We start from the raw sequence: 72,089 nt of genomic DNA on the forward strand, positions 1-72,089 counted from the left end.
GAGAGAGAGAGAGAGAGGAGAGAGAGGATTACTAGAGTTTATAGGATTGCTCAGTAGAATTTTTTTATATTGTAAATGCTGCTTATATGGTTGATGACTTTTTATACATTTATAATACAACAATAACAATTCATGTATTGTTTTTTCTTTGACTTTAGTTTTTTAGGTAACATTTAAATTCTTGGGTGTGTAAAATGTTCAAATGTAAAATAGTCCTTTTTGGGTATCTTGTGAAACTGTAGGCTGCAAACCATTTGACAGTAACAATAATTTTTGAATATTTCTATCTTTATTTCTAGCTAAACTGCTGTGCCAGCTGTCAGTGTTGTTGTTTAGATGAATGCGTTTCCTTCACTTTTGTTTTTTGCAGTGTTTGCTGACTCGCAGGCTGTGGAGGTTTTCCAGTCTGTGTGTGCAGGTGTGCTGGGTAAGTGTGTGTACTCCACACTGCCTTTTGGTTCTCATGGTGAGTACTTGCGTGTGTGGACGTCGTTTCGTGAGCACATGCATGTCTTTCAAGCCTCTCTGTAGTTCCCATGCTGCGTATGTCTCTGTGTGTGAGAGAGCAGGCTTCCCTGCCTGGACGGGTCGTGACCCCTGTGTCGCCCAGCGGGGTCCAGACACCCTCAGAGCGCTGCAGGAAGGAGAGAGTCTGTGTTATTCTTTCGCTGCCTTTTAGACATATTTCACTAGTGCATGCTGACCCTGTCCATACACACGCATGTTCTGCCATCCTTAGCTTTATATAGCTGAGCTCAGAGCGGCTCTGTTTCACTGACCATTGCTCTCTCTGTGCCCTAACACTCAAAAATAAAGGTTCCACAGGGTTCTGTGCTAAAACGATGCCATAGAACATGGACCCCTCTGAACCCGGAGGCTTACACAGTTTGTTGATTTCCCTACTCAAATATACCTGATTCATCTTATTTGTTAATTGCCAGGTTTAGTTTGTGTGTTTGGCTGTGGAAATCATCGAATGTACTGAACTCTAGCCATCCAGGATCAGAACTGCCCATTCCTGCCATTGATGATTCACTTTGGATCTCTGCAAAAACCAAGAACCTCTAAATAACCTGTGAAAGAAAAGTCATTATCTCAGAATAAAGCAAAAGCAAACATATGCTACAGACATATGAGATAGAGATTAGGTTAAAAAGTGCTGGAGTATTCCTTTAAAGATCCTTAATTTCTTTAAGGAACCAAAGGTCATTCTTCTATGGCATTGCTGAAACAGAACCCATTTTGGGCACAGTTAACCATTTTGTCTTTAGCTCCACAGCTCTACATTCTTTCTTTACTTTCTTACATTGATCTTTACTCAAAGCTCAGGCTAAAATACTTACGCTTATTTGAAACGCTTAGGCTCCAAACAACAGACGTTTTGCAAGGTATAGCAATAGCATTAAAATATAGCATGTGCATGCTTAGCTGACTCACACAACATGGATTGGTCACGATATGAGTGTTATGATTACATGTTAGTAGTAAATGTCGGCCAGTTCTGTTTTGTACCAATTTTGATCCTGCACCCCTACTCTGCACCTCTGCAGTACCTGTTCTCTATTTAAAGGGAAAACCTTCAATGATTTTCATACATAATAAGGTTCATAAATAATTTAATTGTTCAGATATTAACAAGGTCATTGAGTGGTTTGATGTTAAATGCTGCATCATTGAGAAACATTACGGTTTGAATTTTCTTTGCAGTGGTGGTGACAGGAACCCAGGTTTACAGTATCTACAATGCAAATATTGCCATTTTATTTACCATCCAAAATGACCAGCCAACCTACATGCCCTTACTAAACTACATAACCTACATTTTTTACATATAATAAAGGTAAAATAGTGGTAAACCTGAAAAAAGTGCTTTAAAACATGATACAGGCTGCAAATGTTTCTATTGTACTGTATTGTATTCTACTGTGTCAGGCATCAGGCAGTGTATCTGTGGCCATTTCCAGTATACCTTGCTGTGAGGTAGGTTTCAGAGGCATTAATTGCTTCAAATATCACCAACGCTTGACTCAGAAAGTTTCTCTTGAATGCTGCATTTCACATCAAACCACACTGAATGCTTTTGTTGATATCCTAAGAAATTAAATATGCCAAAATTTTGAAAATTCTGTCGAGTTTCTCTTCGCTCTTCATACCAAGGCCTGAGAGTACTACTGGCATAATTATGCAGTCACTCTGTGGTTGGCTTTTCTATAGCCTGTGATCCTTAAAGTCCAAACTGCTTTTCATTGCAGTCTTCAGACGCTAAAATGCCTAATCACTGACTCTTATACACCCACAGTTGTTCTAATGAAAGTCTTCAGCACCTAAAGCATATACATACGCTTAATTTTTTTGAATCCTTTCCATTTTAAGTTAGCTTTCTTCAACCTTTTCAACTTCGCTTTGCAACTCAGCACATAATATTTCTCAATCCTGAGACTTAAGACAGTTAGAAAAACCCTTGATGGATTCTCTGCCTAGGGAGGCTATTTATAAGCACTTACAGCCAGTTTGCACCTGGGGCAAATAAATCGGAGTTACACCATTTATTTAAGTCAGGTGTAATGAGAAGTAAGGATTTGGCAGAATCTATATTTCATCTTAAATACATGGAATTTAATAATGAGAAGTTTCTCTCTCCCCAGTGTGGGTGTGGATGCGTGAGTGGACCAACTGCTTATTTGCCAGCTGCAATGTTTCAGCATGTGTGTGGTGCATTAGCATAAAGCTCACCTTATCTCTTGCTGAGGTGCTGATTCCAGTAGTGTACACACTCTTCACTCACCTTCTGTCTCTCTCTCTTTCTCTCTCTAGATGGCGTGATTGGTGGCAGAGGGGGGGGGGGTAATTATGATTGAGAGCATTACTCCTCTATGTGCCCCTTAGGTCAGCCTGACACTGACCAGATAAACTCTTTGACAAATGCCTGCATAATGTTGGTTCACCAAAACCTGAATTTATGTGTGTGCATAAGCAAGAAAGCAACAGAGAGGAAAAACCCTTAAGCGTATCCTTCATGAGAAAGCTTGTATCTGCACTGACATTTTGGACCCACGCAGTTTTAGCTTAAATGTCAAAGCCACTTATCTTTCTCCTGCCTTGCTGGCTTTGGTCCCCATCCATGACTATTTTGTTACAGATATTTTTTTCACTCTACATTTTTCATGCTATTATTTAGGAGATGCGTTGAGTGCTGCAGACGAGAAGTCGTCATGTTGAGATGGGAGCAATGGAACATGGCGCCTTTTACAAGGCCTTTCCTGTTTGTGTTTATCCCTGTCCCCTCTGCATTATGAGAAGAGAAAGTTTATTTGTGCTGTAAAAGAAAAAAAATCTCTGTGTGTCAGCCTGTGAGTTTGGCAGAGCCTTCTCTGCAACCCTGCTCTGCACGGGGCATTTACGACCCATGCCAGATCGTTAATGCCCCATGCTCTCCGCCAGCCCTGCCCTGACCCGGGGCTAGCCTTTGCCCGTAGGAGTGCCCTGCCGATGGGGCGTGGATTTGCGTGCGTAGGGCCCCCTGAGCAACCCCCCTAACCCAGCCCTTGTGTGGTCCTGGAGTGCATGCCTGTGTGTGTGGTCCACGCAGGCCCCCCGATCATCTGTCCGAGGGCTGCTAACTGCCTGCTCAGCCACCAGGGCTGTTTACTTTAGCTCTGTCTGCACCAACCCGGCTCTGATCACTCGCTTCCTCCAGCTGGGCCAAATCAGGGCCTGGGACCCAGCCCATATGAGAGCACCAACCAAGGGGGGGAGAGGCTCTTATCAGAAATGCAAGGGGACACCAAAAGGGGCCCCCTGATGGCTCAGGGACTCATCCATTCCCTCTGCCTCCCTCAAACATGCTGGATATTCCCCACTAAATGAGGGACATAGGTTTGGGTGCATTGCACAGTCCCTGTGTGCACTGAACAGCAATTACCATGTCAAAGGCTTTGCCCCATTGGTCGTGATAATTGCTTGCTAACACCCAGTATAAGAAACAGGACACTGCCTTTCTCAGAGAGGAACAGACAGAGTGCCGTCTGCGCCTGATCTGCAGCCAGTGTGTCTGTGGAAGGCTACCATGGGGGGGGGGTCTGATGCAATGCAGAAAGCAGAAAGACTAATGAATGCCTGTCTGTCTTTCTGCATGGTTGTATGCCTGTCCATCAATGTAGAATGAAAGGTGGTGTTAAAGCAACAGGTTCACATAATGGAAAAAATTCTGTGGCAATAAAGTCACATCGATGTCTCCAGCTGCCTGGTCTGATTTATATTGCTTTTACAACAGGAAGTTTTTGTGACCTCCATTTACAACAGAATATATAAGTGTTGGTCTTTTGGGACTGAGAAGTATCTCCATGTGAATTTGTCATAAATGTGGCTGGAATACAGTTTAGCATTTTGCATATATTACTTCATTTTAGTATTTAATTATTTACTTTATCATTATAAATTTAAAAAATATCATTGTAAATACATTGTCAAATCATATAGCAATGAATGTTATTTTTAAGAAGTTATTATGCATGTAACTAATCGTTCCTGATTGCTCTCATTACGTAACTCATTACATAATCATGCTAAAGATATTTATATAAGTACTGGGTTGATCCATTAATTTATTCCAAAATGCTGTATTTTCAACTGTAACAGTTTTGAAAATGTTTTTTGAAAATATTTATATTAAATATCATAATCTTGTTCATGCTCATTATTGCAGTTGTAAAATTAATTTGACTCGAACTCAATATTTTCATTTTCTTTTCTATAGTTAACTACATATTCCAGTGTTTACTGTAAATTCCATATAATCATTTCATAATATATTCCTTTTTGTGCTAATAACACGGAATTTGCTATTGCAATCTTCTGTGTTATGTAGTAAGTGCTTTTCAATCTAGAAATACACTATAGCAATAAATGATTACCTTTTTGTATTAATTAATAACTTTCAAGTCTAAATGATGTATAGGGATACAATAGAATTACTTTCTCTGTTCGCTGTCAGTATATTCTTCAAGTTCAAGTGCACAACTTGCTCTTTAGTTTCATTTCATGCAGTTACTTCTAGAGAACTGTGAAAATATTACAGTATTAATACACATATTTGTAAAAATACATTTTACAAATTGTGCATTAAATATTAGTGTCCTTGTCACTACACATTGTGATGGTTTAAACATTTGGTGAACATTTTTGCTTCATTCTGGGTTGTGAAATTATAATAAGATAAATCTAATTTTAAAAAGAAACCATTAAAGTGCAGTCTGAATTGTTAACCTCTAGAGAAAAACTAGGAAATGCCAGCTAAGCCAGGCTGCACTTCATAGATTTATCTCAGGATGAATTAAAGATAGGAACATCCTGCCTTCTCTCATCTGAGTTAAACTGTCGAGAAAGGAGTTTCCTGCTGCACTTTAACATTGCATTTAAGAAACACAGTTTTTGTTTCTGGCTCCAAATTACAACCCTGTGTAGAATTTAAAAAATGAAGGATTTAAATACTAAGAAGTAATTTGCAGGCACTGAACACTAATTACTTTTTTGTGTGAATTGTGTTCTTTTGCTCTCCTCTTCTCTCCTCTCCGATTAGCTTTCTATTTATTAATTTCCTTATTTACAGTGAGGGTCAACGGTGTTTAGCACTCAAGTGCACCACCCTGCATGCAGCATAAAATCTCACATAAATCCAGAGGTAATGAGGCGGAGAGTAGGGTGGAGCTGCTGCTACCCTGGACTAATACCTCTTAATAAGACCTGCTGGTCAGACCTGTCCCCGCACAAAGGTAATTCCTCTTATTAGGTGTGTTGATTGGACCTAACCCTTCAGTAAGATAATTTCTCTTATTAAAGTGTGTTTTCACAAAGCAGAAGGCTAGTGGGGTAATTCCTCTTATTTGGGCAGTTGGAGCCAGGATGTGGAGGTAGATTTGGGGCCTTGGGCTTGCTGGTTGTGTTTAAGCCTTCTGTTTTGCCAGGGAAGCCCTCTGAGGTTGGAGTTTGCCTATTACAAATTGAGGGCTGTGCCGGCAGGCGCCAGGGCAGTGCGGAATGACTAGTCCCTGAGACCTTTGACCCTAACCTTGGTACATGCTGCAGCCTGATGCAGGAGAGTAGTGACCTTCCTGGGGCAGAATTCCAAGCGTTTCCTTCTCTTGAGGGCAGTTGGGAATTCATGTGATTTTGGGAGACTGTTGTGCTAATTAAATTTAATGCAGACCACTCCACAAATAAACACAGCGATAATGCTCACTCACTCAACCCGATGAGTGAATGTGATAACCTAATGAATATCATCATTTCATTTGTGGCTAAATCATGAAAACAACAGGGAACTGGAAGCTGTACTCTGCCACATTGGTAGAATGCATGAAGCTTTTCAATAAAGGTTTTACTTCCTTCTCTACCAATCACTGCTGTTATTATTAAGGTACACAACCTTTGAATTACTAATCAAAATGATATAACTGAATTTTAGCCTTGTGCACTCTTAAAAATAAAGCCAGAAAGCATTTAGTGGAGCAAAAAGAACTTTTCAAAGCATGCTTTCTGTAAATTCGATGTGCAAATGTGGAGAACCTTCCTAAAGTAAAAAAAAAAAAAAAAACAATTAAAATGCAAAGGTTCTATGCCATTTTTTGTACAGCACTGTGTACAAGAGCAGCATTAATTTATTTAACTTAGTCAAAAGTGCTTTTGCATGCTCATTAGTCATTTATCGGCATCAAGAACCATATTTCACAGAAAATTACAAAGAAGTCTCAGCAAATTTATTGATATCAGTTTTATCAGTGTTTAGTGTTTCCACCCTTGCTTTTATTATGGTTTCCATTCTTTTTGGAGGACTTGCTTTAATTTTTTATTCATATTTTTTTCACATCTCTAAAGTTGAGTCTTAGAGGTTTGATTAATATTTTGCTTCTCATAATCCAAATAATCCCAAACATATTGAGTGATCTTGCTGTCAGTTTATTGTCCTGAAAACACCACCATCTTCATTGATTTATTTGCAATTTTTTTTTCTCAGTAACAGCTTCTTGATATCTACACATCCTTTCAGACTCACAGCATTGAAGTGCTGTCTCATCTCTTAATATCTCCAGTTTTAAAACTCTTGTTGTTTTCACTTGTGTTCCTTTGATTTTCCCCTTCAATATTAAAGTGAATCATCAAATCTCTTCAGATATATCTCCAGAAAAATAAATAAATTTGGCCATTTTCATTAGAAATCGAGTAAATGAAAGGTAGTCTCTGACTTTTGCACAGAACTGTAAATCCAAGCCATTATTCCTAAATGTCTATAATGGTAAAATGGCTATAATATAATAATGCAAATCTGAAGAATCTTTCTCGGCTTTCTTCTTTGTAGACTTGATAACAGGAAGCAGAAGATGAGAGACATCTGTCTATAATGTAACATTTCCTTATGTTACATGCCAACTGATGGCTTTGATTCTACAAAAACAGATCTAACCCCCACCCACCACGCTGGCCACGATGGATGTCTCAGAAGGAAAACAAAACAATGTGGAAAAAAAGGACAGAAAAACTCTTCCTGCTCTGCGTGCGCAGAGCTGATATGTTTCTCTAGCTCTCTCTTGCGTGGGTGGCGGGATGCACCCTGTGCAGCTCTGTTTAAACACCCCCCGGATCCCCTGCCACTCCACACGAATGACCTGCTGGGCTAGGTGGCCCCACTGCTTCATGGTAATTGCTTCAGGAAGCGCGAGCAGCATGGTTCAAGGACTCCTTAATTCTATCAGCGAGCCGGGAGCAGTGCGGCAGGCCGGGCGGGCTGTGTGGTGAGACCCTAAGGAACCGTTAAAGCTCATTTACCACCAACAGCATCCATATTCCTGTCACTCAGCCACAGACCAGCCTCCTGACAGCACCAGGGTGAAATGACTCCCAGGCTTTCATGTAGAATGATTGATGCATTAATCACTGGATATGGTTTATGGACTGTGACGAGGAGGGGAGAAGAAAAACTGTACAGCTTCCATCACAGGGCTGGCGGTTTAACACGTGTTGTGGTCATATTAATGGGTGTAGGTGTCCTGTGTCTTGTGAATGGATGAGGGGAGCACAACTGTTTGCTCTGTAAATGATGATTGTAAATCACATTCTGACAACTTCCAGGGTGTTTTCTGTTGAACATCTATTCTCTGACTTTGTGATGAACATTAATGAAAGTAATGAAGAGGAAAAGAAAGGAGTTTAGCAAGTGAGCCAACCAACAGCTCTGATTAGGGTCTTTATCATATTTTTTCTCTGTGCATGAGCAAAAGGCATAGCACAGGCATAGTTTCTCTGCGTGCATTCAATGTATCTGGTCCTTACAATGATTACAGGGTTAAAAACCCTGCAACTGGAAATACATCCTGTCATTGGATGTGTACCTCCAGTAAGAGACCTCCCAAGCTGCCCTTTTCCATGCTTTGACCAGTACAGAGACTGTGTGGTCATGCGGTCAGGCCTTATAATTGTGGGCCAGATTCTACAGCAGACTTGGGGCAACTGTGTGGTTGGTCACTTTTTCCCCACCGAGGTCAGTCTATGGAAGCATTACTTCGTTCCTGACGCAGACAGATCCCTGCCCTTTGGCATTCTTATAGGACTTCCAGTATAAAGCCCTGGTGACACATATAGAATAGCAGGAAGCTGAGACATCCGAAATGTTTGCCTGGATCCTCAGCAAAGCATACAAGCGAACCAGGAAAGTCTCTCAACTGCAGTATGAGGAAGACGAAAGATTGTATGAAATAGATTATTACTGAGAGACAGAAAGAGATTGGGGATAGCTTGGGCAATATGATGATAACTTACTGATAAATTATGTCATAGTGACCTTTCCTGAAGGTATCATGGGTGGTGTTAACACTTTTAAAACACTGAACTGCACATAACAGAAAGACCTAACATAGAAGACCTGAAAACTACCTGTTGTGCCATTCCCTTATTTTTTATTTTATTTAATTTAATAATTTTTTTAAGCATTATTTTAATTATCACTGCGCATTTTTCAAAGCAGTGTTATTATTTTGCTGATTCATTTTATCTGTTGAAACTTCTCTTCAAACCTAAGAAAGAAAAATATTATTAAGGATATTGTGAAACTGATGTCTTCAAGTATCGTGATGTTTTTTTTCCACTTTGCACATCCTTGTAAGACTTTAAAGCTTCCCTGTCTGGGAAAATTGACTGGTCTGCTTCGGCTCTATCATGGCAGGTTGGATGAGGTGAACTGTGAATGGCCTGTGGCCTAGGGTTTGATGGACTGTCTAGTTTACCTGAAACTGAACTGCCTCAACTCGCTCTGCTTCACCAGAATTTATTGCCCACTACTGAGCATATGCTTCTAGAATGGGATACACTGCACATGTTGTGGTCATTTTTGACAAAGAGTTGAGCTATTGGAAATTGAACTGATGTATTCACACCATTTGATATTCCAACTGATCTACTGATTTAGGTCTTTCATTAGTGGTTTTCAAGACAGGTTTAAAACTACATTCAGGGACTTGTAAAGCATTTTTTTTTACATCAGACGTTTCCAAATAAGTGTTTCGCTTTTAACTCTTGAAAGTTTTACTTTCCATATCATGCTAATGTTTTCGTAAAAGTAGACTGTGGAAAATGTTCTGAAAATAAGAATGTCTAAAATGACGCAACAACCACACAGGTCGAAAAGGCTCTTGTCCATTTAGTCATTCCTTATCATTAAAGTGACACCTACTCATTGGTCCATGTCAGAAAAAGCCATGTAGCATGCTTGATTTGGACCAATGGTGGCTCAGAGTGCCCAATATCAACTTTGTTCAGCACCACTGCTGTTTGCCAATGTGATAATTGATGCTAATGGCCAGAATGCTAGGTCAGTACATCATGCATTTTAAATGTATATCTCTAACTTGAAGATTTGTTGTTTTGAAACAGTAGCACAACTTTTGTTGTTCTGTATGTTCAGCTTGCACTGATGACAGCTACTTGCGCCTAATTGTAGAAAACAGAATGTACTCTGATGATACACATTCTGTTTGTGATAAACAAATAAATAAATCGACTTTGTAGAATGTATTATTTTTATGGCCCTATAAATCAACAGGGGTCATCACATTCAGAGAAAGTGTCACTGCACTGTTAACCAAGCTGTCAATTTACACCAAATATGTATAAACAATCCTGATATCATTATCTTATGTAATGGCATGTCATATGCAAAACACCCGTTTTGAAACCTCAAAGTTTCAAACGTACTTCATTTGGCAGGAATGGTTAAAATATTTGTTTATAGCCTCTAGTGAAGGACATTTAGCTTACCAATAAGAGCTGACTCCATAGGCTCCCAAACAGCTGTTTATCCCAGTAACCAAAAATTGTCTGGCTCGCTTGTGGTTCACATCATTGAGTTTGTTCTGGCTCAGTATACAGCTGGGTCCTTGGCCTAGATGTGGCCCACACACTGTAAAGTGAGTATAACTAATAGATGTGGCCCAAATCTGGACCAATTACCTTATTGGTTTGTAACATTCATGTCAGAATTGGCCGAAAGATTTAGATACAAGACAAATCTGTATGAAGCTGTCTGGCATCTGGCCCTAGTCTGGCCTACATGCCTAACATCTGCCCAGTAGTTAACCAGCACTCACATAAGAAAGCCAGAATTGCCTAAAGAGCCTAAAACTGTCTGCTATTTAAAATAGCATTGTCAGTGTTTGTTGGTCACAAAATTAGCTAAGATAGTTATATTATCTATCATTAAATTGTTAATGAAACTGTAGTTTACTTTTTAATTAACTAATTGACAAAATTGTTTGTTAATTTTAAAAAAAATCATATATGTCAGATTTTGATAAGTAGTTTCCCTGAATGATATTTGAGAGGCAAAATAAGCAGACTTGATCAGTTATAAACAAACAAAGTTTTGGTATAACAAGGGAGCCAAGATATTCTAAAGAGATCCAAGATGGGGGTCCTTATTTTCAGCTACAGCCTTATAAAATCTAGACATTTGGTTTGTTGTCATTAAAAAGAAAAAATCGGCTTCTCAGTGCCAGTCACCTTTCACCTTAACCTAAAAGAGTGGGCTCGTTCTTGAATAACAAGAAAGTATCACAAGCGAGTGTACAGTGGGGGCCATGTTCATGTCTGAACCTACATTAAATTATCTTAACATTAAACACTAAAATATGTTTCCCCACCTGTGTCAGAAAGACATATACAATTAATAATGGTTTCTGGGTTTCTGTTTGTTCTTTATTTATTTTTCTTTTCAGAACAATTTTTGACACCATATATATATATATATATATATATATATATATATATATATATATATATATATATATATATATATATGGTGTCAAAAATGTTGGAGCGGTCAGGATCTACTTGTGTACAAATTCACTTGTATTGAGAGGTTTAATCTCAGGATTAAATCGGCCATAAATTCCTTATTACTCAACCGATTTTCACCCAATTTGTAGAACAGTCTAGGTTGCACAGACCCTGTTAAACGGTCTCACATGGGACATACAATATTTAGCAAAAATATTGAGTTACTTGTAGAGGTCTAATTGGGATTAATTGAGCTTTTGTCGAATGTAGCTTGTCATAATTTTGTCTGAACTCGATCGACAGCACACCGTCTGAGAAAAAATCTGAACCTGACCACGACCAAGAGAAGACCCAGAACAAGCTAGCTCACTGTGCATGATAGCGCCTATTCAGTTAGCTTGTAACGTTAATGACGAACTTTGACGGGCTTATTGTAGGTGCAGTTTCACCAAGTTTCGTTTTATGACCAGTTTCTTGAGCATAAGTCAATGACGCGAGGCTTCGTTAAAAGTTTCAACTGTTTACTAAACCAGAATACTAAGATTATTAGAATGAAATGGCAAATTAAAAGTTCTCTCTATATATACAGGAGAATGGTTTAGTTCCCTGCAGTCACGGTCAAAGACTGTTGCGCTCTACGTTACTCACGCAGCTTACTGCTTTAGCAGAGTGACGTCATGCAGACGTTAATATAATTAAGCAAGATTAAAATGAACAATTAACATAAAATAAGCAACAGTCAGTCCTATCAAATATTCAAACAAACATTAGACATTCCAAAATGTTATATTATAATTCGCTTATTTCCATTATGGCTCTAACACCTATAAAACTATTATTAGATATCTAACAGTTTATGTTCCACAGTCACATTTCCGTCAGTTGCTAAATGGCATGAACGACATTCCAAAAGATTTTAGCCTGGATAAACTGTACGTAATTTATTAGTCCTGGATCTCAGTGGACCTCGCTATCAGAACACAAGTGACCCCAGCATGCCAGACTAAAATGGCTTAAATAAAAGTAAGCAGAGAAGCTAAAGCGGGAGAAAAGGCAGGACAAAATGACTAAAAGATGGAAGATTAACTGAGAGGACTCCGAAATTTGAACTTGACGTGAGCTTGGCAGATATTCGACAAATGATTCCAGAACCCTGAAGGGTGAGTAGTCGTGTCGGATTTGTATTGAGCATGTCAGCCTGTCATTTCCCCCCTCTGTTCTTGTGAATCGATGCTGCCGATGAAATTGTCCTATGGAACTGGTCCACTGTAGCAAAAATACGCATTTTATCTCTATTTTCTAAATTGTATTGACTCCATATTGACCACACACAAACAGGCTTTTTATTTTATTGTTCTGGTTTTAAAACATAAGGTTATGAAAAGGTACATATACACTCACCGGTCACTTTATTAGGTACACTTTTTCAATTGCTTGTTAACACAAATAGTTAATCAGCCAATCACATGGCCGCAACTCTATGCATTTAGGCATGTAGAGGTGGTCAAGACAACTTGCTGAAGTGCAGACCGAGCATCAGAATGAGGAATAAAGGTGATTTAAGTGACTTTGAACATGGCATGGTTGTTGTGCCAGACGGGCTCGTCTGAGTATTTCAGAAACTGCTGATCTACTGGGATTTTCACACACAACCATCTCTGGGGTTTACAGAGAATGGTCTGAAAAAGAGAAAATATCCAGTGAGCGGCAGTTGAGTGGATGAAAGTGCCTTGTTGATGTGAGAGGTCAGAGGAGAGTGGGCAGACTGGTTCGAGATGATAGAAAGGCAAGAGTGACTCAAATAATCAACCAAAATCTCTGAGGAATGTTTCCAAAACCTTGTTGAAAATATTCCATGAAGAATTTAGGCAGTTCTTAAGGCAAAAGGGGGTCCAAACTTTTACTAGCAATGTGTACCTAATAAAGTGACCAGTGAGTGTATGTACTTTTCCACTGGGAAAACTTACGTAATGTACACAATTGGACATTAAAACCACTGTTTTACATAGTTTGTACTTTTATTTCTAACAGTGTACCATATAGTTGTGAACTGCTGCATGTACTGCCTCTCTCTCTCTCTCTCTCTCTCTCTCTCTCTCTCGCACTGAATGAATCATCCATGTCTTCCACTAAAAGGGACTCAGGCAGCTGTGTGATGCTATCATGTCTAAGGGGACTAGGATTCCATTTAGTGAGACACTGTGCTAAAACTGTATTAATTCTATAAAACAATGAATAATTAGAAACTGTTAAACTTAAACATCCAATTTAATAGTATCAGTATCAGTACATATTGTCATAGGATCATGAGTAATTAAATCTCTTGTGTCAAGTGTCAAGTTTAATGCTTCAAAAGGAAATAATCATTCAACCTGGAAATTGGATTGTTGGGGACTTGTATGTTATAAGACTTAAATGATAAAAATTTTATATTAATTACTTTAATAATATGTTAATTACTTTAATAATAATAATTTGTTAATTAATTAATTGCAAAAAGAAAATCAGACCACACATTGCAATGGCATGTACAGGTTAATGTTTCAGAATTGAAAGGCCAGTCACTGCTCACCATGCACATAGATGTGGTTTGAGTGTGTTTTCAGTTGCCCTGCAGCATTAACAGTGACAGATAGATACAGTAGAGGCCATATGAATGTCATGTAGGCTCATAGTCTGCATGTATGTTTGTGGAGAGATGAGTCTGGAGCCACCAGCTTTAGCCACAGGCCTGCTGCCCACATGTGTACCTTTCCACCCAGACGCGCCACGTTACACAGATCATTAGCAACCAAAACTTGTCAATAAGGCTGGAATGTTGCATCACTAAAGGGGGGGTCTACTGAGAGGTTGAGGGAAAAAAAGTTTTCAAATGTTACATTTTTTCCTAAGTCTAATTCTCAAAGGGATATTTTGTGATTGAAACATCATTGTAATTTGAATGTGACACTTGTGTTCTTTTAGAAGATCCCCAAACGATTTGCCAAGCTAGGTGAATTTGATTAAATATAAAGGGCCCAATCAAGCAGTGGTGTTGGCTGGAAATTTGTTGCCTGTCTGTTGCCAAAATAGCCATTTACATGATGTTATTTTGTGGCTGCCTCCAGCATCCCACCCTGTGTGCTGTGGAGAGAATTTCTGTGGAGGCTGATGCTGTGGTGGGAAGATGGTGAGGGTCAGGATGTTCAGGTCAATCATACGTGAAGTGTTTTGACCGTAAAGGCAAGATTTTGGAGCAGGTTTTGGCTACTATAGGTCGACCTGAATGAATTGTGTAAACTAAGCACTGGGCCAAGCCACACTGTGCCCACTTTTCCCTTTGTGAACACAGGGACATGTTTCACACAGACCTGCAATGGACTTCAGAGATTTTGGCCTCAAAGACTCAAAGATTTGTTCCTGTGCTTTGTGGTCTTCCGTAGCACAAAAGAACATGAGCCACGGAAATCTGAGAATAGGTAGATCAAGACTGTTTGTTGTCCACAAGTGTGACTGAGAGCTTGCAGTATGCTTGCTGCATTTTAACTCATGTCAAGTAAAGGAATTTTACATGACCATAATTACACCACAGAGATTTGGACCTCTACCAGAGTGTATGATGGCTCATTTTAGAATGTACTCATTGTGCTTCATCAAGTCGATATGTTAAGTATCATTTGCCTTCTGACAAGAATGATGTCATGTCTTTACCACGCTGGTGGATCAACATGCTGTGTACATCTTGAGCACAAATATCTTTTAGCACAGTTTTATGTAGTTAATTGGGTCAATGATGTGACGCTTACATTTTCTGTCCAACAGCATTTTTTTCAGTTTAAAAAAGGTTTAAATGCATAAAAAGGTACTATATATATGCAGTACTTCTCCCACATATCTACTCACTTTAACTTTTTAAAAAACATTAGTCAATTGTAATTTTCCTGTTACTTAAATATCATGTGGTGCGACCGTGCAGCCATGACTGCTGTTTTGAAAACTTCTTTGAAATTACTCTAAATCTATTCATTTTTTTTTTTATCCCTTTTGGCATGATTTCTAAAGTGTTTTCTCATCCTCTTCAAAACTGCAAAGCATTTCTAATTTTATTTCCATCATATTATACAAACAAACTTTGTCCAATGGAATATCATGTGGTGTTACCATCAAGAAATGACCAAATTGGGACGTTTATGTTAAAACCATTTCAAATCATATGGCATTTTGCCAAGGACCCATGGAAACAGCAAGATTTGTAAGTCTCTCTGAAATTTTGTAAAAAAAAAAAATAGCCTTTTTATCGGCTGGCATATCATTGCCAAATTTGTACAACATGTGGTACGACCTCAAAAAAATTATAAAAATTATTTTAAAAAATAATATTTTAGAAACAACAGTTTATGTTTAATCTTTGTACAATATAATGAGAAAAGTGCAGAAAATAAAGCACATATAATTTCAATGAATTTTTATTTAAATATCTATAACTGTTTTAATTTACCAGATACCATTGTAAATATTTCTCATCATAGGCAGTGTGTTCATTCTGACTCTGTAGCAAGAGTAGAGTACCTTGCTAGGCGAAGAGAAATTAATGTAATTTTTTTTTTCATTTTTAAAAATAATAATAGCTCATGTATTTTTTTTTCATTACCTGGACGAAATGCATTTTTTTTGTTAAAATTGCATCTGCTATCATCTATCATTAAAATGTCCAAACTGTAAATAAATTATACAATGCAGATTTATGGCATGATGCTGTATTACAACATTATTGTTTTAGCTACACTGTAAAAAAAAAAAAAAAGCTTCTTCAGTTCTTCCTAAAAAAATTACTTTGTTCTAACAATAGAATTAGCTGTACTCAACTTTACAGTTTACTTTGATTTAAAATAAAACATTAATTCACAATAGTTATTTAGTTAGTAAAAAAAGTTAATTTACTTGTTACCACATTAAGTACTTTTTTACTGTGAACATTTTTACTGTGTACCATGGCAAGGAAAGATTCCATAGGTGAAAACAGTATAATAGAAATAGAATTTGTCCTGTTTTGTCACCCACTTTTACAAAAGGGGGATTTTTTGTTCTGTTCAAAAGGATTTGAAAATCAAAATGAATGTATTCCATTGTTAAGTCAAATGAAATGTTTGTACTAAAAAAGCTGTGAATGTGCTGCTGATTTGTGATAAGAATTTTAGTAAAAAATGTTTATGAAACATTTGACAAATCTTTGAAATTTGATAAAACTGGTTCATGTCTATTTTTGTATGGAATTTACTGTTTATTGATCTTTTTAAATAGGTGTTTAAAGATATCCATGTAATTTGGAGTGCCTCCTCATCGCAATAGCTGTATTAAATTAAAAATAAAATATCTAACTTTTGTGGCTGATCTGTGGTTAATCGCTGATGCAGTATGTTTATGGCTTTTTAAAAAAAAGTGTTTTATAAGTTTTATGGAAAAATAAGTCTGTAACTTCAGTTAAGAAGGTGACTGAGACAATACAGGACAAAAATATGAGATCATTATTTATGAAACTCAAAAGGAATGCAAACCCTTTGTTTCTGAACACTTTATATTACTGAGAACTGTCAAGGAAATTCATTAATTTTGAGATAAATCATGGTTGCACCACATGACTTTTTTTAAGGACACAGCCATTTCATCTAGATGGAAAAATGCTAAAATAACTTAATCTAAAATTTAAATATGAATTTATGGGTTCACAACATTCTCAGTGTTTGAACAATTGCAATTGATTTACTTAATTTTTGTATTTTAAAATTGGCCAATTATACACTTTGTGCCTCTCTGGTGGGTTTCACCTGTTAGTATGCCTGTTCCCTCACACTGCTCAAATTACAAGCTTAAAATCACTTTGTTTAGAGGGTGTTGAGTATTTAAAGTTCAGTTCATTGCTGAGAGCCAGTTCATGCTGACGCAAGTATTAGATTTGGCTCTTTTTCAGGCTTGGCATCAGTTTCGGGGGCAATACCCATTTTTGTCTAAATTCATGCTCAACCCAGATAAAGCAAAACAAACAAAAACAAGCAAACAAACAAAAACATTCACAGTGCTGGAGCAAAAATGAGTAGTTCAGCCCCAACCCCCCAAAAAAGAAGGATTGGGGAAAAAATCTTAAGATTTATTATTCAGCTAAAACTAAAAATAAATTTGTGTCCACTATGGAATTACTATAACATTAAAATTACATTAATCAGTGTCTACTTTAGAACTTCTAAGTAAATTAAAGTAAATTAAAGTACAGTAGCTGTCACAAATGTGTGATACTTTCACCATGTATATTTGCTGATCTTTATGTGACCTTTGCATGACATGCAATAACTAGTATGGATGTTAAGTAGCATAGTTCCCTTATCTATGGGCCCTGCTTTGAGAATGAGTTAATTGCTTTGTATGGTACGTAGCCAAAGAATCACTATCATCCTTCAGGACTTAAACATTTCCTTCCTTGTGATAATGTGAGCCTATCGCTCACTTCCTTTTCAACTCAATCCCTTTGCCTCAAGCAGTTAAGAATTTTGACAATTAGAATTTGTGCGATGAAAGCAGCGGTCCCAAATCTCACATCACGCAACTGCTGCTCTTCATTACATTAGCTTATTTGATGCCCTGCAAAGACATGCACCACTGGCTTAATTTGAGCTTGGACTCAGAGTTCAAGTGTGAAGCCAGTGCAGTTTCCAATCCTGCTTCACACTGAGGCAGAAGCACAATCTGCCTCCAATGAAAATACACATCAACTGTGTGCTGTCGTGCGGTTTCTATGTCCTCACCCCCGCATGTGGTGTGGCTACTTCCGGAAAGATCCTCACTGAAACCATTGTAAGAGGGCCCTTCCATTTTCTTCAGAGAGTGCTTTTAAAGACGTGAGAAAATGTTTTTCCAGGCTGAGAGACAGTCTGTACAAAGAAAGCCCACGTTGTACAACTGCTTTTTCTGACTCGTTCTGTTTTTGTAAAAGCCCATGTCTCTAACAGGTACAAAATGACCAGAGATTTCAGGGAGGTCTTCTTGTAAATCTCAGTGAGCAGGTATGGCATTGAGCTTTGCCCTCTGCTCCTCTGGGCGTAGTTACGCAGCCCTGAATTCCCTACGGATATTTTTAGGCTGAAGAAATATTTTCTCAACTGATTGTGAGCGCCTCATAGAAGTTGCAGAAAAAAAGGAAAAAAGAGAAGCAAATGGGGTTGGAAAAATTGCAGTCGAGTAATAAAGCTCAAGATCCTCAAACCCCTCCACAGTGTTGTGGCATATTTGTCTTATTGCAGAGATATGTAAAAAGAAACGTGCATGGTTCTCCTTTCTGAGTGAGTGGCATGTTAATACTTTTGACACTAATTATGGAGTGGCCATGTTGCTTTGATTTGCTCTAGATTGGACTTTAATGTGCAAACACGTGAAGGACTAATCAATGTGGGACTGCACGCAGAGGAAAGAGTTTTGCAGACATGTGGTTGGCAGGAGAGGCTCAGGCGATGAGACTTAGTCAGGGTAGGGGCAAGGAGTGTTGCCCCCTGACTCACTACACTGCACTTAACACCTCATTCAGATTAAGAGAGAAAGAGAGAGAGGGAGTCACAGAGACATGCCAGGTGTATATGGGGTCACGTAGCACATTCTGCATTGAATACAGTTTGAAAAACAGTGTGAAAATGAGATCTAGATGCATTCATTTTTGGAGGTGGTTCAGTATGCCAAAAGGCAGCTGGATCTGGTGTGTGCTGTAATGAGCTGCTGGAGGAGATGTGCTGGCTGTGCTGTGGCTATAGCACAGCAGCACGGGCAAGGCTAGGAATGCTGCCATGCTCATGTACTGCTCTCACTGTCCCTTCACATTAGCATTAAGAGCCCTGGCACTTCCTCGGGGTACTGAATATGTTGGCCACTGGAGGTGTTGCTAAAACTGTCAGTGAGTGTCTGTTTAATCTCTCTCTCTCTCTCTCTCTCTCTCTCTCAGTTTTGGCAACACTACTTGTGGTTGTGGCTGGGATGATGTGGTTGCCAGATTGAGGGCTTATCCCACAGGAGTGTAACCAAACAATTCTGAGAACCTATATGGCTTCCTGGTGAGAAATATACAGAACTGGCTCATTTTTTGGCTGTGTGGGCCAGAGTTCATGTTGTGAACCTTCACTGTTCAACTGTAAAATTCATAGAGGTTTAAATGATTGAACTATGGATTATAGTTATTGGTCAAAGATTGTTATGAAAATGGACAAGATGATATCAAATTATCCTTTTTTTACAGAGCATTTGGTGCTCTAATATTATTTGTATGATTCATTATGACAACGTGTGACGTTAAAGTGGGCAACCAGTTGCGGTTGTATTTTGTCGCTGTCATGTCAAAAGCTTGGAATGGATTGGAATTAACTATTTTTTATGAATGTACATTTAATTAAAGAACACTACATTCTTCATTGCTACATTTGCTACAACAGCCATGTGTTAGTAACAATACATTGTGTTTCAGAATGCAATGTATAATCATTATTTTAAAAAAAAAATCTCTCCAGCATGCCACCATTTGAGCGAGAGAACAAACAGATGATCCATCTCATCCCTACATGACAGATGTAATAGTGTTTATCAGAGTGTAGACACCTCACCATAAAATATGGACACTTAGAGTGCCCAAGACACAAATCCATTTGCCTGAGCTGGCAGACAGTGCTGCCTCTCTGGCAAAAGGAGCAGTTTGGCACTCCACAGGCATGGCTCAAGTCTCCTCTGCAGGGTCCTCTTTAAGTGTGAGTGTAGAGTGAGTTATTAAAAAAGTGGAGTGGAAAGGTTAACATTATGAAAAGTGACAGTAATTATGATCCATTAACCTTTTCCAGCTTTTGGGCAGATAAGAAGCTGAATGGCTGTGCGCCACCAAAATGATTTAGAGTGTTTTTGCTCTCCGGAGGTTAGAATAAGGTTCAGGACACAAAAAAAAGAAGATGGAGAGAATGAGGAATTGTCTCTGTAAAACATGACAGTAAATTTTACTCTTCCTGGTAGTGTGGTAAGGAAGGAAAGGGATTCAATAGCAAAACAATGGGGTCATGCTAGGTGTTAGCTCATGTTTGACAACAGACTTGCAGCAGGAATGGGTTTCCCTGAAACAAAGTGAAACTGAAACAAAGAGCACAATGCTTACAATAGGTAAATGAGAATGTAAACATTCTGCCTGACCGCCTCTGACGATCATGCAATTTTGATTGAAGATCCACTGTCATATAAATAATAATTATAATATTATAATTATAATAACAATAAATGCTGTTGTTCAAGAGGTTAACACTGTCCAAGTTCATTTAAGTTGCTTTTAGAATGAAGCTAAAATGTTATGACAGGTTTGCATTACTGGAGGAAAAGGCTTTAACTTAAGTAGCTACTAAAAGAAGCTCCTCTCAAGTGGAGGCGTTTTCAGCACTGGACTTAAAGTGACTGTTGTAGTTTAGTTATCTACACTTTCAAGTCCATAAACCGTCGCACACTAATGTACCTTAAGTGATGATGAGGCCTGAATGATTATGTGATTGGGACTGAGTTCAGGGCTTTGTGAAACAGTGTGTGTAACACAGTAATGGGAAGAAAGCTCCACTTATAGCTCAAAACTGCTTTTGAGAGATCCTGAATTTGACCTGAATTTGTTCTGGTTACCAAGCTGTCGCTGACTACATGCTTGCTTGTAGAATGTTTAGAGATTTTCCATCCCTGGACAGTTTGTCACATTTGTGCAATGTACTGTCAGACACTCAAAATTGAGAGAAAAAGCAGAGGACTTGTTCATCTTAGCAGAATCTATGCATTACATAACATTGTTCAAGTATGAGGGGAATATAACAACATGTTATGTATTACACAGTACGCTTTTCTGAGGATAAAATGGATATTATCAGTACTTCTACAACACTGAGCAACTGCACATGTCATAAAAACACAGATTTAGACCAATTACAGAGGGCTTGTAAACAAATACAACTAGTGTAACTGCCATAGTGACAAGTAGCTAACTCGATGTCAACCTATTATTCTATTATCATATTTTATAAACTTGCCCTGCGATAGACTGTCGACCTGTCCATATCCTGTGTTCCGCCCAATGACCTCTGAGATAGGCTCCAGCATCCTCTGGCGGCCCAGGAGGATAAGCGGTTTTGAAATTGTGTGTGTGTGTGTGTGTGTGTGTGTGTGTGTGTGTGTGTGTGTGTGTGTGTGTGTAGTTTATGAACTCATTCTTTACTCATTTTTTGCATCCTTTACATTTTTTTTGCATATTTTTTTTTCCTGTGCCTAATTATCTTTTCTTTTTTTTTTAAATATGTTGAATTAAATCATTATACTCCACGGTTTTGCTGCTGGATTCTCTCCATTCTGAACCTAAGAAAAACATATTGTGATGTATGTAGAGGTGAGCAATATGATATTTTACCGTTATGATCATATTTTTTTTCTTTATGTTAATTGCCTAAACTTTCATCACATCTTACTTACCATTATATTGTTTTTTTTTTAAGAAGAACTACTTTAAAGTACTACCTTACTATACCTTTAAAGATATGTTAAAGATATGTTTTAATTTCCCCACAAGAAAAATAAAAAGACAAAAAAACCTTACGACCTAACTCTGAATATTATTCAATTTGCCTGTAAGCCTGTGGGCAGTTTGCTGAGCTGCTTGTTAAACAAAATTTTTAAGTGAGGTTACATTTGTCTTTTACTTCATACACTCATAATTTGTGACAAACATCTCTGTATTTGAACATTTTTTTTCCTTCTCCAAGGTAATTCTTTTTGAGGGGAAAAAAGTTCTCCATCTGCTTCACCTTATGCCATGATGTGGCTGCATTCATTGTGATTTCAGCTCAGTAGAGAGCATATATCATCATATATCACTTGTTTAACTAAATTGCAGTGACACTATTTTAAAATTCCATAATATTACCGTTCGTACTTAATATCTCTGTAAACCGTATTACCAAACAAGGACAAGGACCAAACACAGTCTGTATCAAAATATCATGATACATATCTTATATCTTTAAGTAAGAGATCAAATCTTTTTTTCCCATATTGCCCGCACTTAGATACATATCGAATGTCATCTTCAAGTATCATCATGTTACATTGCTGCTGTATCACTCACCCTTATGTTCAAGTGCTAAATTAGGATGTGTGGATGTGGGTGTGTGCAAACGGCCTCTGGAACTGACTGACAGTTCTTAGAGCTTGCACACACACCCACACACACACTCTCCTGGGCCGCTCTGTGGAGACGAGCAGCCTGTGGAAGGGTGTGTATGCCGGGTGTTTGGTGTGTGTATGTGTGGGGCGGTGTGATGCACGTGTGAGAGATGGGGGGGGTGGTTGTGTAAAGGCGAATAGTTCTGCCGTATGTTCTTCGGGGGAAATGTTTATGCTAGGCCGTGATTAACACCGTCCAGGTGCTCTCTTGGCAACAGCGGCCGCCGCTGCTTTAGACGCTCGCACATTTTCTCCGTGGCTGGGTGCAGTCATCTATATTTACAGAGCGCTGTGGGCCAACACGCTGAACTGTTGACCACCATTTATTCTGGGAACATCTTATAAATGGCGCTTCTCCTCTGAAAAAAGAGGGCCGGAGGTAGTGGGGGCTGAAATTCCACAATGACACAGAGTGTAAGTCAGGGTGCTGCTAGGTGTTGGACAGATGATGAGTGTGTGTGTGTGTGTGTGTGTGTGTGTGTGTGTGTGTGTGTGTGTGTGTGTGTGTGTGTGTGTGTATGTGCATGTACACATGCATGCACTCATCTATGTCTCTAGAGTGTGACAGTAGGTCCAGTCGGTTAGTTTGGGTCTGATTTAGGAGAACGACCTGAGGAGTGATACTGCAGACAGCGTTCAGCAGGCAGGGCTGCATTTTCATTAACCCTATCTCCCCCAGTCTAGACAGGAAGGGCCCACGAACAACCACTGCTACTGTTGACCCAGTGTGTCTCATGGCCAGGTCATACTGTTTGTTTTTTGGGCTTTGGCACATACAGTATACTATTATTCAAAAGCTCGAAATCACTACTGAAAAGATTGTGATCAATATTTTACCTAATATAAAACCAGTGTTAATGATGATAAATATATAAAATGATTCTAATGTGCAGATGTTTTAATAGTTAGTAGGAAAATAGAAAAGAAAACAAATTAGATTAATCTTATGAAATGAAATTCAGTTGACTGATAAAGCTGTAAATGCTAAGGATTTAGTTAGAATAAAATGCATATCCTGAATTCATCATGTTTCAAAAGTAGCGACATTGAGACAGATAATCTGAAGAAATATATTGTAAATATGTAATAACAGTATATTATTTATCATTCAACTTTTTTGTTCTCAAATATTTATATTGAAATATTGAGTAAAATATCTAAAATACCTTTTGGTGTCTAATTGAAAATACAATATTATTATGCACACTATTATTATATTAAATCTACATGGATTGTTTTATGCAAAGTGATAACATTTATTTATGTAAGAAGTGGTTCAGAGAACGATATAGTCAGTTTATCTTTGCCCGTGTGCTCTGCTTACTTGTGTCTCAGAATTGCCTGTGAATCAGCAGCTCCCTGAAGCTTTGTACTCTTGAGTGTGCTTATATAATGAGTCTGCAATCTGTTTTTTGATATAATTGTTTTCTGACATTTGTGCTTTATGTCACTTCATACTTCTGGTTTAGAATGAGGCCCACCATACATTGCAGAGGATACAGTTAATACATTGGAAATTTATAAAGAGGCTTTTCCAGATATCTTGTTTCTTGTCATAAATAAAGCAGTGTAACAGATAAAAAGATGTTTTGGTTCAAGTAACATATGTAATGGAATTTAAGAAGGTCTTCAGGAGCATCTTATATTACAGGCAGGAGTGTTAAATTAGGGTTGGCACTAAACGTGTGTAGGGCAGTATATGTCAAGGTAGGGAATCCCTGATCTGGACTATGATTAGAATGACACCAACATGCAAGTTGCTGGGTTTTACTCATTCTCCCTTAAGAAACACACTGAACTCATTAACCGTTTGAAATGTTTGAAGAACGTTACGGAATAAGACCTCAGTAATCTCACTGAGTCTCTGTGTATTCTGTCAAAATCAATTTTTAACATATTTCTGCTATATAATTGTGAGGTAATTTGATTCCTACACAAAGTCATATTCCTAAAATTAAATTTTAAGTGCTGCCACAGTGTAAAATATAATATAGGGAAGATAAAAATGCAATTTAAAAATATGGAAGGGTATGAAGAAAGAACCTTATAGCATCTGTAAAGCGTCTTCTACATAGATGTCCCTCTCCATTACTGTTGATCTGGCCTGTGGTCTGCTCTGAAATTACGGCCTGCTTTCTCTGGAGAGTGTTATACTGCAAAGAGACTACAGAAATCTGTTCCAGCCTAACAACTGAGACCTTGTCTGAATATCAAATAAATACCTAGCCTCCATAAAGCAAGTCTTGTTAAGTGTGTCTCTTTTACATATTTTATTTCAGAATTAAATATGTGAATTGAAGACTTTTCTCAGTGCTTTATCTGAACCGCAGATATCATTGAAATATACAGTACTGTGCAGAAGTAAGAGACTACCCCTCATTTATTTAATTTCCAGTAAAGACAGCCATTATGTACAAATTGTTTGTTTTTTTAATGTCAGGAACACTTAACATAAACTTACTTCATCGTGTAAATACAATTTTTTAGCACTTAGTATGTCCATTTTTTTAGTAGGCTTTAAGTTTTTCAAAGAAATCTGCAGGGATATTTCTCCACACCACCAAAGTTTAGTTTTCAAAATTGGTTACATTTTCTGCTTACCACAATCTCAAACACATTCAGTCATTTTGAGATCTGAGCTCTGGGGCAGTCTATCTATGGTTCTGAGAACACAAGCAGCTTTTCTTCTTCCTTTTGTGTATTTCTTTGTCTCAATTATGGCTTCTTGACAGCTACACATCCTTTCAGACCCGTTTGTCCAGCTAGTGGAAGGATGGAAGGAACACCTGTGGATTTTTTTTCAAATCTGAGTCAAGAGTGCAGTTTAATTTTCTCTCTAAGATGAAAGATTTAAATACTGTTCATCAGATGACCATGTCCTGCACAGTTTTTAGGGGTCACATATTCTGTATTTTGTCTCCTCAGAAATATTTCCTGAAAATTGCTAAAACTTGTAATTAATGGCCTTTTGACAAGAAATTATAATAAAGGATGACAGGAACAGTGCATAGGATGACAGGAACAGTGCATAGAGAGCTCCATGGCCAAGGAGCTGTATCCAAGCCTTACATCAGCAAGTGCAATGCAAAGCGTTGAATGCAGTGGTGTAAAGCGCTGCCACTGGACTCTAGAGCAGTGGAGACATGTTCTCTAGAGTGACAAATCACGCTTCTCCATCTGGCAATCCGATGGATGAGTCTGGGTTTGGCAGTTGCCAGGTGTAAAGTGTAAAGTTTGGTGGAGGGGGGGTTATGGTCTGGGGTTGTTTTTCAGGAGTTGGGCTTGGTCCCTTAGTTCCAGTGAAAGGAGCTCTTAATGCTCCAGCAGACCAAGAGATTTTGGACAATTTCATGCTCCCAACTTTGTGGGAACAGTTTGGGGTTGGCCCCTTCCTATTCCAACATGACTGCACATCAGTGCATAAAGCAAGGTGAGTTTGGTGTGGAAGAACTTGCCTGTGAGCCCTGACCTCAACCCAGTAGAACACCTTTTTGATGAATTAGAGTGGAGACTGCGAGACAGGCCTTCTCATCCAACATCAGTTTCTGACCTCACAAATATGCTTCTGGAAGAATGGTTAAAAATTCCTATAAATACACTCCTATCCCCTGTGGAAAGATTTTCCAGAAGAGTTAAAGCTGTTATAGCTGCAAAGGGTGGGCCAACATCATATTAAACCCTATGGATTAAGAATGGGACCAAATACTTTTGGAAATATTGCATGTGCGTGTGTGTGTGTGTGTGTGTGTGTGTGTGTGTGTGTGTGTGTGTGTGTGTGTGTGTGTGTATATATATATATATATATATATATATATATATATACGCACACACACACACACACACACACACACACATATGAAATAGTTATTTTCAATGTGTTAGTCAAAGTCATGCAAGTGATTTCTTAAGTTACTTTTAGATATACTATTACCTGCACATTTGTGTTAAAATATTGTTTATGATTATATTGTAATGCTAATACAGTGGTCATATGTCATGACTTCCCACTTTTGATTAAACCACACAAGTTCAGTGTTTACCTCAGCTAAGTGCCGGTAATTTTATAATTTCATTTTTCCCCCTCCTGTATTTCAGCCAAATAAATCTCTTCGGTGGAAAGAGAGAACCTGAGACAGAAGAGGGAGGAGAGTTAAAGAGTGCTGCACCCGCACTCGGTGGTCTGCTTTAGCCAGTTCAGGGGACTGCGGGAGCTACAAAAATAAACTCTGCCTTCTGGCGGTGAGGGTGGCCTGTGCCATTCTTGGTTGGGGACACAGAGGCTCTGGTGAGTGTTAGAGCTGTCACAGAACACATACACACACCCCTTTCGTCCTTCTCGGAGTGGGCTGGTCCGCGGGGCATCAGGGGAGAAGGTCTGCAGCAGCTCAGCTCCACAGGCATTCCTCACATTCTCCTGGACCCGAGGAGGCTGGTGAAGGAGAGGTGTGGGGCAGGCCACTGGGGGGCCTCACTCATGTCATCGCTGTCAGATTGAACAGGACACACAGAGCAAACCCAAAGCAGACCCCTAACAACCAAAACTGCCTTAGTCATAATGAGTTCACTTACTTCTCCCGCTCTTTCTGTCTCTCTCTCTCTCTCTCTCTCTCTCTTGATCCAAGAAAAAGTAATATTTTAGAAATACTCTATTACATGTAGTAGCATGTATATAGGTTATTATTTATATGCTGTAATATAAATAATAACTAGAATAACTATTCATATTTACGATTATATTAACAGCTTTTAACAGTGTTTCATTGTCTTGAATTTTTTTCTTTCTTTCTTTCTTTCTTTCTTTCTTTCTTTCTTTCTTTCTTTCTTTCTTTCTTTCTTTCTTTCTTTCTTTCTTTCTCAGATTGCCTCTCTGTCTCATCTTCTCAATCTTATGGTACGCACTGGATAGCATTAAGTAAGTGAAAGGGCAAAGATGTGTGTGTGTGTGTGTGTGTGTGTGTGTGTGTGTGTGTGTGTGTGTGTGTGTGTGTGTGTGTGTGTGTGTGTGTGAAAGACAGAGTGTGTAAGACAGAGCACACAGCTGTGTAGTGTCTTGCACTGACAGCTCTAGTGGGCTTGGCGTGCACTGACAAAATCCATTTTGTGATGAAGTTGTGATTAGGGTGATAGCCCCGGAGTTATGATCTTGGCTCCTCAGGGATCAGTGTATGCACAGCTGTACAGTCCACCATCTCTCACACACAGCAAGTGAGAATACACACATGCACTCAGTACACACCCGTGAAGTGGAATAACCACAAACCAAAGCCCAGTGCATTTATTTGATATTTGGTTGTGGGCAGTATTTCATTCATACACGTGTTTGTATGTGTTGCAAAAGACATTTGCGTTTGGCAGTTTATGCCTAGAATTCACTGCAGTGGATCAATTGCACTGGGATTATACTGCTAATTCTTGTGGGGCACTCACTGAAACACAATCTCGTTAAAAGATTATTAGCTAACAAAAACGACCCACCACATTACATTCCTATCAACATCATTGTGATCCAGATGGCTATTTAGATTTGTCAGAATCTTCCATGGCATAGTTATGCTCATTTGAGAACCCCTTAAATTCCCTCAAAATGACTGGAGTGAGATACATTTTTCCATCCTGCCCGAGACTTCCAAATTTTGATCTAATCTAACATTTTTCTTTCATACAAATGATGAAGTGCATACGTTCTGTGATGGTGCACTAGTGAGGCGCCCCTCAGCAGGGAAAAATCTCTGCATTTATTCATGTGCGGTTCCAAGCCTTTCTGTTGCTACATTAAAACATCTTTTGGAGGGAAACCTCAAGACTTTGTCTCTGGTTCTTGCCCTTGCCAGATTTTCTACTTGCTCTTTGTTTGGGCTTTTTGATTATTGCGGTGAGACAGATTCAAGCTTTGCAGTAGAACAGTAAAGACTCTGGAGCTTTTGGTCTGCCCCTCTTTCCATCTCCTGTTTTGGCAAATAGTGTAACCTCATTAGAGAGGCTTGAAGTAGGTCAGTCACTAAGAGTCTTCATTTGACAGGAATGGCAGCTTGGTGAAAATAGTCTGGATAAACATTAACTCAGTTAAATTGATCATCTTGGGATGGCTTTGCGTGCAAATGATCTGGCAAGTAGGAGGTCATGAAACTGGTGACTGTGCCGTGGGTGTGATTTGTGTGAGCATTTGTATATTTGTGCTTGCATGTGTGTTTGAAGGTATGTGAGTGACTGGATTCAAGTGCTTGCAGTTGTTTGCGTACATATGTCCATGGTGGTGAATGTGTGCGTAGGTATTATTACGCAGCAGGACTGTGTGCACACGTGTGGTGGTTTTTCATCACCTAACGAAAACATTCTCATGACTAGCAGTTATGAATATTTGATCCCTTTGTTGGTATTTTCTCATCTGGGTCAGTTCAACTAAGCTGGTATTTATACTCACCGTCTCATTAGCCTCTCCTTCTCAGCCCCCAGCTCGTTAAATAATCCCCGCTCAGATGATGATGCTCATTAGCTTATCGTGTTCTGGCGCTGACCATGTCCACTTCAGGGTCATCAGCCAGGCTGAGGATGGGCCCTCAGGGCTTGGGTGGAGGTCAGGGCAGGTTACTCATGGTGCAGTGCCACAGAGAGGGCAGTGGCCTGGCCCGTTTTTGCTCTTTTAGTAACATCCCCTCCCCCTATCCATCCACATCACCCCCTCCCCAAGAGCCACCCACTCCTCCTCTTAACCTGCACCCCTGCCCTGGTCCACCTCCTCCTCCTCCATGCCTTTTCAATGTTATCCTTTTTTTCGTTCCCTAATTGCTTGTAATTTGCTCGTTGAAAGAATCCCCAGCTTGTCTGGCCTCTGACGCGTCTGTAACTGGAGCTCCCCGGAGGAGGATGAGGACTCATTTAGCTAATGCGCAGAAACACACACACACACGCATACGCTCACTCACACACATACATTCACATTCGTTTTTATACAATGTCAGGACATGGGCTCATTCATTGTAGAATAATCTTCTAAGCTTAAACCTAAACCCAAAACTAACCTTAAGCTCAGATTGTGAAAATAAATTATTTGGGCCTTTCAGTTTTAAATAAAGGAGCATGGGGTGTGTTGCACCAGTAAACATTAAGCTAAAACTTGAATTAAATCAAGAGTTGTCTATCCAGTCTCACAAAACTTTAAACCTAGTTTTAAATAATTTGAATCCTCGTTTTGGTTTTACAGTGGATTATCTAGGCTTAATTAGTATTTAAAATATATGGTAACACTTTTCTGCAGGCCAGTGTTCCAATAATAAAGGCCTACATGACGCTTATATGAGGGTGTCGTCTGCCAAAAAACTTTGTCAGTTTTACGTAACACTTATGTCAGGTGACAAACGTTTTCTGCCACTTGGTTGTATCACTTCATTTTGGGTGAAATGATATGGCACATTCTAACAACTGACTTTGCATGCTGACTTAGTATCTTTGTATAGTGAATATTACAGTGACATAATTCTGATGATGTGACGTAGCTTAAGTGCTATTAAATGGTCACATTAAACTTACTTTTCCTAGCGTCCACAGAAAATTGTCATATTATCAGCATTAAGTCACTGTGACATACACTGAGCCACAAAACTGTGTTATTTCACATCAGAAAGTGTCCTGACAACCTAAAGTCAAAAAACAAAAAATAGCCTGACATAGATGTTGTCTACTTGATATCAAGTGGACAAATCCAGTCTAAATGACAACTGACACCTACTGGAAGAAAAGTTTATAAATGTGTATGTAGGTGTTTGTCAGTTGTCACAAAGGACAGCTTTCACTGCCCTATAGTGAAGGATTACAAAATATTTCAATTCAACCACATTTTGTATATATTTCAAACAGTCTTCTTAGGACTAATTTAAGCTCATCGATCCAGCCCCCCCCCCCCCCCCCCCCATCCTGCTAATGGGTCTAATAATGGTAAACTGTGTAAAGGTTTAAATTCCATCTTTGCCTGTGACAGTCAGCTTTGCTCTTTGCCTTGTGTTAGTTTTCACACAAAAGAGAGACAATGATTAGTCAAGGGAGTTGTTTACTAATGTTGCTTGTTAGTTACATGCACTGTGACAAATCCATCATAGTGGGCAATCATATAATCACAGGTCACGGTTTTAATCACAGTTTAAGGCTATGATTGCAGATGTGTTAATCTATGTTTAGCATTATATGGCACAACAGAGCTCGGCTTTAAATATAAACTTAGATATAAACTTTTAAAATGTATCCTTGATTAGCTCTGAACACAGTAACATAACATGTACCTTTGCACAAAAAAAGGACAAAATCAGGACTATTTTGTTACCCATTTTTCTGGTTTTCCTTCAATGTTATGATATTTTTGTCCTAAAAATGTACAAAAAACAAAGATGTACGCCCACTCATGCAGCCATGCTTGAGGTCTAATTAAGTTTCCTGCGTGACAGAGAGAGTCTGGCTTGGGGCCAATACCGCACAACATCTACAGGGAGTTCTCCTCCAGGGGTGGCTGCAGGGGGTGTCCGTCAATCTCACCAAGTGTGTGTGTCTGTAGGTGGGTGGCATTGACTGCTGCAATCGCAGGAGCAGTCTTTATCAACAGTAGGACTCTATTAGCACTAGCTGTGCCAAGCTAAGTTGCCAGAGAGAGGAGAGGAGAGCATGGTGTGGATAGAGGTGCTGATAGGCAGGGAGACTGGTAGAGGTGGGAGATATTTATTTCTTCACCTCTTTTGACGTCTTACCCCAACGAGAATTTATGAAGTTGTCACATCAGACCAAACAACATTTCACTCATAATGTTTCATCTTGTTTTCCTTTTTTTTAATCTCTCATCTTCAGAATGCAACATTAACATTTTGCAAAATAAAAAAAACACTGCTTATTATTAGTCCAACCTAAATAGTACATTTTAGTTGTTCTTTTAGATTAAATAATTCTAATAAATGAGAGAATTCCTTATGACAATTTGACAATAGAAGCTTTAAAAATGGTCATAGCTTGTATTCTGTGTCACTTTGTACATACAATAGCAGACTTTATATAGATATATTTTTAGCCTGCTTTTTAGTGTACATTTAATTAAAAGGACTATAGATCATTTTTAATTTTTTTTTATTTTAAAGATATTTCAACTGTTTTATTGCACTCTAATAATTCTGTTCTTTGTTTATCAAGTAACTGTACTGTAGTTGATTCAATGTTTTTGAAGGTCTTTATACTGATTAATCTTTGGCTTTGTAAAGAAAATGACTGTGTTCTGTAACACTGAGTTATAATACTTGATCAAGATGTAACATTTTGTTCTATCAAGACTTACTTAATTACACCAATTAATGTTTTCAGGATATTTACATAATTTATGAGCTGTTTCATGAGCTTGTGAGCCATTTTCTTTGTTTTATTTCATAGTTTTTTAATTGTTTTAGTAAAAATAAAACATGAAAGCATCACAAATACTAGTGCCTGGACAGGCATATAATATGTATACAGGTTGTGCTATTTAATTTTTAGATAATTTGTTTCATTTACTCCTAGTTTCTTCTTCCCTAAAAATCTGACAGTTGGCTCTTTTGCGCCTGTTGAAGGTCAGTGCAGCCGAGTGTGTGGATGGTCTGCAGTGGCATTAAGTCGAGGGCTGCATTCTTTCCCTCTGAGACACACTCCTGAATGGAAGGAGGGTGTGTGTGTGTGTGTGTGTGTGTGTGTGTGTGTGTGTGTGTGTGTGTGTGTGTGGCAGTGCAGGGAATGGCATCCAGCTGTCCTGCAGGCTGAAATGATGACAGTATGGGCTTGCTTTGTGCTGGTGGCCCTGGGACACCAAATCAGAGATGGACAGCACCGGCCTGTGTACCACACTGGATCCCTCTCTATTCTGGTTCTACAGAGTTTCTGTCATTTGTATCTTTTTTCTTTTTTCATTTGATCATCCTCCTCTTTGTGTGGTAGAACATGGTGAGGGCGGCAGGAAACAAGGCTTGCGCACTGATTGTTTGTTTTAGTATCCTTGAGGAAATGGGGGCGACCACTGCCTGCCTGAACAGAGATGGACTAGGGGGTTCCACTACACCGTCTGCTCCTCATTTGCCACTCTCTCTCTCTCTTTCTTATTCTCTTTCTCTCTGTCTCTCTCTTTCAACCTCTCTTTCTGTCTCACCCTGTGTTTTTTCCCAGTCTCTTTCTTTCTTTTTCCATTTGCTTCTCTCTCTTCTCTTTCCCTCTTTCTCCCTCTGTCTTTTCTCTCTCTGCCTTCATTTCTTTTTTCTTCCTGTCACCCTGTTTCACTCTCGTCTTGTACCATCTTTTGAATTTCTGTTATTCCCTTTGATATCTGTATTCTCTCTTACGCTCTTTGTCTTCTCTGTACTCTCTCTTTTTTCACTGTCTTCTATATTATCTCTGTCTTTCTTCCTTACTTCTATCTGCCCGCTTTCCCTTCTCCCTCCCTCTTTTTTCTCTTTTCTCTAGGTTCCCTCTCTCTCTCTCTCTCTCTCTCTCTCTGTCTGTCTCTCTCTATTTCCTTTTTCTTCTCTTGTCATCCTCTCTCCCTGCCATTCTCCAAATGAGTCAGATGTCTTTCAGTGAAATCAGAGAAGTTCCAGGCCATTGTCACTCTACACTCAGCAGTACATAGATCACACATTCGTGAATGGAAAAGAGCATCTCAAGCCCAGAATGAGGGATGTACATCTCTGTTGTTAAGAGATTAGGATGGGCTCTGTCATCCAAGTCTGGCTTCTACACAGACCTTGTAATTGACATGTAGATGGCCAGCGTTCTCTCCGATTTCACTGCTGATGGAACTGGTCGCTAGACCTGATTTACCAAAGCCCTAGAGCTGAGACTTGGCCAGAAATGGCTTGTTGTGTAAGTTGTTCACTGTTAGTTTCTGTTTTTCTGTTGTGCACTTGAAGTTTTTGCATGATACCTTGGTTAATTTAAATTTGGATTAAACCCTTAAGTCCAAAGGACCTGTATGGACCCACATGTCACTTGCTCATTCTCATAACCACACATCATGCACATTTTATAATAGTTACTGAATAATTACTCATAGTATTTTAACATTTGTTGGATTAATAAATTCAGTTTGAGGGATTTTTTGAGGGACATAATTGTGTCTATATGTTGATTTGAATGTTTGATAAAATTACACAATATAAAAAAGTTCAGTGTTATGTAACAAGATGCATCCTTGTGTTTTTGCCTTTGACCTCTTGAGTAAACTTTGATAAACAACCCACTGTTCCCACCAATACTGAAAATGCACCCCCAACTGTGTCCACTCTGCCAAGCCAATAAATGACAACTGATCCTTATCTCTGAATACAGCATAAGTCATAAATTCGCTCTTTCACTCAGTCTCTGTTTCTGTCTTACTTGCTTATCCCATGTCTCTGTGTCTCACTCCTTCTCCTGTCTCTCTGTGGACAGGTATTGACCTCAGTGTGGCGTCTGGGCTGGATTTGGCTCAGTCGGAGTGATGGTGATGGGTCGGGTTTACAATCTATAATCCTCCCATTTGTCTGCTTTTATACTAGCATTTGAACGGAGGCCACCCAAGAGGATAAGCAGGCCAAAAATCTCTCCCCCCACTCCCTCCATCTCTCCATCCCTCCCTCCCTGAAAGAGGATTGGTTTGGAGAAGAGAGCCTCTGCCCAGAAGAGTGTGGATTTTTTGGCAGGAGCTGGGCCATGTCCTGTCTTAACACTACACCCATGTTTACACTGTGGAGTTCCTGAACTCTGAAATTACAGATATAAGTCATATTGGAGCGATCCCGTGGTTGTGTGGCCAGTGCAGTGCTGTGTTGCTCTTCGTTCTGTCACTGCAGTGTTTCTGTCACACACACATGATTCCTGGGCTCTCTGCACTGTGCCTTTGCCGTGTGCAGAACACACTTGTTATGTGTGGAATGTCAGGATCGAGCTTGTGGCACTGAAGTTCGGTACGTTCCGCCTGTCTTCCGTTTAACTACTGTCTTATTTACAGTCTTGTCAAGCAGATTCTTTTTCTAGCAGAGCCACTGTTTTCATGCTGCTGTCCAGTGAGCTTACATGTAGCCCAGCCAACATTTTAACTGGTAATACTTTCACTGGACACATAAATGCATCGATGCTTATGCAAATATTGAAAAGTTGTTATAGCTACTGTCATCATTCAGAAGTGATAATAAATCATGTTTTTTTTATGACATCATGTAATAAAAATGCATCTGCAATTACTGTAATATTTAAACATAAGTTCTTCTCTGTTGACTTAGATGTGCTATGTTACAGCATTAAGTCACAAGAGGCTGTGCATTACCGTGACTGTACCAGGGTTCAAAGGTGTTGTTAGGCAATAGCTCACTGTAATACACAGCATCGAGTGTCTTATCGCTTTTATAAAACATTGGCAAAATATAGTATTTTAATATACATGAATATTCTGTAAAAAAATATTATTAGCATTAAAAAAAATACATATTTCTACTGCAAAAATGGTATATAATATTTATTAACTTTAGGCTATAGTTTTAATAATCCATGCTCAGCACAGTGGTTTACAATTACTTGGCATAACGCAGTATAAAATGTAATTATTGTGCATGATCATATACTGTGTATCAAATATGTCAGTAATTTATTTGTGTAGTATATGTTTATTTGCTGAGAAAAGTGTTAATATATGAATAAACAAAATAATGCATAGAATATTAATTAATGGTATTATATATATATATATATATATATATATATATATATATATATAACCATTAATTAATATTCTATGCATTATTATGCATATATATATATATATACACACACACACACACACACACATTTTCTGAGCCACCTCTCCCTCAGGGGGAGATTTATATTTGTATATATATATATATATATATATATATATATATATATATATATACAGTAAATAGTGGTTTTTATGGACGTTATTGTGTTTGGTTAACCATTTTCAAACCTCTCCTCGAGGAAGCCCAGTATTATATGTAGTTAAAATTTCCAGTAAGAGAAAAGATACTACATGTTTAGCTTGTAACTTCAACATCAGTGTAAAGTTCATCAAGGTGCCTTTAGAAATTAGCATTATTATTATTATAGTGGGAATTCAGTAACTGTCTTAATGCCATTTTGGGGCCATGTGTTACAGTGATGTTATATCCTTTATTCATGATAAAATCACTGTAGTCCACAGCTTTTAGTTGCTTATTGCTTATTTTTTAACGACTTTGAACATGGATAAGCAAATCATCTTTTAGAACCAGAATGATATGTTCTATAAAATGTATTCTACAGTTCTGACAGTGAAGAAACAGCATTTGTCTCTAATAGCATGCATAATCTGACAGTGATCAAAGACCAAACATGGTGCTCTGCATAATGATCTGTGGGGAAGAAATGATTGTTGTAAACAGAGAGAGACTAAAGTCATTGCTGCTTTATTACCGCATCTGCTTGTGTCTGGCCTATGGGACTGTGTGGCAGGTAGGCTTTCATTATCTTGTCAGAAGGCTGGTATCACTTAGTTAGCTTCTCTTTCATCAAGGTTGGCATGGCAGCTCCTCTGGGGCTGGAAAAAATGTTCAATTCTCAGCGATTGTTCAGGGCCCTGAGCAAACTTCCCTCGTCTAAACTGTTGGGGGGTGGGGGTGCACAAACAATGCAGCACTGTATAGTTTAATGTGATTTATTGAAAGCTGTCCTGCACGTGAGAGCACTTGATTTTGAATCGTGGTCTTGACATAGGGCAATGTGAGTGTAATGGTGAATGGACGGGTTGCATTCACTGCCTGCTGCTTTTCAACTGGAGAGCAAACTGGGAGGCCCGAAGTCTGCAGTGTGCCAGGAGAAACACTAGCTGTTTTCATTGTTCTGTGTGTGTGTTCTAGAAGGATTGAAGAGCTCTTAATTGGAACTCCACAGGTTTGGACATTTGGTGATGTCATCATGGAATTAAAGAGTATGTCCACAGACTGCTCACGCTAAGATCTGTAAGGCTGATTACATAACATCACTATTGAAACCTATTGAAAACTATTGAAAATCTTTTTATGAAAAAAGTTCAAATAAAAAAAGAACTTTCCAAAATACTTTATCTTTTTTAGAATATTTATAGGAGAAGGCAAATTTTTAAAAGTGTAATCCATTCATTGTGAAATGTTCATACAGTGTAAAGGGAAACTGCCATTTCAAATGGCATAGAAAAAAAGAAAGAAATGTTATTAAGTTTTGATATGACAGCAATGATGTGTTAAAATTTGTGTGTATATGTTGCTGATCAAGCATATGATTGGAGATTGTGATTATGTTGTGTGACCAGACCCACTCATCAGAGGTAATTCTTTAGAATGCCCATGTTCTCAAAAATAATTGTAGTAAAAATAATCATAAAGATTTTCAGTATGAAGAGTGATGATTGATCTGTCATATGCTCCAGAATCTACCCAGTTGTAAACCTTAATGTCTAGACTTTACTACAGAATTAACAACAGATGAAAGGAAGGCTAGGGCATCCCTTACCAAGGGCTCTACATGTGCATGCGGAGTGTGAGAGGCTGAGGTTTGGTCTGAATTCAGTGAGATTTCCCCCACACACTCCCCTCACTCACTCTCCCTTTGTGTTTGCACATTTAAACAGCTGTGGATGAAAGAGCCACAGGAGGAGATTACACATCTCTGATTACACATTCACTACTTATCCCCTGTGGGCCTAAATGCCCTGTTGCTGTATGCCATGGCCTTTCAGTTCAAGTAAATCAAAATGCACTAAAACCAACCATTGGAGCAGCACATAGGACTGTACAATTTTTTCTAGTCAAAAAGGCCATTAAATACAAGTTTTTCAACTTTGTTCAAAAGAACAAAAATATATTTAATAGAAAATTAAACAGAAATCCCAACAACTATAGTTTTCAGAGTTTAGTTTGGCTGCCCTTTGCTTTTATTGCAGTGTACATTCTTTCTGAAAGCTTAAAGTTCAAAGAAATCTACAGGTTTTTGTAAAACTTTGTAAACACTTCCAAAGTTCTGTCTTAGAAATTAGCAATCCAAACACATTCAGTGATGTTGAGGTCTGGGCTCTGTGGAGGGCAGTGCATTGTTCTAAGAACCTAAGCACCTTTTGTATTTGATATGTATGTCTTCTTAGCAGTATGCTTAGGGTCAGTATTGTGCTGTAGAATGAATTTTTTCCCAGTCAGCATTCATAATGCATTTAATCAAAAACAAATCACCAATTTCAGATGTTGTTATACATCCTTGCTTAACTGAAGGTTGTAGATACGGTTTGAAGAGTGTTTAATTTCTTTGTTCGTGTCTGTCGCCTTTAAAAAAAATTAGATTCATTAGACCATAAAACCTTACTCCACATTTTAGATGTCCAGTTTAGGCATTCTAGTGCAGATTTCCTTCTTTTTTGTCCGTTTGTTTCTCTCAGTAACAACTGTTACATCTCCTTTCAGACCAGTTACACCCTTAGTGTTGAATTGTCTTCTCATCATGAAAGGATGGACATAAAATTTTTCAGTTCTAAAGCAAGAGCTTGCCTTCTGTCAAAGCTTTAAGTACTTTTTATCTGATGGTGACAGTACTGGTAGTCTAACAGGTCTTGGCTATGGTTGTTTGAAGGACCATTTTGCTATCATTTATTAATGTTGAGTTCCAGTTCTGGAAAGTCCTGCTTTCTCACTTTTTTTCTTGTAACTTTCCTTTTCCTTATGCAAGTAGAAATATCTTGTTTAACCATTTTAGCTGCACATCTTTGCAAGGTAGCTAAGGTGTATTTAGGTAGTTGCCTGTGTGAATGTTAGCGTCTCTTTGAAGCGAAACATAATGTCAGTGTCTCCTTTGCAAACAGCTTTTATGGCAAGGTCACAGTTGTAACTCTGTATTAAGACTGGAAAGATGTAAGAGTTAAGGTGTCAGTAGGGTACACAAGAGGCTTTTGTATGGTTTTCTATTAAATATGTTTCTTGCTTTTTTCCTGACAATAAAACAGAAATAACTTAATGATGGTTCAAAACTTTCCCAGAACTACCTAGAAAATATTGTCCCAAAGTGAAAACTGACCATCAGAAATCTGCTAGTCTGGGGCCCTGTAATGGCCATTGTGACTGGAAATAAACAAAAGTGATCTGTGACTTATTTCTTTTGTTTTATGTTTGGCAATAATAATCTGATAATTGCATTTTGACCAAATAAGTGCATATTTTCTGAATCGATTATAGTAGATTTCACCTCCAGATCAAAGTGGATCACTGCATTTTTACACCCCATAATGAGTATGTGTATGTGTTTGTTGGTCGTGCTGTCACAGAAGCATGGATCATTTATCTCTCTTAATGTGAAGCATGTTGCTGGCAGGCCGTCCAGGCTGCTTCTGCTGGCAGGAATTGAAGCAGATTGAAGCGGGGGACACAAGGGAACAGCATAGGCAATTGTGAGGGTCTAGGGTTCAGCTCCCTGCTTCCTGACTGACCTTATGTACCCCCAAAGCAGCCCTGCACCCCTCAACACACACACACACGCTGTGCTTCTCTCCCCCTTACTTTCTGCTTATTGGGTCGTCGGGTTAACACAAGCCAATTACCAAAACAGTTAAGGAGGAGACAGGAAACACAATATTTACCACATGACTGCCAGAATGATGTGCCACACACCAAGAGAACCAAATTAAGGACCCTTTGTGTTTTCTCTTTTGCTATACCAACTGGCGACAACTGGTCAAAAACAATACCTCAAACTGACAGAAGTCATGGGGTGCCAATATGATTTTTAGGCTCAATCCCATTTCTTCTTTTTACCCCTACCCCTTGTTTTTGAGTGTCACCCTAACCCCTTGGAACTGCGTTACAAGGGGTAGTGGTTGAAATATTGCCCTACGAAATGGGACAACCCTCAAAAAAACAAAAAAAACATTGCTTCATTAACAGTCACGGTGCTCTGTAGGCGACCCGACCCGACTTCAGTGATAGCAGAGAAGAGAAAAGTTCAACAATCTCACTGCTGGGCTTTAGGTACATTTAGGGCATCATAGGCTTTCAAAGAGGGGGTATAAGACAATTATTTATTATCACCCACTCCTAATTCTTTGGTAATATGAAGCTGAAGTCAGCTATTCACCAGCCTCTTGTTCGATTTTCCCATTCCACCTTAAATGGTGCAGCAGTTACATTCTGGAGCTTCAAGCATCAACATTGCTGGACTATTTAAGGTGGAATGGGAAAGTTAGCTAGCTAGCTACCAAGACATTAGCATGCTGTTAGCAATTTTTCTGCTTGTTACGATGAAAACGACCATAATACATTGAAACGACATTAAGATAATACAATGGTTATCAAAATTTTTTTTATGGAGAAAACACTTACATGCAGCCATCTTACCGTTTTTTTCTTTTTTTCTCATAACACTCCATTTGGAGTGAGCCTCACTCCAAAAATCTCAGTTTGGAGGGCCATGTAGCCCTAACAATTCACCCTACCCCTCTACCTCAACAAAAATTGGGACACCCTAACCCTAGATGTGAAACGGAGGGCTAAGGGATAGGGGCAAGGGGTGAAATGGGATTGGGCCTTACTCTAATTTCTATTTACTACTTCTATAGCACATGGTTGATTACCACAGACAACAATTTGACACCTTTCTCTGTACTTAGTAAAAGACAAGAACATTTATTGTAAAAGCAAATGTGCACATGCTTAAGACATTTCCCATCAGCTTTTATTGTATTTCATGCAACAGGTTTTTTGTTGTTTCTAAGTACTGGGAAATGTGTCAAAATTATTGTCTGTGGTACTTGGCTATATGCTATAGGTCCAGCTGGTGGATTTTAGATTAAAAATGTTGGAGTGTTACTTTAAATGAAAGGTAGAGTTTTATGTAATTCTGAAAATTATGTAATATAAAGGCTCAGATTCAGTGTTGAAGGCAAAATGGTACACATAATGATAACTTAAATACAGAGTACCTCCTTTTACTTTAGCATGGCTATTAAACTAAAAGCATATGCAGGGTGCCACACAGACATCGTGGGTGGTTTCTAGAAGGCAAATCAGAACTAATGTGTCTGTCTTCAGTCACTTTGGCATGAATCCTGTGATGTGACAGCATTTCCACTTTAAATATTTATGTCAGAATGCAATGAAGCAGCAGTATGTGGATGTCAGTCACACACAGCACACCGCTCATCCTGTTTATCATTTCCTCCCAGTTAAATAGTTTATTGTACACAAAGACTGATGTCACTGTAGCATCAGCGTGTTTATTGTATAAAGTGGTTAATTTTTGCATTTGTATGGTAATGTACCAGAATAGTGAAATATGTGTGTGTTTAGGTCTGCAAATGTGTTACTCTCTGTGGTCTTCATTTGGACGAAGGGTCAAGTGCCCTTTTAGGCAGCAAGATACAGTACTATGTATAAGTCGAGTGACCAAAAATTGGTCACTAAGTACAAATTATTCATTTTTCAGTGTCAGAAAAGGCAGGAAATATATGTTTAACAGCAAATGTCACAAAAACCTCCTATACTAAATATAGTGTCAGATCTGTCCATATGTAATTTGTCCACTCTTTACTTTTGTGCACTCTTCTGCCACTTTAACTCTTCCATATTTCCAGTCTTAAAACCAACTAGTTGCTCTGACCTCTCATCAAAAGCTGTTCTCATAGATATTGTCATTGTCATTGTCAATGTATTGACATTGTGTTACGCTTTAAATAGACACTAACATTCACAGGAGTGATTACCCAAAGACCTTTCTGCCCTACACATTTATTTCCCATGTGCATTAAAATTGCTAAGAGTCAGTCTCCAGATCCACTCCATTCTTACTTCAGATCTTAAAGAATCTGCAGGTGTTTAAAAAAAAAACAATGCTATAGGTCAGGAAGAATGTGCAACTGTCAAGAAAACAAAAAATGCAAGAAAAAGATGCAAGAAAATTACAAGAAATAACATTTCTTTGAAACACTTTCATATTATATGTTGTTATTAAGGCTTCTATAATCTTCTGTTAAATGTATGCTTTCTGCATTTTTCTGACACTGAAACATATATAACAAAGTCCATATTGACTGCAAGTTAAATAAAAAGAAGGGTGATTGGTAACTTGCACAGTACTGTAGATACCTTGAAATGTTTTGACCCCCCTGAACATTATTATTGGCTTGAATTTAAAGCTTATTATTCTGAAACTACTATAAATAATTACTTGATAACTATTATGAAATGAATATATAAGTTGTATAGTTAAAAAGTGCAAGGAATTGAAATGTGGACCCACATATAGGCCCTTGAAGTCACAACACTGTGTTTTGATGGTCAGATTTAAAGTTGAATTCGAATTCAATTTGTCCTTTGTTACATAAGTTAATGCTTAGAAGCATATGTATATAGTTCTGTATAATATATATGGTACAGAATTATAGATAGCCAGGTAGTGTGTGTGTGTGTGTGTGTGTGTGTGTGTGTGTGTGTGTGTGTGTGTGTGTGTGTGTGTGTGTGTGTGTGAGAGAGAGAGAGAGAGAGAGAGAGAGCGCATGTGCATGCAACCTGTTGTGTATATGTAGGAGTGCAGTTGCTGAGTGTGTGTGTGTGTGTGTATTAGTACGTGGGCGGCGCAGGTCATTTGTTAGCTGTATTTTAGGGCTTTGGAGTGGATCAGGACTTGCCTATCTGATCTCTGTTCTAACTCCAGCACTACTCAGCAGGGAGGGTTATGCACTGTGTGTGTGTGTGTGTGTGTGTGTGTGTGTGTGTGTGTGTGTGTGTGTGTGTGTGTGTGTGTGTGTGTGTGTGTGTGTGTGTGTGTGCGTGTTGTTGTTGTTGTATTTAGGAGGAGGGAGCAGAGAGAGAGATAGAGGGAGATACAGCCCAGGGCTGCCTGGCTCCCTGCAGATAATGCAGTGAAGGATTAGGACCCACACACACGCTGGGGTGGGTGTAATACTGCCTCTTAAAGTCTTTTTGGGCAAAGCTTTTAGTGAGCTAACCCACAGAGAAAATGCAGGCTTGGACTGATTAAAGACAGAGATGAGGCAGGCTAACTTGAAGGGAGGGGTCACTGCATGGCTCAGTGTCATACTATGACTCCTCTCAGCTTCTTTGCTCTGAATTCTAGGCCTCTGTTACTCTCACTATGTATCACTCTCTCAACTCTATTTACTCCCTCTCTCACACTCATAGTTTTGCATGTTCCTGCAAAATATACAGCACTGTGCTAATGTCTTAATTGATTAACACCATTTATCTTGGCAGTAAGTGTGCTTTTACTTGTAGAATTACCATATATCATTAGACTATATTCGAATAAGCATACATACAGTACAAAGTAATAAGAATTTCTTTAAACTACAAATAATACTTATATACTTGGTATTTATTTATTCATTGTAATATTAAAGTTTTCTGAGAAAAAAAGAAAGTATTCTGACAACACATATCTATTTGTAAATCTATAAAATTTTCTTTGGTCTCTCTCTCTCTCTCTCTCTCTCTCTCTCTCTATATATATATATATATATATATATATATATATATATATATATATACACATACATCCAAGTTGGCAACTACATGCTAACATGTTTTATCACTAAATGACCTTGAAAATATACATGTTCTTGTTGGATGCGCATTTTTTCCAAGCAAGCGCAAAAGGTCATTCAGACATCATTCAGATAGCTTAGAATTTATTATTCAGTAGCGATAGACATGAGCATATCTGATGTGTATTCCTTTTCATGTGTTTTCCTGTTCAGAACGTGACCCAAACTGAGTAAAGATTTCTGTATTTTCAGCTTTGTTGTCAAGTTCTGTATATATCATATAAACACAACAAAAGCTTTCAAAAATCGCATTATTAATGGAAAAGAGCAGATACAACAGGAGAAATAGACACTTTGTGTAGGCCTTGAAGTCTGTTATTTATTATAATTATTATAGTGGGTAAGAACATATAGACTGGGAGAATGTTTAATTCCTTTTAAATTTTTTCATTCCTACTTTCTATTTTCTGTCCCATTTATTTTGTGTCTGTATTCACTGCTATATGTGAATTTGTGTGTGCATACATACATGCATGCATCCAAGTGTGCATGTGTGTGTGTCTGAACGTGTGTTTTCCAGTAGAGTGCTTAGGACAGAGACGGATGCTGTTTGTTCAGCTCGGTGGGTGTGGGTGGTCGTGGGGCAGAGAAAGCAGTGCTGGGCTACAGGGTGGCTTTATAGAGTCTGAGTCTGAAGTGAACTGTTGAAGGTGGTTGGAAAAGGCTGAGTGAAATCACAACAGCCAGGGTCCTGGCCTGAAAGCCCCAAACAGGAGCAGAGTGAAGAGGGGGAGAACATGCCCCAGCAAGGCTTTTTCAGACAAAGACATCGTCAGCCATGTTGCTAAGCCCTCATCTTCACAAGCAATACATTCACAGGCTAGCAGACACACATACAGGCCAGTTGGTTTCTGCATTATAAAGTTTTAATAGATTTAAATGGATGGGTGGCAGGGTGCAGCCGGAGCGTAGCCCTTTCATGCTTAACTCATCATCATGGTCTCCTCTGTTCTGTCCTGCTTTCCTAGAGACATAAGAAGTGTGAGTGTGTGTGTGTTTTTGCACATTTTCTGAGCAAAGATGACTCTGTGGCAAACAAAGAAAACTCTATAAGAAAATGAGAGAATTTTTATTTTTTTTTTTAAGGACAATAAGGTTATTTTCACACCTGGCATTAACATGTATTTTGTGGGATCTAATCATAAGTGTAAATGCTAAAGTGCCCTGATGCATCCCCGACAACAATAAAGGACTGCCTTAATCAGCTGCGTGATCACAGCAAAGATGTAGCTTCTTTCTTTATCTTCTCTCTTTTGTTTGTATGTCAGCAGTCGATACGGTCTAAACATTTCTAACAGGCTACATGGCTACATGTCTTGCTGTCCACTTGTGATCCAGTCCCTCGAGACGAATGTTAATACTGGGCATGAACAGGGCCTGAGGTTGAAGTTAAGGTTATGGTGAGTGAGGCTGTGAATACACAACTTTTAAAAATTGTAACCAATTATTAGGGCTGCAGGATAAATCATATTTTTATTGTTTTGCAATATGAGTTTCAATGATAAACATATCATTAGAGCAGATCTCATTACCTCATACACACAGCCAGATAGACATCACATTACCAGCACAAACTGTTACAAGCCTGCTTCTCTGCACTGTTACTTGTCATGTTAGACAAATAACTTAAACTTTCAGTCAAATGGCCAATTACAAAACACACACTCTTTATAATGTTGGCCCATAACTGCAGCTTTCAAGGAAATTTTACTCAAAACATCTTCAGTAAAGGGGAAAACATGCAGCACACAGGTTAGCTCAGGCTGTTTTTTGTGTTCTGCTAGCCAGCTGGGCTGCTCAAGCTTGCTATCTTATGACTAAATTATGAGTCCTTCAAAATAAGAGTTCCGGACCAAAGAAGAACACGGTGCCTAACTACACTCAACCAAAAACAAGAATAATGTTATTTTTAAATCTAAATACAATGCGGCTTGTCTGATGCCACAATATTTAATAACTAAACAAAAAAAAAAAAAATGAAAAAAATACTTGTTATTGTGTGCCTATCTATCTATCTATCCATTGAGGTTAGGTACATTTCTGTTTACACCTCCCAAATAAACATCTGCACTTATCTGCATTACATCCAGCCAGAGATACATTATTTTAATAGCAGTTTATCGCTTCTCATCATCGTGATATCAAACAGTTTTATTGAACATCGCATTTTACATCAATATCTTGCAGCCATACCAATTATGAAAACTGGTGTCCCAAACTTTTCCATTAATCTTTGTAGATTTTATGGTGACTGAATAATTGGGGGTCACCCACTAAATAACTAGGGGACCAAACTTAACACACCAAACTCACAAGAAAATACTTTCTCTCCCAATGATAGGAAATGGGAATAGCAAAAGAAAAATGCAGGCACGACAGTTGTTTTTTTTTTATATTGACAGAATTAATTTAAACCTGAGTCACTGAACAGCATATAATATCAGATTGCACCCTGATTTCAGTCAAAAACAAAATCAAATATTTGAAGTACAGCTGGCAGAAGGTAATTCACAAGGTGAGTAGTGTCTTTTTGATTTTCTGTGCCAAACATCAGGCCAAAATCTGCAGGCTTAAGGAAAACTTGGTAAACCTGCTAAAGGAAATTTGGGCTAATCAGGGTAGAGCTCATGTCTGGCCATAATTGCACTCATTGCTGGTCTTTTTGTTTTTTGTTGTTGTGTTGTCTTTTTGGTCTGCCTCTTGGTTGAAGACCGCTTTTGTCTGCCCTGTGCTGCTTTTCTGTTCGTGAGTCAAGGGCTAGCTGTGTGGTGTTTTGGTATAGTTTGGTTTTTCTGTCATGTATCTTGCTAGTCTCTTTGGTCGGAATGGTTCTCTGGCCTGTGCTCTACTGCTCTCTCTGGTGTGTGGGTGGCAGGATTTTCACTGGACCTGTTGATGACTTTGCCCTCACCTCTGGCTCCACAGCTATGGATCACTGCCACAGCTGCGGGTCGAACCAGGTTTAAGTGTGATAAGACTTGACCAGTCCAGCATCACCCTGATGGATGACCATGGGCTATAGACAAGGGACAGCCTAGCCTGATAATACGCCTTCAGAAAATACACACACACACACACACACAGCATGGATTCAACTCTGGAATTTGTGCCCGTGTCTTTTAGACCATCTCTTTGTTTCCCTCTTCCCATATTCTACCCTTTTTTGTCATAGAGAATGATTGACAAGGGAAGAGACAGGGCTTCATAGGCCAGGTGGGACTTCCTTTAGCCCTCTGGGCCTGTCTCATTCAATAAACCTGTGTTGGAGGCCTTCTCTTCTGTCCTTCTATCTCACCGCTGCTAGAGGGAGCATTGATAGGCATCTCCTGCTAACAGCAGCTCCTCAGCCAAATACAGAGAAAAAACTCAGCTGTGGCACCTAGGCTTTTTGTATTGAAGTACTTATTAGAGGTTTTAGCATCAGATTTCAGGCGTGAATATACTCAATGTTGTCTTGTTACATCTGTAGACCTTTTCATATGTTTTCTTGAACATTATTCTGTTTTGTGTGTGTGTGTGTGTGTGTGTGTGTGTAAAACAGACATTTCACTGGGTCGATAAGGAGACAGAAGCAGCTCTTTGCTTCAGGGGCCCAAACTCACCAATGGCTTCCAGATGCCTGTTAATTGCCCATCCTGCATCCATCCTCTTAAGGAGAAAGAGAAAGGGGAGATACTCCCCTTTCACATAGACTCACACGCAGAGGTTTGTTTTTATGCTGTATTAGGGCATGAGATCATATACATGTCCCATATGCTTTCAGTGCATGTATCCAAAACAAAAATTGATAGGGTAACACCAGAAAAACACCATAATAATAATAATAGTAATAAAATGAGTACTTTATTCCAAAGCCATTTTTGGTATATACATCTCTGAGATGTCTGCAGCAGACATAATTAGCTTTTTGCAATAATTTTGGTCCTTTTGGATCATTTCACCCTCTTAAATCAATAGATTTTCAATGGGATTCAAGTAAGTATATGCCATTCAGACAGCTTCTTTTTAGGTCTATAGGTTTGGGGGAATTGTCTTGTTGAAATGTCCATCTTCTCCTCAGACTCAGTGTCGTGGCTAGTGGCATTAAATTGTTCTGTAATATATCCCAGTACATTGCCCCATTCATGTTTCTTTTGATGATGTGTAATTCCCTAGTACTATTTGCAAAGAAGCAGCCCTATATCGTGGTGCTACTAGTGTTTATGGGATCGTACATGCAGTCTGTCTTTCTCCCAATGTTATGAACTGAATTAATGCCTAAGAGTTGTATTTTTATTTTACCTAACCAGAATATATTGTTCCAAAAGGGTCCTGTTGATTTTAAATGCTTGTGTGCAAATTTTAGATGTGCATTTCTGTACTTCTTTTTTAGCAGTGGAGCTTTGCATAGGGCATAGGAACAGAAATGATTGTGATGCAGTTTATTGCTTATTGTCCTCTGTGTAAATAATTTTTCAGGTCATCCAGTCTTTTTTCACATGACTGCTGCCTTCTCTCTTACCTTTCTTATCATTAGTCTGAGAGCATGTTGTTAAATCTTGGTGGCGCACTGTCTGGAGAGGATTAGTTGTGGTTCCATGAACTTTCCACTTGCATATTTTCTACCCAGTTGTACTGAATAAAAATGTGTAAGATATTTGCTAAGGTCTTTTCCATTTCAGTGTTGTTTAATTATATTGTCCCTTTAGGAGAACTTTAGGAAGCTCCTGCACCATAATTGCTACTTCCCACCCAAAGGCTATTGGTCTTTTATAATGACAGCAGGTGCAATTCGTTTTTGCTATTTTTGCAGTATAAAAGTCTGAAACTATATTTTTATGTAAACGTATATGCATGTACATGTATATGTACATGCATATTTGTTTAGAGTGTAAAGTCAAAAGAGGAATTTTTTGTTGTTGTTTTTTAGTTTTTTGTTTGTTTGTTTATTTTTTGTTTTTTATCCTGACAATGTAAGTTAATCCTGCCTTATTGTGGTGCATTTGTGTCCGAAAAAAATGTAAAAAACACACACATGGACAGGGAGAGACTGAGTCAAAAACCTGTGTAGACACACATAGACACATCTATTCCAGCTGAAATCAAACCCACACTCTGCCAAATGGAAAATGGACACCCCCAGGTCCATATGCCCTTTCTCTTGCCCCCCCCCCCAAAACCCCCCACCCCCCCTGACTTCCCACGCACCGCTGTGGCGGCACAAAGGCTGCAGTGTTCACAACCCTCCTGCATGGCCACGCGGAACGCAGCGTTATGAGATGGCCAGTAAAACCAGCCGCCCAGGTACGGGTCACATACAGGCTCACACCTGGTCCATGTCTTGGGAGTGCAGCTCTGTAACGGTGAGTGTGGGGGGTGTGAATCCACTGTCTGTGGGAAATGGCTATGGAGAAAACATGGTGAAAGTCTTTTTTTAGCCCTTGACTCTTTCCTCACCTCAGTGACGTGAGGACTGTAGGGGAGGGGGAAAGGGGCAGCCCCTTCTGAGCCAAATATGCACTGTGAGATTTCAGCACTTCTGTTTCTGTTAACATACATTAACCCCCGTCTTCTACGTATATACAACTACCGTCCTGGAATTATTAGAATCTGTCAGTAAAAAGGATAGGTCAGTAATGATTATTTTATTTACAGTGAGCAAATTAGTGCTTGGTCGTTTTGCTGTGACAGTGTTGAATGGGACCACTTGAAGGTTGTCAAATACACTGTGGAGAGAATAGGGCTTCTTGAGGACTATTGATCACGTTACATCATCAGACGGCGGCTTTTCAGTCTCTGTATCAAGTGATGGATATGAGGCTGTGCCTCGGCCGGCCTGTCACATCACACAGCCTCTGTTTGTTATTGTGGCTGACAAATGAGACCAAATGCTGGTGAACTTCACCACGCCAACGTAGTTCAGAGGGTAGTGAACAAAACTAATAGACAGTGATATGCCGTGCACTGTAATGACCCCTGTATTTTTCTTTTTTTGTAACCAGTAATAAATGACACACTGAAATTACGGCAAAATATATTGTGCTATTTGAAGTTTATGTCTTGGCACACTTTTAAAATATTAGACGATGCCAAACAAATCTCTGTGCAGTGCAAAAGTGGCTCATGCCTCTTTAACATGTTAAGCCTTGTTTTTTTGTTGCTGCAATTAAAGTGTAGATACTGTTAAATGCAAATAGGCTTCTTACAGTAATGATCCCAGCCACTTACTGTGTATCTGCATCTCAATTCAGTTACTATACACTATATTCCTACACTGTACACTCTGTACTTTACTGTCTAGTGCCTGGATTTTTGTGAGGTAGTAGAAGTGAGCACAGCACAGCCAAATGAATTTTGTTTTTTACTAAATAATTTTAAAAGTATTTGAGCTAGATTAATTTACCTTAGTACAAACCTCATAGGTGGGGCTAATTGTAACAGACTAAGGGGCTGGTTGTAACAGTCACCAAAAAGTCTGGAAAATCAATGCAAGACACAATTAATTCAATGCCTAAAATCTAAATACATAAAAATATATTTATCAAAATGAATATGATTATTGAAAAGAGTGTGTTAAATGTGGCAAATTTATTTTTAACCAAAAAGTAGAAGTGAAATATCAGCATAATTAAATCAAAATATGTTTTATTTATGTGAAATCTTTAGTACATTTCTGATGAATCTGTGCATAAAAACTCCCCAAAAAGTACTCTTTTCAAAACAATGTTGTTGTGAATTCTGTGACTTGTACACACAACTCAGTAATTGAAAAGCATTTCTGATGAAAAAAAAATGACTTGTATGGTATAGAAACTGAATCTGAAGAAATATAAGAACATGATTAAAACCATGCAACCAGGAACCTTTTTAATTACATCAGCTAACCATGATACAGTTTACCCTGTGTTGGTTTGTGCCCTTCTCACTAAAGTTTTGCACCAAACAAAAGTGACAAATTACTCCATCATTTAATAGTATGTGAAGATTATCCATAAAAACAATTACCAATTTTAAACTTATTTCATGTTTTAGTGGTTCTGGTACATCATACTGTACATTAATTTCTGTTAACATTTTGTAGTATGAACACACCACATGCACCAAAAATGTTTCAGCTTTTGTCTTTCATAGGAAACCTTGAGATCTGAGGAGATTGGGATTTACTAATGTTTTATGCCCTTACAAACCCTATTTTGATGAAATGTTCAGAATTACTAAATAGGTGCAACAAACCTTTAGCACCCCTCAATAAGAACATGCTTCGTTACTTATGCATTTACAGGAGTTTGTCTTCCAAAGAGTAAAATACTAGGAGAAGATTATGATAATGAATTTCCTAATCTGATTTACCAAGGCTGATAGTAAATATTGGCTGTGTCTTATTCAGTGCCTGTGAAAAGCTTGCCTTATTTAATTATGGTTGGTATTTTTTGTGCTCAGAGACAGAGAAATGTTTTTGAGTGCAACTTCTTTGTCATGTCAAAACAAAATAATTTTAGAAAAACATGTTTTAAACTATTTTGTATACTTTTGGATACATTTTTCATCAGTGTGTCTTTAGAGCAGGTTGTGTCTAAATAAGCAGGCTTTGCAAACTAGTGTTAAAAACACATAAAGAATTAAATAGCTAGAGTTTCAGCATTATGACAGTGACATTTCGCTGCTCTCTGGAATCTGTAAACACTGTGGCAGAAAGGTCACGTTCTTTGATGCACTATACATACTTCACTGTTCAAAAGTGACCACAATTTAACGGTATCACACATTTATTTTTGTTTTTAAAAATGTAGAGGTCTCAAGTTCAGCTAATGCTACCAGCCAAAAATTAAAATGTGTTTTAAAAAAGAAAGTAAAAATGATTATTTATTTTCTTAAATGTTTTACTTATATTGCCCAAATGTTGTCTTGTTTTTTCATTAAACAATAAAATATTTTCAATGAGTGATATTTTTTCTTTTCATATACTAAATAAAAACTAAGAGACAAGTAAGGCCAAAAAAGTTTTTTTTCTTTCTGGAGAAAACAGGTTTTAATGGAAATGTGTCATCTAAATAGGGTTTTATATTGTCCTATTTATTTATTTTTGAATAATGAAAAAAAAATCTTTTCAGATTTTACAGTGATGTTACACTGTATTAGGGCTTCATAAGATGTCAGTTTAGCTGTTAAAAACCACAGGCTGTCCCATATAGCATGTGCTCCATGTCTGCATGTTTTTAATGTGTACTATACAGTATATGCCTACATTTGTTTTTTTGTGTGTGTGCGTGGAGAGAAAGAAACATCTGGTTTGCATAAGAGCTGAGCAGGCAGAGAGCTGGAGATGGGGTATTAGAGGTAATTTACTTATTTAGAGCAAAAAAAGCTTCAATCACGGGAGCTGTGATTGTAAATGGATCTGCAGCTTATCTGGAGTTCTAATCGAGAAGGCTGCAGGGGGAAGCAGGGCTGCAGAGAGGCACTGTACGCCAACTTCAGCCCTGCAGCTGATATTGTGTGTCAGTGTTGTTGTTTTCATAGAAATTGCATTAGGGGGAACCTACTAACCCTCTTTTTTACATAAGGGCAATTACAGCTTGGCTGGCCAAATGAAGTGGCGATTTGACATGTCAGCTTCATTCTGCTGTGCATGGTTGACTGGAGTAGAGGGGAAGAAATTGTGCAGGCAGCCCTATAGCTGAGCTTGAGTCATTCTGCTAAACCAGGCAGGATTCCTGTCTGCACCAGATGACTACTTTTGTGTGGGTGTTTTTAACGTCCTGACGACACCAGCGTAATAAAACGATGTTTTCCCAACTATCCTGAATGTGCGTCATTTGGTGCCTAGAGAGAATGGAAATAAAATAGAGAGTTTGTGTGTGTGTGTGTGTACGTGTGTATATGTCTACATCTTGGTTGCTATACTAATATTATACTATATTTATACTGTATTTTTAATATACTATAGTTTTAACTCCTTAAACTGTAGGCATTTGAGTCAACATGAATCAGAAATCATAATGGTACTGTGAAGTATAAGTATCTAATATCTGAGAAAATGAAATGTCTGATAACTGCATTTTTTTCACCATACCTGCTAACCACCAGTCGCTAAATAACAAAAATGGCCATGTTAAGCTGCTGAAACTACTTTTTGCAGAAGAAAATTGTTAATTTTAAAATACATACAAATGTATTATTTGGAGATTCTTTGCTTTCCCCCCCCCACCCCCACCCCCACTCCCCCAAGTATGTCCTTTTGAAATGTATCTAGTATTGTTTGTAGAAATGTGCAGTGCAGTGATTCTACATTTTTTCTTATTTTTTGCTAATTGAATTAATGTTTAATTCTTTTTCTAGTCTTGCATGAAAAGAATATAGATGGGGTGAGTGCAGGGCCCCAAAAGAGGATGTTATTTAGGGCCCATAAAGGTTTTTTCCTCATATTGTAAAACAGTTGTATTAAACTAGTATAACATTTACTAACGCTAATATAACTAATGCTTAAATGAAAATGTGGGTTAACCACGTTCTTAATGTAGAGAACAATGCATGGGTTTCTTGCAGTCATAATAAGTTTGTATTGTGCGCTGAAATGCATATTAATTGAACGTATTTACAGTAATAAAGCTGGATGTTAGTGGAGACAGGACTGTATTCCAATCACAATCATTTTCTTGAAGTGTTTTGTGACTCCATATGTGAGCCTCCATATGTGAATCAGTCGTGTTGCCACTGCTGCCACTTTCTTTATCACTTGTAGTCCAGAATGACAGGAGATAACTTGTAAAAGATGGATTATGTCTGTTCCTGACCTCATCTGTTGACATCATGTCAGGGCCTTTGCGTGTGGGACAGAAGATCAGTCACTGAAACTTGACTGGCAACCACATAATCACATAACACAAACTGATGCTGTTTATAGATGGATCCCTATGTTGGCCAGCTGTTAGTCGTCTCTTGAAGACACAGTGCTCTACTGGGATGCCCCCCTGTGGAAGTAAACACCAATAGCCCATAGTGACCCTCAATCTCACAAGTTCAACTACTCCCTCTCAGTTTAGTAAGCTCTCAGATACTCACATGTCGTATAACCCCAGATTTACTGGTTCCCCAATGGAGTATGACTCAAACCTGAAACTGGATAACTAGCGATGATGGAGGAGATGTGGAAAGAAGGGCAACTGCATCCCACGCTGTGGCTGAACTCTCTGTCTGTCTGTCTCTCTTTCTTTTTCTCCCTCTGTTTCTCCTGCCCTTTGTCTTTTCATCTCATTACTGACACACTTTGTGCGTAATACATACATTTATCACCTCCCACGCCACCTTGCTGACTCGTGGCTTGTATGCACCATCCTGGGCTTTCTGGAACTGCCTCATCACTGTTTGTGTTTGTGCATGTGTGTGAGTTGTGAGCAACAGGTCACACGTCATGTATTCTGCATTCTCAGAGGATGATGCTGTGCAACACTTGGAGACTCTGCGATCTGATTGAATCCAGATAAAGGATATTAAGGCCACTGCAGGTTACCTCCACTCTGGACCCTGCAAACCACAGGCTAGTCAATGTTTTTTAACTGACTATAAAGGCTGACTCTGAAACATAGAGATGCAGATAAACCATGCAGTCACTGACATGCTTGTAGATCAAACTGTATACTAATACAGCATCCTTATAAGGCCTCAGCTAAAGCTTCCTGCCAGAGTGCCAAAACTCTTTAAAGTTACCTTATTGTTCCACTGTTTCTTCTCAGTAGCCTAAATTTCTTTCGTGAGTTCAGTTAAAACACTACAACATGCAGTACATGAGGTTTCCAGGACTAAAAGTGTGGAGTGTAACTTGTAATTTAATAAGCAAACCGATTGAGTTTGAGAGCACTCGTGAAAATGTTCGTATTTTGCATTGTTTTTAATTTGAACTAATTTAGTACATTTTTCATTATAAATTATATTATCAGTATAACCAATAGGTGAAATGTAGAGTCTTTGAAATTTTAACATTATATTCCGAATTTCTTATTTCAGTATGTGGTATGTCCTCCTTTTGCTTTAATGAGAGCATGTGCGCAGGCTGGCATGGATTCAACAAGTCAGTACAGAACATAAGTAGAACAAATCTACCTGAGAGTTGCCTGAATAGTGGACTAAAATGTGACCCAGAAATAGTATAGAAACTTGAACATTTCTTCTTCATAACTGTCAATACCACAATGCATAACTGTTTCTTACTATATCTAGTATAAGCAGTCACTTAGGGTCCCCAAGCCACCAGGGGGCCCCAAGTATGTACTTTTGAAATGTATTTAGTATTGTTTGTAGAAAACTGCAGTGCAGTGAGACTACATTTTTTCTTATTTTTTGCTGATTGAATTGAATTAATGTTAAATTCTTTTTCTTGTCTTGCATAAAAAGAATATATATAGGGGTGAGTCAGGACCCCAAAAGAGGATGTTATTTAGGGCCTACAAATGTTCAGAAACTCAGAACCAGAACTGCTGATTTACCAGAATCAGAGGACAGTTAGTTTGTGTTCCATAGCAAGAGTTCTGCATTTTCTTACTGGATTCTGAATTGGGAACAAAACCCTCGCTGATAGTGTTTGTCTGGTCAGGATGCTGGTGGCGGGTGGCAGTGACCCTGGGTGATGAATGACTAGCCCCACCTCAGTGGCCCAATATAAACACACTCACGCACACTCTTCGCTACGTTAGCCTGCTGGTGCAGGCTGATGGGTGTACTGATGCAGGGGAGGCAGTTTGGCGCTAATCCTTTGATTGATGGGGAGGATAGTGTGTGTAACAGTTTGCCTGGGTTATTAAGGGGTCAGTCTCACAGCACTCTCAGTACATCTCCCCACGCTGGTGCTCTTATAAAGGAGATAAGGGGAGCTTCATATTCAGTTAAAGATGATTTATGCTTTTTGATTGTCGAGTCTGCCACAATACATGCTAAACTTTTTGCATAATTCACATACTAGTCTTGTCATGTTTTCAGATTTTGAGCTGCAGATTTTTAGGAACATTTAGATGCAGTTAGATGAGTGACTGGATTTTTTGCATTGCATTTTATTATATGCATATAATATTTTGATTGTTTAAAAATGTTTAAAGAAAAATGTAATTTATTTGATCATCAAATATACTTGTAGCCATTTACATAGTAGAATATATGCTGTAGTGAATGCATGCAGTCTACAAAATTCAGTGTAATTCCTTTTAATGCCTCTTTGTGCATGAGGCCATTTATGCTCTTAATGCATGGAATAACACACGTTTTGCTTATAGCTTAAAAGGATGCTTTATTAAAAGAAAGTATTACTCAAGAAAACTCAAATATTTTTAAGAGACTAAATTAAAAACAGTAAAAAGTAAATTCTTATTCTTTTATTTGTAAAGTATTTGAAAAGTTCATTTGGAACAGATAACAAAGCAGATCAATATAGAAAGATTTACTGAGTCTTCTTGGGGAGTAAAAAGCTGAAGAACAGATTTTCATTTGCAAAAAGTCACATCACATCAACAATTTTTTAGAAGAATTTCCACACTCAAAAAATAGATTTTAAAATTTATTTTAAAATGTCATGTCAAACAGTCCAGGCAACCATGTTAAGTAGCTTGTTAGTAGTTATCATAGAAATGTGCTCAGGAACTGGGTGCATAGTAGATAGATAATACAGCAAACAACAATGAGGCAGTAAACCAAGGGCATAAGAAAGATGCACACTCACAGAAATTTTGGCCAGGGAGAAAGACAGCAGAAAGGGAGAGTAAAAAAAAATCTAAAGGGTATGCAAATAGCTGATGCCATGAGTCAATGTGAAATAGTGTTGAGTTTTATTCAATAAGGTTGCGCTGACCAAACAATAATTAAGAATATCTGACAAATCGCAGTGCTTCCCTGAAGCAACACAACTGACTAATGTTCTCTCAGTTGCATCAATTTTATATATTCTAAATTATTAAATAAATCAAATTATGTTCATAGTATTAAAGTTGTTGCCCTGCAGTGGACTGGCAACCTGTCCAGGGTGTATCCTGCCTTCAGCCTGATGACCACTGGGTCCACCCGCGCGACCCTGAGGGAGAAGCGGCTTAGAAAATGTGTGTGTGCGTGTGTATTAAAGTTGTCACTTGTGTTATCAGCTTCAGAAGGCAGTTTTTGGAATTGTGATGAGTGACTGAATGACTAAGATATACAGTGGGTTGCAAAAGTATTCAGCCCCCTTGAACTTTTCAACCTTTTGCCACATTTCAGGCTTCAAACATAAAGATATGAAATTTACATTTTTTGTGAAGAGTCAACAACAAGTGGGACACAATCGTGAAGTGGAACGAAATTTGTTGGATATTTTAAACTTTTTTTAGAAATAAAAAACTGAAAAGTGGGGCGTGCAATATTATTCAGCCCCCTTGCTTTAATACTTTGTAGCGCCACCTTTTGCTGTGATTACAGCTGCAAGTGGCTTGGGGTACGTCTCTGTCAGTCTTGCACATCGAGAGACTGAAATTTTTGCCCATTCTTCCTTGCAAAACAGCTCGAGCTCAGTGAAGTTGGATGGAGAGCGTTTGTGAACAGCAGTTTTCAGCTCTTTCCACAGATTCTCGATTGGATTCAGGTCTGGACTTTGACTTGGCCATTCTAACACCTGGATACGTTTATTTGTGAACCATTCCATTGTAGATGTTGCTTTATGTTTTGGATCATTGTCTTGTTGGAAGATAAATCTCCGTCCCAGTCTCAGGTCTTTTGCAGACTCCAACAGGTTTTCTTCCAGAATGGTCCTGTATTTGGCTCCATCCATCTTCCCATCAATATTAACCATCTTCCCTGTCCCTGCTGAAGAAAAGCAGGCCCAAACCATGATGCTGCCACCACCATGTTTGACAGTGGGGATGGTGTGTTCAGGGTGATGAGCTGTATTGCTTTTACGCCAAACATAAGTTCGATTTTGGTTTCATCTGACCAGAGCACCTTCTTCCACATGTTTGGTGTGTCTCCCAGGTGGCTTGTGGCAAACATTAAATGAGACTTTTTATGGATATCTTTGAGAAATGGCTTTTTCTTGCCACTCTTCCATAAAGCCCAGATTTGTGCAGTGTACCACTGATCGTTGTCCTATGGACAAAGTCTCCCACCTCAGCTGTAGATCTCTGCAGTTCATCCAGAGTGATCATGGGCCTCTTGGCTGCATCTATGATCAGTCTTCTCCTTGTTTGAGCTGAAAGTTTAGAGGGACGGCCGGGTCTTGGTAGATTTGCAGTGGTCTGATGCTCCTTCCATTTCAATATGATCGCTTGCACAGTGCTCCTTGAGATGTTTAAAGCTTGGGAAATCTTTTTCTATCCAAATCCGGCTTTAAACCTCTCCACAACAGTATCTCGGACCTGCCTGGTGTGTTCCTTGGTCTTCATGATGCTCTCTGCGCTTTAAACAGAACTCTGAGACTATCACAGAGCAGGTGCATTTATACGGAGACTTGATTACACACAGGTGGATTCTATTTATCATCATCAGTCATTTAGGTCAACATTGGATCATTCAGAGATCCTCACTGAACTTCTGGAGTGAGTTTGCTGCACTGAAAGTAAAGGGGCCGAATAATATTGCACGCCCCACTTTTCAGTTTTTTATTTCTAAAAAAAGTTTAAAATATCCAATAAATTTCGTTCCACTTCACAATTGTGTCCCACTTGTTGTTGATTCTTCACAAAAAATTACAATTTCATATCTTTATGTTTGAAGCCTGAAATGTGGCAAAAGGTTGAAAAGTTCAAGGGGGCTGAATACTTTTGCAACCCACTGTATAATATAACAGTTAGGTTAGATGTCTTTGACATTACAATGGGCTGGATGGACAGGGTTAATTAACACAAGTGAAAATGCATTTACATACAGCCCATAAAGCCTGCATTCTGTTTGAGTGTGTTTTGCAGTGTCCTCAGTGATGATCTTGCCCAGAACCTTTTTTTTGTACATGTGTTTGTATGAAATGGGAAATTTGATGCTATGCCTTTTTTCTGCTGAGGTTTTAGCAGAAAACCAATCCTGCAACTGAGGTTATGTGCTAAAGTCCTTCTCTTGCCCTCAGCACAGCAGACCCTGGCACCCCCACATGTCTGTCCTGTCCATCTCTTTCTGGTCATCTCTTCCTCCTTTAGGCGTGCATGCATGCATATGTGCGTATGTGTGCTGAACAGAAATTCCCTTCTCTTTAACCACCAGTGCTTGTGTGGCCTGATTTGTTAGCATTTCATGACCATGTTCCTCTTTTCCAGGGAAAGTGTAGTGTGTCATAGTCACTGAAATAGAGCTCTGTTTATTTCTGCTAATCCCTGCTAAATGTTTGTTTTTAAAGATGTTCGCGGGGAGACATCTCATAAAATTATTGCTTATATTGTTTGAGCTGGAAGTGCCAGGTATATTTCAATGGAACGTCTCTTACATGGGTTGCGTCACGTATCCACCTTTATTACTATTAAAGTACTACTGTTTTTTCAGCTCATCTGTTTAGGCTGTAGCTTTGCTGCATGTAGCACTTGAGGTTATGATGGCCATTTCTGCTTACTGCGCAGCTACATGCTGCCAAAGTTCAGTATTCATGCTGCCAAAAGTTTGTATGTGTATATAAGGGTATGAGAGAGAAGGAAAAGTGAGTTAAATCTCTCCTTTTTTATTTGTTTATTTTTTATTTTTTATTTGTTTATTTTTATTTTTTTGCATTCAATTTAGTTGATAAGATTTGCCTTTTCCCTTTCCCCTTCCACATATCTAGTATATTTGTCTTTCCATTTCCACATATCTAGTATAAAATATAAGTGTGTTGTAAATAATGTACAGTACTGTTAAAAAGCATGGAATCACTTGTCATATACTCGTCATAAACACTCAGATACATTAAATCACTATGTATTGTTAATTTGTGTTTATTTATATGTTGGTATCTTTTCAACAAATAAATACATACTGCCCATATAAATAGCTTTACATATTATTTTCCCAGATGCCTAAATCTTTTATACAATGTTGTATATACTGTAAATGTCTATTTACAGTAATTCATTGATAAGTGCAAGGTAAATACAAGCTATTTATATTAATAATTTAATGAATTTCTATGTTTTTCTTATTTAATACATAATCATTTATAAATTTGCTCATCATGCTGGCCACATCTGATATTTGTTCCCTTTTTAAATATCTTTTAAATTATTTAAAAATTATTATTTCATAGACTAGAAGCATCTTAACAGTCATTATGCATGTAACTGCAACAGAATTGGTTTTATATTAGTGAAAACAATGATTCTAAACTTTTGAATGGTATTCTTTTATTTCTATTATATATTAAATGAATATCTTACGGTAGAAACTGTATTTATATACTGTAGATACATAAACTATATGTATAGTGTAATAAATCATTTTGTCTCTATTCTTAGGCCTTTTTACATTAATTCACAGGACTCTTACATTAATTTATATTATTTTTGCCTTTGTGCTTAACATTTGCACCTTTACATTTAGCTTATTCTAAATTAATATGTTCCTAGACATAGTTGTGGTGCTGTTTAATATTCTGTTGGAAAGGATACCCTCTAATGGTTTGTAATGGTATAGCCCCTCTGGAGCTGGAATCTGGTGGAGAAATCACATCCTATCAATAGGAAATGACTCCAGTTATATTCAACCGTTTTGTATTTGCCTACACCAAGTGTCAAAAAGTGGGAAAGTAAGAAAGCCTATTTTCTCAATAGATGTTCCATGAACTTCAAGTAATTAAATTGTTGACCTCCAAAGATGCTTTGTGCTAGGTGTTTTACATGACAGCTGATATTTTAAGTATAGGCTAATTAAGTTGACAACAAGCTGTGGAATGTATCTCGTGTATGAGCATAGAGAATTACCAAAAATCTTAGAGCAAGCTCCTCTGCAGAGATACTGACCTTCAGGTCAGCCTCTGCCTGTCCAAGCGGCCAGCAATGGCCTCACTCATTAGCATGCTGCCGTTTTGTTTGTGCATAAAGTGGAGGAGGGTAGAGGAGGAGTGACAGCCTGGTGCTGAGTGCTGGCCATAAATCAGCTGTCGCCCTCTGCCCAGTGCACTGCCCGCTGGGGTTAAAGCAACACGCAGGGCAGAGGAGAGGAGAGATAGAGGGAGGAGAGCCAGCGTAAACGCCTCTCTGTCTCTCCCCTAGTCACACATGACAAATTCTGGACCAAGGACTGTTGGCACAAGCAAGAGTCTCTTTGTACAAGCACAGCGTCCATCAGTCTCCCCAGTCACTGTCCACACTGCTGTCTGTGGGAGCCCTCGCACTGACAGCACATTTCACAAAATGTATGAATTATGAATTATTTTATGTTCAAAACTGTTTTTATTAGTGAGGCTTATGGGGAGGACTGCATACTTTGACGTGGGGGTTTCATTTTATTGTCATGTTTAGGAGTGCAAGTTAATTTGTTTACTGACTGCTGGTTTTTCTCTCTCTCTCTCTCGATCGCTCACTTTTACTCTTTCTCAGACCTAAAGATAGGTCAGGAGGCCCCTGTCATGTTCTGTAGCTCATCAATCTTTCAGAGACAGCATCGTAATCAAAGAATGACCACTGTGTTTATGAAATAATGCTTTCTTTATAGTAATCTTACCACCAGTACATGCAGGTCTGTACTACTTTTGGCTCATAGAATCTTCATTTTAATTTATTTTAGCTTTTTATGAATTTTTATGCTTTGTAGAAGTGTACAAATGAACTGCAATGCATTGATCTGAAGGTAGTGGTTAAACATTTAGCATCAGTTTTGCAAAGTTAGCATCAATTTAAAGAATCACAATCTAATATAATTAGGTAAAATAAAATAAATGTAAAAAATTTTTTAAAATTTTAAAAAAGCATTCTACAACGGTTTCTTTGAGTGTTACACTAGATAAAACACTTTTGGCTCGCTAACGAACTATGTTTCAAAATGAACCCCTGTAAAGATTTAAAAAGCCTTCAGATAATATGAAGTTTCTATATTAAATTTATATTAAACATTCTGTATTAAATCTGTACTAAACTTTACATTATTCAGAGGTTCTTTAAACTGAAAAAGGTTCTTCATACACATTTCATTTGAAAAATACCTTATGCTGATACCCTCTCATGCTGTGTGGTAAGTCTACAGGCCAAAATCCAGCTCATATTACCTCTGACAACTTTTAGCTGATGGCTCCTGCTCTCTACTCACCAGTATGAGCCCTGAGTAGACACAACACAGAGAGTTCCCTCTGAGCAAACTATTCTACAGCCTGACCTTATGGTGGAAAGAAACTAAGAAACTATACACTGGAATAAACCCCTTTAATCTCTAGACTTATTATTCAGTTATTTATGTTATTCAGTAAACTTATATGTTTAATTTATGTATTGGTGAGAGTGAGATAATGAATTGTGGGCCAACACTCGAAGGTTAAGGGGTTAAATTATAAAGGGAATAAGTCTTATTTATTTAGCTTTTTGTCTATGTCTGTGTTTTGATATAACTTTTATTAATGTAAGTTTATCCAGCAGTTTTATCCATGACCAGCTGCTGTAATTGCTTGAGTACACAAAAGAATAGGATGAAAAGTGCTCTGAGAGCAGAGCACTGGCAGCCTGTGACTTGAAGGAAAAAGATGGGATTGTTGTGGCTCTTGAATAAGAGCAGGAAGTCACCCCCTCTTGCCCCCAGTTTTCTCCCCTGTCTGCCCCATCCATCACTTGGCTGCCTGTAGGCCCCAGCTTGGCCTGTCCGCTCACCTTTCCCACGTGAATCACCCCAGTGACCAGTGTGAAAGTGCGGCAATGGGTCTGTGGTCCGCTCTAATTTGGGCCCAAACAGAGTGGCTGTCTTGTGCCAGTGCTGAGGAGAGGAAACGATTCCTGCACGCAAATCGGCCTCATGGTCCACACTGTGGTCTTCCTGCTGGCCACTCATTCTTCAAACATCTCTATATCACTCTGTCAAATGCTTCCAGTCCCCCGCCACATGATGGATTATCTGGTTGCTTTTGAGACTAAGAGGTCTTCTGAATTATATCTCCTGACCTCTAGGCTTAAAAGCCTAAGTTACTAACCTGTTCATTCTGCTACTATTAAAACTAATTCTAATAATTACAGTCACAACTTATTACTGCTTTTAAGTAACTACTTTGAATTATTTGGTAACTACTGTGACACTAATATGGGAGTTATGTGAGTAGTTGAAGTGTATGTTTCAAGGGGTTAAGCACTATTAAGTTTGGCACTATTAGATATAATAACTTATCAACAGATAGCCTTCCTAATAAAACTGAATTATCACACTATGCGTAGGCTTGTTTACCAACACAAATAAATGGTATTTTAAGTTTAAGTTTTTCTTTAACAAGCCCCATTTACAATCACACTAAATCAAACCCACACGAACTGAGTATCCTCAAATCTGTCATAGGCTGTTTTAGCCTCAGCATGTTTCTTCACTACTCGCACAGATAAGCCCTGAGGGGTTTCTAAGTCAACACACACGCAGAGAGTGTTTTTCAGCGCTACTGCTGAAAGGCCATAGCATCTTCTGGCAGAGTGTAGGGCGTCAGGCCTAATTTATGGCATGCGGTGAGGATGGCTGTTTGGCTGGGCAGCGCGGGCCGCAGCCCAGAGGAGAAGCGTGTAAGGGAGAGTTACTGTAAAGAGACAGGGGGTCGTGAACCGCCGGCCAGCCAGTCAGCACATTCAGCCCTGGAGCTTTTATAATACACCACCTTAGTCAGACAGTATGGACAAATATAGAGGCTCTGGCAAAAGTTTTTAAAGTGCTTTTTTAGGACTAGATTTTTTCACTCCAAACATCCCTTATTCATCATGATGAAAGATGAGGGATGACAACCAGACATTTAAGTCATCATCAAAATTATCATTTAAGTGCATATCAAACCAAACTGCTGTTGCTAAGCTGAAATAGCTAGCATTTTTATTTTTTTCACCTGTTGATTTCTGTTTATGCACGTGAGATGCTGTGTGTTAGAAGAGGCAAAAACGAGGGTTTGAGGTGGTTCTCTCTCCTCCCATCCGGTGGGCTTGAGTGGTTTGAGACACACATCTATCTGTCAGAAAGTGGGCTTGCCTCCAGACAAGGTCTTAGGGTCGTCTCCAGAGGGCTTGGCCTGGACAGAGGTCACACTCCTTACATGCTATTGGTCAGCAGGTCAGTAAGACAGGATGCTGATAACATCCTGCAAAGCCCCCCCCCCCAAACCTGCCCCCATTCCATCAAATCCTTGTTGCTTAGATTACTGATTATTAGTTTTATTAATATTCATTATTTTTCATTATTTTTCACTCTTAGCACATTACACACTCTCTCACTCATTCTTTGTCCTTTAGGTATATTATCATTAGGAAGAGGTTTTGTGTGTGTGTGTGTGTGTGTGTGTGTATTTTACAGTAGCATATGTGTAAGCAGGTATTGTCACTGTCATTAAAAATAATATATAAATAAATACACGAATAAAGGTAACTTCAAAGAAAATGGTCAATTTTAAGAAGAAAGGAGTAACTTTTTTGTGTTGGTGTAGTGTAGGGTAGACTTGAGTGATTCTTTGCCTGAACAAGCATCATGCTATTCCAAAAGGAGTCCTTGAGCAAGACTCCTAATACTATGTTCATCTGCCTTTGTAACATAAATAAATTGTTCAAGTTGCCCTGAATGAAAGCGTCTGCCTAATGCATAAATTTAATGTAAATAACTTTTATTCCAAATAATTTCGGACCACTTCTATTGGTCCATTCCGCAATTATTTACACCATGTAAAGAGCTCTAGTTAACTAATAGTGTAAAATGCAGTTACAATGTTTTAATATGACTGCAACATTATGCAATTATGAGTTGCATAAATGTGTATATAAGGGTGTGAGATTGAAATATGTATGAAAGAAGGGGAGAGCCCAGCCCTGTGGCGGGTGGTTAGGGTAGACTGAAGCCAGACACTGCTCCAAAAAACTTGTGAGAAATGTCCCTCTCAACAGACAAATGATTGCTGGGACTGATTGACACTTGACACACTGGGTGTTCCAGTGATTAGGCTAAAAGGAGATTGGCAAGGTATACACATATATATACATATATATATGTGTGTGTGTGTGTGTACACTTTGCCAATGTCCTATATCTAGGATATTTTAGAGGTTAAAAAAGAGTAGCCTACATCCTTGATTTTATCTTGTATGTTAATGTTAATCTCTATGTGTACAATATAAAATGTTTGATGTAATCATAGGATTTAAAACATAGTGAGTGTTATGACTGTAGAAAGAGAGAGAGAGAATTAAACCTCTAAAATGCTAGTTTAGAAAACTGAATAACAGTTCTATATTATTGTCAGTCCATTCATCATGAAGTACAATGTAAGAAACAACAATGTTCACACAATGTAAGAAACAACTGCTGTTTTCAAATAGTGCTAAAAAGTTTTTTAAAAAGAAAAAAGTACAAATAGAAGGATTGAGTTTTTATTACAACAGTTACAAAATGTTAAATGATGCTGCAGAATCACAAGGTCTCGGCAATTCTTTTTTACTGAGTGATGTATAGAACCTACATTCTGTGTATTGATTTCCTTGATCCCAGTTAGGCTGCTTATGTTAAATACACTACAAATTATTTCACTCAGTATTGATAAAACTAGTAATTGAGTAATTTTCCATTTTTTTTTTATGATTAATCTTGTTTTTAGAAAAGGCCAAACAAAGAAGAAACATATGAATGGCCATTAATAGCAGGAGACACCTGTTTTTGTTTTTAGATTTTCTATCTAGATTTTTTTAATTTTTGGTTAGAAGAGTGCCTTTTGTCCATGTAAAAACAGCCCCCAGCAAGGGGTGTTTAGGACTTGCATAATTTGGCATTTATAAAGTATTAAGATATAGGGGCTCATCTATACCATTTTTAGTTTTTTGGAAGAAACACACATACATTTTCTAAGCTGCTTCTCCCTCAGGGTTGCAGGGAAGAAACAGTAATATACAAAAAGTATTTAAAGATGTATTATTGAATATACATCATTTTTGTGTTTTAAAGTATGCCTTTAGGGGTGCTTTAAGACCTCAAGAACTTGGACTGGACTCTTAAACTCTTAATGCTAAATATATATATATATATATACATACATACATACATTAAGCCCACCAGGTTGTGATTCTTACTGTAAGACAGAACTTAAAGAGAAGATTTCAGCTTAACTTTAGGCAATTTAAAATATGAAGTATCTTTATGCAAGTTGCCAACTAATCATTGTAAAAAATCACTAACAAGGTAAATTTTAATTGATGATGTGTTTTTTAAATCAAGTTATCAGGTTTAATCGAGTATTAATGACAGTCCTACCTCATATCAGCCCTGGCCCTATCATGGCTGCCCTACTGAAGGTCATGTGTGGTTCAGGGGAACCTAGACAGAGCCTCTGATAAATGAGTGATCTTCTACTTCTCTCAGAGCAAGGAGAGGCAGGAAACCGTAACTCAGACAGCACAGAGCCTGCCTCTCTCTCTCTCTCTTTCTCTCTCTCTCTCTCTCTCTCTCTCTCTTTCTCTCTCTCTCTCTCTCTCTCTCTCTTCGTCTGTGTCTTTCCCACTCACTCTATTTCTGGATACAGGAAGAAATAAAGATGGTTTGCTCTGGTAGGATTTTTCTTCAGCTTGGCCATGACAGTGAAGCCTTACAGTGCAGCTGTGTGTGTGTGTGTGTGTGTGTGTGTGTGTGTGTGTGTGTGTGTGTGTGTGTGTGTGTGTGTGTAGGCAGTGATAGTGTGTGACCCTGGATGTTAGTGGCTTGGGGGGGGCTGTTGGGTGTGTGTTTGGCTTCTGCATAGGTACATATAAACCCATTGACCGACACACTTTCTTGCACACATACACATGCGCACAAATATCCTGTTGGATGTGTTCACCTTGAGACATTAATTCCAATCTATAAATGTGTCTATTCATACACACACTCATACACACACACATCGAGTGGGTTCTGTGGGGTTTCTCTGCAGGCAGTGTCATCCTGAGGGATCTCAGTTGTCTGAGTGTTTATACCAAGCTGTCCCTGTCCATGTTCTCTCTCTTTCTGAGCTCCGTTGCACGAATGGATGGAGGTCGGATTAGACCCATAAATATGCCAGAGTGTGAGGGAGATGGCCACTGATGGATTTACACTGCTGCTGAATTTAACAGCTCTCTGTCTGTTTCCCTGTCTCTCTCTCTCTCTCTCTCTCTCTCACTCTCTCTCTCTCTCTCTTCTCTCTCTTTTTATCTTTTTCTCTTTCTCTCTTTATCACTACAGAAGCTTTATTGCCATAAACATATAACATTGCAGAGTTGTTTCAATCATTTGAATCTGTTCACCATGCATCGGTCTATATCAGTTAGTCAATATAAACCAGTAAAGCCAGAAGATCATTTTAGGGGGCCTGCTTACAGGTTACGAGGGGGTAGCTAACAAGCACTAAGGGCCAAGATCCTTATATCGGTTGTGAGGATGAAAACATCTTTTAATATTAAACACAGCACACAGTCGTGTACCCAACATTTAACTGGCTAACAATCTTTACTATAACAACTAACAGAATGCCACAGTGGGTATTTGTTAATTAACCACCTGTCTTACCTTTACAGCACCAGGAGTAGATATCTTTTTGAAGCTTTATTTACCACAGTGTAGTATTACTTATTGCTAATTGGGTTAGTAACCTTTTTTGCAACTAGTGCGGCTCTGTTAAGTTCTCACCATAAAGAGAAACAATAGAGCAACTTTGTCAGAGTCTTTTATTTATTTTAGATGGGAAAAGACATGAAAATTCAAGAACCTTACTTTTTGTTATTGTCATTGACCTCAAAGAACATTTTAAATGATCAGAAATCGGCTGCCACCTGATACACCCACTACACAAACAGGTAACCGCACATTTTCAATCCTACATATATAAACAGGACTATTTGGACTATATTATTAACTACATATTTGTACCTATTTACATCATACTAAAAACCAGAGCCACCGCTGGCATCATAGCATCATAACTTGTGCCAACCCACTTACCCTCTGTGGCTGTGGCATTTCTGTGTGTATTTGCCAGACAGAGCAGCATTTTGTCATTTACAGTTCCTTTGTTTCAGAGAGTTCACAAGATCCAGTTCAGTTTTTTAACTGTATAAATTATTTGTCTCTGATATTCTTAATAAAGAATATCAGAGACAAATAAAGATTAACCTCTTAACATTCATGCTTGCCCACATTCTAAGGCTTATTAGTCAGTAACTACATGGGAAACAGTGGCTGCCTTTTTAGTTTTATGAGTAACAGAACTTTTATCAGTAACAGACAGGGTTGGGATAGCTACTGAAAATTAGTAGTGAGCTACTTTGTAGCTACTTTCCCAAAATTTGTAGCTAGCTACAGTTTAGCTACTTTTCCAGAAAAAGTAGTGGCTACTTTTTTGCCACTTTTTGAAAACTAGTGAACTACTTAGCTACTTTTGAAGTGCAATTGTGAGAATGTTTGTGAATCTTCACCTGACACACCAAACAAGCCCAACTGATAGTGTGAACAAGATACTGCATTTAATGAGGTGCCAGAAATAAACATAAAATTGAAAAGCTACATATATATGTGTATATATATATATATATATATATATATATATATATATATATACATATATATATATACACACAAAAAGGTCACCAAAAGGTAAATTTAAGTGTAACCAACAATTAAGCTTACATAACAAAAGGCATGATACCCAACAAAAAATTTGACTAAGTAAAGGCAAAGTCAGTAATTCCTAGTTTTTTTCTAAGAAAAATAACAGTATAATAACCAAACAATTTTGTGCAAAACATTGTCAACTGCTGAAATAAAACTGCTCCAATTTAAACATTTCAGCAAGATCTGTACAGACATGACATTCAGAGTTCTTTCTTAAACTTTAGCTGCAAATTTTCATCAGTGACCCTTGATCTGTTTGGGGTGAGAATCAGGCCTAATCTCTACATTGCTGCAGAGCTGTTGCGGCACCATTTAAGGTGGAACGGGACAATTCGAACAAGAAGCAGGAGAATGAGAAGTGACTTCAGCCTTGTGTAAAGTATAAAGTTGAGAGACATTTTACAAGAAACTCATGGAAAGTTTTCCTGACTGAGGTGTGAGAAAAGCAGCTACAGCTGACCTGAAGGTTAAGGCAGGCAAAGTAAGTCTGTGATTTTGTTTATATTTTTAACCTGTACCAGCACATCAGCACGTACTGAGATACTTATAACCAAGATGGTAAAACGGAGACAAGTGGTTTAATTTTTGTTGAAAGAATAAAATAGTTCTTAATATTTTGTTTGCTGACCATTGTGCTAAATGTGTTAGTAAGGAGTGATTAGTGTGTGCCTGTTTGCTTGAACTATCTGCGGCTCAGAAAGGATTGCACAATCGCCGCTAGCGCAGTTAACGACTGCATTATATAGGTCTGATTTTGCGCAGATCACCTGAAGCCTGTAGCGAAATTGTAGTGAAAATTATTGCTATAGCTACACAAAAATTTGTAGGTACAGATATTATCTACATTTCATAAAACTGTAGTGGCTACAGCTACTAGCTACAAAAAATTGAGTACAATTAAAATTGTAGCCTCTTTCTCTGTCCCTCTTTTCTCTCTCTCTTTCCTCTGTATCTGTCAGTTTTTCCCAGTTTTCTTTGAATTGCAGGCATACATGCATACTCATACACAGGAAATTGTTCAGTGTACATGGCGAGGGCCACATGAGTAGGGTGATATATGTCACTGTGTGGTAAATATTAGACTAATTACATTACTGATGTCTACCCTGAAGACTTGGCTAAAACCTCCTCTGTGCAGTTTAGGTGCTACTTTAGGTACTACAGTACTGTAAATGTCTCTTCAGTTATTTTCCTCTTCTTCTCTTATTTTATTGTTTAATGTCTTTACATATTATATGCTGTAATACCTTTCTCAGTACACATATATCAACCATGGAGTCCAAACTGCTTTCTCTTTCTGAAAAAATGTAAATATCATGTTATTACGTTTGTTGTTTAGAACAACTAGTTTTATCAGAACGTATGTAACAGCACATTTATTTTAGCACTTTAAATCGGGGCAAAGTACATACAGTCAGATGCAGAGATTCCAAAATACTTCCAAGGACTTGAAATCTAAAATCATCTGGATAAAAATGCATATGCACTTTTTTAAAAATCGGTTTATCAAGTTTAATCAGGCACTGGTGACAGGCCTAAGTTAGGCACAGCGCTATTCAGGTAAGATCTGAATATAAGTGCAGCAGTGTGACAGACCGCCTTGATCTTTCTAGAAGAAATAAAAGTAATTCATGTTGCTACATATATTAGGGGTACAGTGAATAAAAATAAGCTCTGTCTTGGCCCACAGCACTGCAGAACCTCTACAGGCTCAATAATCTTCTTTTCCAGTATAGACTTGGCTCTGCTCAGTAAATTCATAATGAATAACTGCCCATCTAGCTCCCTCTACTGGGTGTATCACACGATTGTCTACAGTTGCCTCCAGCTTGTTCCTTTTCCTTGACATTGGTCTTTTGTGGATAAAAATGACAGTGGATTTACAGTGCTTTTAAGGCACATTTATATAGTGTGTGTCCATTAAATAATGACATCATAGGTCAACGCTAGCGTCTAATGGAAGAGGAATGACCGTGACTGATCAGTATTAGAGGCCTTGGCAGGCACTTAGCCCTACACAGCAGAGATGAGCCTCATGCTGCCAACTCTTCAATTAGAGCGTTGAGCAATTGGGTGGTGGAGATAAATGCGAAAGCATCATTAGGCTGCCTGTGGAAAGAATGGGGAAAGGTCTTGCCCTGTCGCGGTTTCTGGGCGACTCGGTGGGGAGCGCTGTTTAAACATATGACGCACAAATAAACTGTATATACAGTCCACATGAAATCGTCAGGGGTGGTCAGCACAGCTATGGGTTGCTCTAAGAAAGGGGGAATTTAAGTAATTTCGTGCTGATTTTGCTGACTGTTGTTTGTGTCACATATATTTTAAAATATGTTCACAATTTAAAGCAAAGTAAGTTTATTCTCCTATATTCTTTGTTTTATTGACCATATAGACCACTTGATTTTCAGAATTGCATTTAGTCTGGAGACTCTTGAATTATTTTTACAAGAATCCCTTTATCAGTTGGTTTTAGGATCCCTTTGCCAGATGGTTGTTAAAACAAAAAAAACACTAGTAATATAAGTACAAATAATATTAAAATGATAGGCAGTTATTTTACATATATCAGTGTATACCCATTTCTAAACCTCTCCTAGATGAAGCCCAGTATTAATTGTTGTCATCCAGTGCCTGGTTTGAGTAATCATTCCTTTCTAAAATTAAAACAGGTTACTGGTGATGGATTTTAATAAATTCGCATGAAGAGTGGGGGCAAGAGACCTCCATTCTTCTAACCAGCATCTAACTAGCTCAGAAGACATCAACTACTTTTTTGAAAACAAGAAATTACAGTGCAGTATATGTGTATGCTTACAAAAAATATATATATTTTTTGTTTTCAATAACAAGGAGCTAGATTGTTTGGCAGTGATATTAGTATACAGTGATATTAGTATATTTCTAGAATTATTTGCTTGTCTACCTCCACATATATATGAACATAAGTGAAATCCCATTTTTAATCCATAGGTTTTAATATGATGTTAGCTCACCCTTTGCAACTATAACAGCTTCAACTCAAGGCTTTCCACAAGGTTTAGGAGGGTGTTTATGGGAATTTTTGTCCATTCTTCCAGAAGCACATTTTTTGAGGTCAGACACTGATGTTGGACGAGAAGGCCTGGCTCACGGTCTCCGCTCTAATTCGTGCGAATTCGTTCTATCAGGTTGAGGTCAGGACTCTGTACAGGCCAGTCAAGGTCTTCCACACCAAACTCACTCATCAATGTCTTTATGGACATAATGTTTTATGTCCATAAAAATGTCTTTATGGACATAAAGCATAAAGTGCGGTCATGTTGGAACAAGAAGGGGACAGGAACCGTCCCCAAACTGTTCCCACAAACTTGGGAGCATGAAATTGTCCAAAATCTTTTGGTCTGCTTAAGCATTAAGAGTTCCTTTTACGGGAACTAAGGGGCCGAGCCCAACTCCTGAAAAACAACTCCACATCATAATCCTCCCTCCACCAAACTTTACACTTATACACAATACAGTCAGACAAGTTCTTTTGGCAACCGCCAAACCCAGACTCGTCCATCAGATTGCTAGACAGAGAAGTGTAATTCGTCACTCCAGAGAACACGTCTCCACTGCTCTAGAGTTCAAAGGAGGCATGCTTTACACCACTGCATTTGACGCTTAGCATTGCGCTTAGTGATGTAAGGCTTGGATGCAGCTGCTCAGCTATGGAAACCCATTCCATGAAGCTCTCTGTGCACTGTTTTTGAGCTTATCCGAAGGCCACATGAAGTTTGGAGGTCTGTAGTGATTGACTGTGCAGAAAGTTGGCAACCTCTGCGCACTATGCTCTCAGCATCTGCTGACCCCGCTTTGTCATTTTGCATGGCCCACCGCTTTGTGGCCGAGTTGCTGTTGTTCCCAATCACTTCCACTTTGTTATAATACCACTGACAGTTGACTGTGGAATATGTAGTAGCGAGGAAATTTCATGACTGGACTTATTACACAGGTGGCATCCTATCACTGTACCATGGTGGAATTCACTGAGCTCCTGAAAGCGACCCGTTCTTTGACAAATGTTTGTAGAAGAAGTCTGCATGCCTAGGTGCTTGGTTTTATACATCTGTGGCCATGGAAGTGATTAGAACACCTGGATTAAATGATTTTGATGGGTGAGTGAATACTTTTGGCAATATTGTGTGTGTGTGTGTGTGTGTGTGTGTGTGTGTGTGTGTGTGTGTGTGTGTGTGTGTGTGTGT

The sequence above is a fragment of the Pygocentrus nattereri genome, chromosome 7 (assembly GCF_015220715.1).
Source record: "Pygocentrus nattereri isolate fPygNat1 chromosome 7, fPygNat1.pri, whole genome shotgun sequence".
NCBI lineage: Eukaryota > Metazoa > Chordata > Actinopteri > Characiformes > Serrasalmidae > Pygocentrus > Pygocentrus nattereri.